Source organism: Rhamphochromis longiceps, linkage group LG7 (assembly GCF_057381845.1).
Source record: "Rhamphochromis longiceps isolate RC_006_pf linkage group LG7, R_longiceps_female_GT1.1, whole genome shotgun sequence".
NCBI lineage: Eukaryota > Metazoa > Chordata > Actinopteri > Cichliformes > Cichlidae > Rhamphochromis > Rhamphochromis longiceps.
The window spans coordinates 3,259,713-3,331,801 of NC_140563.1; the positions used below are offsets into that span (position 1 = coordinate 3,259,713).

Below are 72,089 nucleotides of genomic sequence, written 5' to 3' on the forward strand. Positions count from 1 at the left end.
TCTGTCAGTTGTGTTTTTTTTTTTGTTTTTTTTATTACTAATGCTGTAAAAACTGTCTCGAAACACTATAAACTTGTTCAAGTCATATGTGAGAAGTGTAAATGCAAAATACAGTATAATGCAATGACAGAGTATTAATAATCACTGATGTCTTGCTGTTTAAAATAGAGAAATATACAGAATAACTGAAGGCCTGCAGAGAGAGCGAGAAAGTCTCCTTAAACAACTGGACCTGCTAAGGTATGGATCAGAATAAAGAAGGTACAGCTGTACATGTCTGCTTTAGAAAGAATTGGAGTGTACAGAAACATGACATGAGTTTTGGGTGTTTTGTCTCTATTTCTTTCCCACTGATGAGCTCCAAAGCCAATTTTCGCAACCGAAACAAGTTATCCAAAAAAGTAATTTCTTTCTGTTTTCATGTGAGATTTGTTGTTTAACTAAATCAGAACAGCACTGAGGAGCAAACATCTCAGTTGGTAATTCATCTTTTACAAGTGTACCAGTCCCATAACAAAGAAAAACTGATTAGTTTCTCAGCCTCAAAGCCTTTTCAGAAGATGAGTTTTTGATCCTTTAAGGCTGCTTTTGAAAGAAATGTTGCTTTACAGTAAATGACAGCGATTCCTATCCGATTATCCAAAGGCTTTTTTCTGTATCAGCTCCAGACCGCGTGTTTGGACGGTTTCACGCCTCTGTCTGCAGCACCAACAATTTGAAATGAATGAATGAATAATGCATCAAGAAAATAACTCAACATGGGACAACCCCTTTTTTTGTATTGCATTTTTACGTCCAGCATGATCGTTATCCTGCACAGACAGTGGGCTTCCATATGAAATGGCACACTGTTTTATCCCATTATCTGGATCACTGGAAAGTATGCAGGAGCATTCTGCATGCTCACATTCAGCCAGCTCCTTTAAAACGTATTAGACAACATTTCTGTATCGAGCATTACAAGAATCCTAATCATCAGGGCGAAGATGTGGCATAATCATGACCGGTGAATTTAATCTGATCTTAATCTGACCGAGTTGCGTTACACTTGCTGTGGACCGAAACGACAGCAGTCGCAACAACAACGACACATGGGCTGAAGTGTCTGAACTGAATCTAACAGAGAAAAGTTTCTGCTGATGATTTAAGTATAAAGAAGGTTTTTCAAAAAGATTTAATTTGAAGAACAAAGAAATTGCGCCTTGTATATATTTGAATGTTTGAACCACTTTGACTGAAGTTCTCAGTCTTTATTTTTTATCCCTTCTTTCTTTTCAGGGAGATGAACAAACATTTACGAGATGAAAGGGACATTTGCTATCAGGTGTGTTTCGTGTGTGAATTTCATTCCCTTGATTATTTAAATTTATCCTCTCAGTTCATTTTATTTTTGCCCTTTTTAAAAAGATTGCAAATACAGTATATATATAAAAATATCAGACTCTCGTGCCATATTGCAAATAAACACTGTGACTCTGCAGAAACCAAAGAATTCTAAAACATCGGGTTTGAAGCCTTTAATTGGTGTCGGGAAACGCATAAATACAGATGTCTTCAAAAGGTAACAAATGTCATTACCTTGAATGGAAGGCAAGCCAAAGCTTATACACCCTTGGCTATTTATTTTATGTATTAATGTTTATTGTATGTGCAATGTTACTTTCTATCTGCAGTGAGGATGAGGAGGAACTAACCTCCAGCTCTATGAGGCACCGCTTAGTCAATGGGTCATGCCAGCCGTTTTGTGCAGCACAAGCAAGAGGCCAAGGACATCTCCAGAGAATCATTTCAATTGAGGAGGACCACCTCCCCTCCTTCCTGATTGACTGTCAAGTCCAAACCCCACTTCAAGAATGCAATGAAGGAAAGAAGGTCTCAGATAATGAAGACAATATAGACTTGGTGATGAGTGATATTCATGCTCGCATGTCTTCAGCCTCGCACCAACAAAGCATGGAGAAAATGGAAACCCCCTCATCTCCGAGAGGCCAGCCTGTTGGCAAAGAGAACAGCATGAATGTAAGCTTCGTCACGCTGTTGTAGCGTCAACTTTCTCACACATGCAATATGCGAGCCTTTGCTGACTGGCAATAAAAAGCGAGTTCTCATATTCTTTAGGTCTTATTCCTGTTCGTCCTGTTTCTTTAGGAGGAAATTAGCACTTTAGCACCTGAACGCCTCTTCAAGATCGTCCTGGTAGGAAATTCTAGTGTTGGAAAGACCTGCCTCCTCCGACGATTTTGTGATGACGCCTTCCACCCCGGCACCTCCGCCACTGTGGGTACGTATTTTATAGTGTAAACAGACATTAGCTGGTTTAAGAAAAGCATTCGAAGCTCTGTGGTTGACCTCGAGCTTTGTATGCGTTTGCCTGCACAGCACTAAATGTAACAGTTGGTTATGACAGTTTTTTTCTCCTCGGGGTGCAGTGCTGTCAGCAATGAACGTTCAATCCAGGGCTGAAATAGCCTTAAACACGATCAAACTGTAAAGTATAATAACCTTTGGCGTTATATGCTTATGATGTCATTTGTTTTGTCTGAATGTGCAGGTATAGACTACAGTGTAAAAACAATAGCTGTGGATAACAGCCAGGTGGCGCTGCAGCTGTGGGATACAGCAGGACAGGAGAGGTGAGCTTTTCAGACACTGTCAGGTGTGGATTTGGCTGAGATCTTTAAACTTTCTAATCTGTTCTTATTTTTTTCTCTAATGTGATCAAATGTTCTCAAGTAACAGAAGCAATGATCAAGCAAAACGTTTTTTTTCTTATGCGGTGACAAAACCTTCGCATGTTTTTACCTGAGTAAAGAGGCAGAAAAAGTACTTTTCCATTATGTAAGCTGTACCCATAAATTTGCTACTTCCTCCTGCTTGTCCTGCAGGTATCGAAGCATCACCAAGCAGTTCTTTCGTAAGGCTGATGGTGTGGTTGTGATGTATGATATCACTACTGAGGAGAGTTTCACAGCTGTAAGACAGTGGCTCACTAGTGTTAAGGTAAGGCAGTACCAGTCACAAAAACACCACAATCCCATTTTTGTGTTTTGCTTTATTTTGCTTACCTGCTATAAAAAAACAAACAAATTACATTAAAAAACAAAAAAACAAGGCTGTTTTAGCCTGTGCTCTTTCCTTAACTTGCTTCACAGGAAGGGGCAGGTGAGGACATCCCCGTCATGCTCCTGGGAAACAAAACAGACAAGGAGACTCAAAGAGAAGTTCAGAAAAGTATCGGCGAAAGATTAGCCAAGGTCTGTGTCTGTTGTTGCTGCTAAGCATGAGATTCTGTTTTAGTCACTGTTAGTTTCTGGTCAGTCATACTACAAATGAAAGAAACATGAAGAATAATTAAAAGAAAAGAATTAAAAGAAGCATGAATGAATAATTAATATTCATAATTTAGGTTTTTTTTTTTATCCTTCTAATCTCTAGCGGGTGTTGTAGTTTCTATAGTTACTGGACAGAGTCTTGTGAACTAATATTGCTATATAAGAAATGTTTCTTTCTTAGTGCTTTTACAATTTTCAGTGTAGGATTTATCGTCTACATTTCTCAAGGTAGCACAGAAGTCATTTTAGAATAGAATAGAAATATCCTATTTCCCCATGATCGGAAGGTCGGTGGTTCGAATCCACTGAACAGCTACCCTGAGGTACCCCTGAGCAAGGTACCGTCCCTACACACTGCTCCCCGGGCGCCCAATGGCTGCCCACTGCTTCACTGAGTGAATGGGTTAAATGCAGAGAGGAATTTCCCCAAGGGGGTCAATAAAGTACACATTCTTTCTTTTACTGTCCTTCATTGGATCATTGGGGAAATTCATGTGTTCCAGCAGTTTTAGTTTTAGTCAAAAGTTTTAGATTTCCTTGTAAGATTCTTTTAATCTGTCACCTTTTGGCTCTTTTAGGACTGCCAGATGACGTTCTATGAGTGCAGCGCCTGCTCTGGGTCCAATGTCGTGGAGTCCATGGTTCATTTAGCCAGGTGAGCAAAAATAATGACATTTCAGCAACATTTTGCCCTGCAGGAAACTTCAGTTTGGCAAACTGTGGAGTGATTATCAGTGAGACTCTTCCTGCACCAATATACATCTTTATATGTGACAATACACTACTTAACAAATTTATTAGACCACCTGTAATAAAAACAAGAAAACAAAAATATATTAGAAACATGTTATTTAATTTAAAAAAAAAATGAATCCACATTTTTATAGCCAAGTTTGAGTTGGCACACTGGACTTCTTACTTATGAGAAGTCAATAATTAATCAAGCTTAATGTTTAATCACTAAAACTTATTTTTCTGCTCATGAAATGGCAAATGGCCTGTATTTATATAGCGCTTTACACGTTCAGTGAAGGTAAATAAATAACTAATTTGGCATTAAATAAAAATGTGCTTTACTGTTTTCCACAGCTTTTTTGTAAAACAGCACATTTTAAAATTATTCAGTAACAACCGTAATTACAATTTGGCATTAAAAATATAGTTTCAGTTACACAGCTTGAGCATACTACTGGATTAACCATTACAAAAACATAAAACATTTGGTATTTACCACTACTTTTAACTGGTAATTACTGTGGTAAGTACTGTATAAAGACGTAAGTCAAAAGTTTGTAACAATAAGAAAGCAGTCACGTAAAATGCCCAAGTGAAAGTAAAAGAGTAACAGTAACCTGTTTTATGAAATTACTGCTAAAAATTAGGATACTGTAGGTTTGTGAATCTAGACAGCATTATGGTGTGAGTGAGGATTATGGTTCTGGTCTTGGACACAAGAAACAAAAGAAAACAAAATGGTTACTAGAATATTTTTCGTTCTCTGAAAACGCAGTGAGGTATCTCACCATGCGAAGGGCCCGATGGCATGATCAGTCCCTGAAGCTCCAGTATCACTCGGCCTGTCCAAAGGGAGCCCTGTTCTGCAGGCAGTAGAGTCTAATAAAAGTATGTGATAACACCAGCACTTGTAAGCAGGGCCCACGAGTAGCCATATGTCTGATGGAATGCACTCACAGTTATACAGGAGGTTTCAGTCCTTGGCACACATACACCACCAGCCAGCTGCTCCTGGGGAAAATAAAAAATCACGAGGACATGGACTGGTTGAACTGGTTACCTTTTCAAACATCCCTAGCGCCTTATCACTATCTGGCAGATTACACAGGAAGATAATGCATGTCGTACACAACAATGAAAAAAAGGTTCCTTCACACCATCTCTCAAACGTCAGCACTTACCATTATGAGCCAAACGTGTACTGTAGTTAGCACCCAAGTATTCTGAGTGGTTTCTGTCAGTCCTCAAGGGGGGAGTCCATGCACAGTGTCAGCAGCAGCCACAGACCACGAATGTAACACTAGAGCGTCAGAGATACCCACTGCCATGCATTGCATATAGCAGCACTATTAGCACAGGTACTCTGACGTGCTAGTCTGCAATTTTTGCTGTCAAATAAAGTAACTTGTTACGACATCTTAACCACTTACAAAACAAACCCAAATGAATGCAAGTGGAATTTACATCATGGTTTCACCAGAGGACCCTTCCCATAGTGAGAAAAAACTAATCACTGATGAAGACAGAGCAGAGTTAATGCATATGCACGTTTGCATTTTCATAGCAAATCCAACTCCAAAGGGCGAAGCGCATCATGATGCACATCAAGGCTCCTGTTAGAAATTGCTACATTTTTGTTTCATTATGTCTCGTAGAATTCTGAAAGAGCAAGAAGACCAAGAAAAGGAGAAGACTGTCCATCTCGTCAGTATCCACTCAGAGAAGAAGAGATCCTGCTGCTGACAGATAAACAGTTGACACTTACACAGAAGCACTACCCTTTACGTAGATACACGTTGTAAAAGTGTGATCACATGTGCAAGCGAGAACATATCGTGCTGATTGTCATCACAAAATTGTTTACTCTTTGCATTAAAAGTTCTCTGTTATAAATGTGTGATTTGCCAAACTAGTGACAGTTTAAAAATCACTTATTCACGAGGATGAAGTAAAACACGAGTCATAGCTAGTATGTGGATTTCCCTCCGTGGGTCAGATGTAAATATCACTGAACAAATGTTAAGCTAAGTTCACTCTTTTTCAAGTCAAACTAGGACATTTTTAATGAAGGATACTTACTCACATTTGAATGTAACTCACAAATTTCCAATATTTAATAATCTTCCAAAAGCTTTGTAGTATTCAAATGTGGAGTTTTTGCTTTTAATATATGAATTCAGTGTTTAAATGTTTCGCCTTTACATCTTTTTCAAACATTTCAGGTGGACTTAATAGTGTGAATAACTGTAGCATATGACTCATTGTCAAACAACATTACATTTAACACTACTTTTGAAAAGCCTTTGGTGTTCAGGTTTAGATCGCTTTTTAAGTTCGTGGTTAGTCTTTGGACCAAGATTAACTGTGGTGTTAAATAACATTTCGGGATATTATGGTTGCTTCACTTGGTGAACTGCAGTTATATCTTTTTAATGAACAAACAAAAAATGTCATTTAGTATTTGTCCCACAGCTGTTATTGTTCATGTTATTTTATATTACAGGTGTTGTTATAGCAGTACTGCAAGTTACTAGGCTACATGTGTATTAACATGAGAACTCATCTCAGCTTTATTTTGAAAGACACACCCTTGTTCCCAAGAGACCAGACAGTTGACAAATATTTATTCAACTTTTCACTTTACTATGTTTGGTGCCAAGTATTTATGAAAATGATATTCCTGTAACTTGATATGTAATTTGTAACAATGTGGTTTTGGTAAAAAAAAAAAAAAGTACTCTCACTAACAGTGAATCACTACTGCCAGGATCTTGCACATTACTCTCATGTAGACATACATATGTATATAAAAAATGGAAATGCCGATAACTTAATAATAGCTATGTGTACAGTTTATGTGAAAAGCACGGGAGGACTTTGTTTCCTTTCTGGCACCATGAAATAAAAATATATTGTACAGCATCACCTGGTGGATATGTTTGGACATTGCAGTTTATTGAGTTTTCAAACTTACAGTACATGACAATATGTGAAACAATATATTCAACAATAAAAAAGTAATACATGTGCAATCAGCATGCTGATTTAATAGATTTTTTATAACTTATTCCGTCGCCATGTTTGTGTTTAATAAGTCGGATGTTTGTCCGAATATGTTTTCTTTCTGAATCTAAAGGTGCTCTTTCGATGCAGGTATTATTATAGATAAATAACCTTTAATTTGAATTAACTGTAAGCATAAATGACTCGTGATATTGCTTATTTGTGCCAATAGCTTTGATCCTGTACACACGATGATCCTGTATAAAATGCACACGATCAAAGCAATTATCAAACCGTGTGCTCTCAGAGGGCAACGCTGCAGCTTGATGCTGTGCTTTCTTTTAGTTGGTAATTACATGAGTTTATTATGATGATCTTCATTCACTACCAACATATGCACACATTGTACATTTTGCTTAGAATTTGGTAGTAAGGGTAGGGGTGGGCGATATAAACGATACACGATAGAAACGATATAAATTTGGCCAACGATAGAGATTTTGACTCTATCGCGATAGCGCATGTTGATGATGTCATCAAGCGGCGCCTGTTTTGGTCGAAAGCAGCGGCTAAAACCATTATCATCTGCAAATTATGGGCGACAGTCATAGCAAAGAGATGAAGCACTTTTGAAATATGGGGAAAGCCAAAAACTGCGCTTCCTCCACTTCCGTAACATTGATTCATTAATGTTGAATTCTCTCGCAGCTCCGTGTATAGCATCCTGCTATGCGATTGCATTTGTCCCTGACCACCAGAATCCCTCACGTTAACTTTTAATCGAGTGGAAAAAAAGTTGGCGTTCATCCTCCAGCTTCACTGTGCTAATGTTATGCTAACATAGCTGTGTCGCTAGCAATCACGTAGCACAACATTATATACCAGGTAGTCCAACTTCAGTAACCCTACAAACGCCACTGCTGTTTAGTTTTCTGTCTTCATTTATGTTGGAAGTGGTAGCAGAGCTGTACGTTTGAATTAGTTTCAAAAATCTCTCAGTCAGAACATGGTATGAAATGTTTAGGTGTAAACTAGCGAGCTAACTTCCTGCTAACTTCTAACTCCGTTAAATTTAATAAATTCTGTTTTCATGGATGCCTGGATGTTAAACTTAATTGTTACACCCGATAAAGCAGCAACGCTGATGATTTAATTAAAGATGAAAAAATTTAGACCGTTTTTAACTCTTAGTGTTCGTTTGACTTTGGGACCTGAAGCGGGCGGAGTTTTGGACCCAGATTACTCCGTGAAGCTCCTCACTACGGCAGCCGTAATGCTCTGACATCCATCAAGCAGTGCGGCTTACCAAAGTTGTACTAAAACATTTTTTAACAGATTTCTGCACGCCCAAATTGGTTTGAGGTCAGTAAGCACAACCAGAATTCATACAATTAAAGGATTTTAAGTGTGCCTTATAGCGAGGAAAATACGTTATACAGAAGAAAAGAATATATCGTGATATATACCGTTACCGCACATGCTTCAAATTATATCGCGATATGAATTTTAGGCCATATCGCCCAATCCTAAGTAAGGGCATCTGTGTGTTTTAAGAATGGAGGCTGGATTTGGCAATGTCAAGATCTGTGACGCGTGAGGCGATCCGGAGCACTAATGCGAGGTTTCAGATATGTAAATTATCTGCAGATCTTTACTGAATAAATTCTTCACTGGGTACCTTGGCAATGACTGTAGTAAGAGTACAGGGAAATGAAAAGATCCCCATCAGTACACTGAATCCAGTGTGAATCAAAAGTGTGCAATGCAGGGGGAGCCTGAGATAAAAACCAAAGAACCATATCTTGTGGTCCGTACGTTTGCTAGAAGAAACCTCAGTATCCGTCAGTTTGGTTGAAGCCAAGATATTGGGATATAACTAAAGCAGGTCATCAATATTTTATTGACTCCCTTTGTAATAATTCTTTGTCGTCTGTCTAGGATCCAGCTGCATTATTAACAATATGAGTTACGCAGGCTTTCCTTTGATTCCTTGACATGAATTATGCTCAGGCATAGACTAAATGGCTTGAGGCTAGATTTGAAGAACTGCTTAACCTTAAATCAACAGAATAAGAGTGGCTTGTGTCTACATATGAAACCACTGTAAGAAGCTAAACTCAGCAGTGTGGAACAAAACTAGGTACACTTCGGCACTTGGTCAAGGCATTTAGGATGGAAAAAGTATGTTTTTGGCAGGTCAACATCACAGCTCGAACTGACAACACAAAGCACACCGGATGTCCAAACAGTTTAACAGTGTGAACTTTGACACCTTCTATTTTACACGCACTGTAAACCACTACTACACTGACTATGCAAACACATTACCTTTCACATTACACGTTTCTTTGTCCTGGCTGTGGTGTTCAGTCGCTTCTAGTTTTTCTCGCATTGCTAAACTGATACAACAATAAATAAATCATTTTACTGGTAATCATTTGCTACAGTACATGACATTTAAAAAGTTAAATGTATTCTCTACTGTAACAGAATGTGGACATTAGAGTAACTCATTACTGTATTTTAAAATGCCAAATATCGCTCCATAAGGTCCGGGTTAGTGTGGAAAAACAAATACTGAAGAAAACACACAAGTACATCACTCCATGTCACATATACTTACGTCAGTAATTAACATTCATCAAGACTAGAACAGTTTCTTAACACATTTTGTCAGAGTTACATTCAGAATTGCTTAACAGTCAACATCCTGTCTTCATCATACAAGTAGCAACCATATTGATATTGTCAGTGGTGCCAGCTAAACCGGGTCTTTAGCCCGGTCTAATTTCTTCCTCTGTGAGTCTCGGTCCCGCTGTGCATCTGTCTGTGGTCATGAGAGCGTCTTTGTCTCCCTCTGGTGCTCAGGAGTTGCACTCAGCGGGGCACCAATGTCCCCGCAGTGAAACTTAACGCATCTTGTAGTCATGTGATATGGCTGCTTCACACAGCTGCCCTTTGAAATCCAGCTCAAAGGTGAAGTCTAAGTCACGCTGCAAGTGAGCAGAGAGACAGAAATAAAAAAGATGGTGTTCAGTGATACTTCAGACAACAACTGATCAAATACACAGCAGAAAGAAAGAAAATAACAAGTAAGACAAGAGATGAGATCTCCTTTTTGACCAGAGTGCAGAACATGGTATTACGAAAGCAGAGTGTTTGTGAAGAGAAAGCAGGCGCCGCTTCTCCATCCCGTAGGGGAGGAGAGGACACTGACAAGGTCAACAATAGAATCTGTTGTTGTTTGTTGAAGTCACTGCAGGGCTGCTGCCTGCATGACAGGAAGACAAAACTGAAGAGGAAACAGCCTGCTGTGGGCAGGGAATGACTCATTTACACATCTATCTATCTATCTATCCATCCATCCATCCATCCATCCATCCCTCCTAATTTCAAAATATATCCATACCAGTACTTACAACATTTTTCTCATTGGGCTTCATAGCAATTGAGCCAACGATCTCTTCTCCTCTTCGGACTGTTAAATAGTCCTCCAGGTAAAATACTGTCTGCTTCCAGTGGGTGTATGGAGCATCTGGAGCTGCAACACACACAGAGAAACACTTTCACAATACTCACAATGAATGCCTAAAATCAAGAGTAATCATAAATGACTTATGTCACTAATGACTTTCGTAATGATAAACAAATCATTGATCACTTATAGGAACTGTTGACTAGTTGGCAGTTTGGAAAAAGACCTTTTAGTTGGTGTTTATTGCCACATGTCTGGATTAAAGTCTTGTTACTATTTACTGACTTTAATGAACAGCTGCAGATATCTCAGGTGTTTAATTTGTGCAATACACCAACTAAATAACCCAGACTGAAGACAACAATCAGTCATCCCAATGCAGCTGTGCACATAGTTATCCCTTTTACAATGTTTCCAAAGATCTGAATACTATGCAAGCATACAAGAAATTAATCATGAGACTTTTTACCGATACACAGCTGCCTAAGTACCTGATGTGAATTTAACTAAGTGCAAAAAAGGCATGTCTTCACCTGAGATCCAGAATACAGCTCTGAAGTAAAATGCAGATAACAAATTTCTTGCCTCTCAACTAAAACTTTTGTCAGACTTCTTCCATTACCATTTCACTTTGTGTCTTTGTAGTCTTTCTTTATCTGCACTCATATAGTTTGCATGAATGTAAAACCTGAAATCCCAGTCCCAAAACCAATGTGAGCATTGGCCAGGATTCTGACCATTGCTGTCAATACCACTTAAAATAAATTAGACTTTTTGTTGTTTTTGTGTGGCAGCTTGGTGGATCTGTGCTTTGTGAGTCCATAGATAAAAGGGCCTGCCAATCAGCATACTGCTACGCAGGCCAGGGTCTTTTTTTTAGGGCATAGTTCAATAAAGGCACTGAGAAACTAATTCCGTTTCATCTAATTCTGCAACTGCAGTAGATGAAATGGTATTTTTGTACTGACCTAACCTTTTCCTCCTCACCTGACAGTCTGTGTGTGTGTCTGATACACTGTCCTTCACGGCCGCGTGAAAGACTGATGGCCCATTTTAGCCTTTTGTGTGTAATTTTTAATCTGTCTAACCTTTTCAGGAGGAAAGGCCCAAGTTTTGACACTGGAAACTTTGCTTGGCAGACACACTTACAGAAAATCAATAGACGGGACTGTGCTTTGGCAGAAAAAGCCAATGTTAGGAAACAATACATCTCTTTGAGTATAAGTCACAAGGTCTTGATGATGGTGTACTTGACAAATTAAAGGTGACCTGTGCTTACACACATTTTTTTTAACCAAAAGAGCCAAAAGATATATTTATTAATCCAACAGTTAAGACAGTTTATTCCTCTTTACATTTCAGTTCAATGTTCTCCTTCACCAACAGAGGTCAGTCACACACAGGTTTTAAAATTGCAGTTATTCTCTTAGAATGCCACAATCTCAAATCTTTGGATTGGCCTAATTTCACACAAATTGGGGCCTCCAAACATGCAAGGTGAGAAAGCACTGGTCTGCCATCTATGAAAAGAAGTGAGCACAATGAGGAACACAAAACCTGACAGGAAGTGTGGTTTTTTGCCTTTCCCACTGGGCAAAGTATACAGCTCTGATTCTCATTGGACTGTGATGAAACACAGGGCTTCAGAAACAGGACACTCTTTAACCTGGGGTCTTCTGAATCTATCACTCCTAATTTAGACTGCAGAAAGTGACTTGTGTTATTTGTATGTCCTACTATGAAAGGGATTGGGTTTTTTAAACATAAAGGCAGGTTTTCCCTGATGTGATTCCATTCTTCTTGCAACTGTAGCCACATAATACCAGTAGAAATCCATGGTCTTCTTATCAGGGTTTATTGTTAGTTTCCACACTCAAGACAAAAGGAGACTGGGCCTTTTGAGGTTGTTGCTCCAAAGAAAGTTCAGAATTCTCTCAATGGAATAAAAGAGACTAGTTTTAGAAAATAGTTTTAGATCTGTTTATGTAGATTTGTCTTTATTTAATTTGTTTTTTTGTTTTTTTTAAGAAAAAACGGTGCAGATAACTGGATGTTTCTATCTGGTTATCTCCAAATAATGTCTGTGCTCTATTAATTGCTGATTAGTCTCTAATTATGTGTCATGTCCAAAGATGGGCAGTAACGCGTTACATGTAACCCGTTACTGTAATCTGATTACTTTTTTCAGGTAACGAGTAAAGTAAGGGATTACTATTGCAAAAAGGGTAATTAGATTACCGTTACTTTCCCGTAGGAACGCTGCGTTACTGCGTTACTAAAACCGTGATTTTTTTTGCGAGAATGTCTCATGACAGTGACGTAAGCGAGTGCGACGTTCGTGACAACAGCTGTGTGCAGAACAACAATGGATCATATATCGAGTGCAGAGAGAGTATGAGTGTGCAGCGTTTAAAGCGTGGAAGTACTGACCTTACTTTGAGTTTGATTCCATAAAAAGTGACAAAAACATTAGCGTCCGCTGTGCGTGGGAAGAAAACTTCTTTTTACAGCGAAAAAACCCCTAAACTTCCAAGCAAGCACCGAGTAGCTACGACGTGATGGGAAACTCACAGAGAAACTCGCGGATTCTTCCACTGACCGCGGCACACCTGCACCAGGTTAAACCTCCGCCTACCCCACTCCTGCTTTACAGGTGAAAATAGAGCAACAGGACCGCTGAGTCTTTGACTTTATTTATTTTCTGCTGTGTTTTACTTGCATCGATTTGAAAGACTGAGTGTAAACACACAAAAAAATATTTTATTTTATGTGCTGGAATGTGCAGAAAATAGGTTTAAATATTAAACAAATTTCTTCCAGTCAGAGAATGTTGCAGATAATTACATTTTTGCTTGATGCATAAAGTTAAAAGATTAAAACTAATAAAACAAGTTTTAAAAAGAGACTTTTCCATTTGATTACATTTTATATGATGGATTATGCAGAAAAAGTAGAATTGGGCTGAAAGATCTATCGCTTTATCACCTATTCAGGTTGTAAATCGTGTTTTTAAAAAGTAACTAAGTAATTAATTACTTTTGAAAATAAGTAATCAGTAAAGTAACGGGATTACTTTTTGGGGGAAGTAATCAGTAATTAGTTACTGATTACTTTTTTCAAGTAACTTGACCAACACTGGTCATGTCTATCAAAGGTGCAACACGTTTTTCACAGGACTCTATGCAGTCTGTTTCCACACTAATTAAGAAGGTAAAGTAGCAACCAGGTGCTGGTAATCACCTTTAGATGATCAGAAGTTTCTGATATGTAATAATTATGTGTGTGTGTTTTATCACAGTGCCCAGGAGGAAAGACAAAAGCAATGAATCCTGGTAGAGTTATAAGGCCCTTTCAATAAAAAAAAAAAAAGCAGATAAATAAATAAAATGAAGACATCTTTCATTCTACAGTGAGGAAGATTATTCACAAGTGGAAAACATTCAGGACAGCTGCAAATCTTCCCAGGAGTGGACACCAAGGCAAACTCACCTCGAGGTCAGACTGTGCAATGCTCAGAGAAATTGCAAAGAAAAACAACACTACATCTCTCGCTCTACAGACCTCAGATTCAGAGGGCCAGGAGTCAGACTGCTAGTGGCTGTAAGGCTATTTTTCTCAAATTTTTATGTCTTGATGATGACCAGAAAGTTTAATTGTCACATTAATAGATATAATGCAGCTCGATTACTGAAGCTGTGCATAAACTGGCAAACAAACAGATAGATGAAGAGGCCTTGTACAGAATATGAAGTAAGCAGAAGTGCTGGGTATCTTACCTGTGGAAAAACCTGTCTTCTTGTGACACTTAGTAAATTCAATGTTAAAGTAAGTGACCAGTGCGTGGATGTAGTCATTCCTCTGGATCTGCAGGCAAAAAGATGATGTGAAGGACAGGTCCTCAGGTTTTACTGTGTAGATGTCCACTTCCTGTAAAAGTAAAAAAAATTTTTTTTTACATAAACAAATGACAAGTTTCTTATGTGAGTCATTACATTAAGTTCTCCCTTTCACTGTGATTCAAAGAAAATTCTCAGAAGTGTGCTTTTAGAAATGTATATGAATTCTTTAATAGAGCGCTTTGCTCTTACCTTCACCGGACCTTTTATTTATTCACACAACAAGAAATTAAACCTACCAGTTTTAAAAGGCTGTAAAAAATAAATCTGCAATACAGCGAGGAGAAAAATGACCAACATTAAGATGGAGCCTACAGGAAAGCTTCCACTTGGGTGGCTGTAGCTCAGGAGGTAGAGCAGGTCACCTACTGATCAGAAGGTCGGTGGTTCAATCCCTGGCTCCTACAGTCTGCTTGTCAAATATCCTTGGGCAAGATACTAACCCCAACTTGCTCTCCGATGCATCCATATGAATGTGTGAGATTGGGTGAATGAGGCATGTTGTATTGAGTGCTCCGTGAGAGTAGAAAAGCGCTATATAAGAATCAGTCCATTTACCTCCACAAGTAGAAGCCAGTAACCGCTGTGTAGGATAGACAAGAAGAAGGAGCTGTGCCCATACTTGTCATGATCCAAGTGTTGGGGATCATGTCATGCAAGGCTCTACAACCCAAGTCTATAAATGTCCCCTGATTCCAATCAATTTTACAAGGTCTCCCATATCATCCCAGTGAGTCATGCTAAGTGTGGAGCACGTTCCTCCTGATTCTGGTTTACTGTCAACATAAAGAATTATCTATGATTACTGCACAACATAGCAAAGCTTACCTGAAACCTGCTACCACAGCATAAACATGAAGGCATTTCACGTGGCATCAGTGCTAATAGAAATTCACTGATGGCTTTGGTGCCAGATGCCACATTTGCTGCAGAGGAATGAGCCTTATGTTTGGTGACAATAAAACACTGCAACAATAATATCAGATTTCCCCGGCTGTCTTTAAAAAATAATTAATCCCATAAACACATTTACGAGATGTTTACTCTGGTCATGCAGTATAAACTTCTCAAAGTCACATTTCAAAGTTTAAGACAGCAATATACTGCATTGCAATGTTTATCCTCTAGCAATTACTCCTAAGGCAAAATAAACATTTTAAGAGCACCATCATACAGGTTGTTTTCTTCACGATCATACTTGCTAATGATGCTCCCCGAGTATCGTTACAGTAGTTTTCAGTCAAGGTTTAATAACACGGGGTCCTGTACGTGCTACTCCTCGGTTATACAACTTTAATGAGGTCAATCAGTAATTCATTTAAAGTCAACACAGTGACTTTGAATGGATTTGCATGTCTTTAAAAGGCCTTACACCATTAATACCACTCTTTTCAGTGTGGTATCAATGGTGTAAGGCCTTGATATAAAAACAATCCCAGAGGCAAAACAACCCTATTCCCATCAGCCTCACACACTTTTTATCTCAAGGGCTGTCTGCCTAAGTCAGCTTATACAGAGGGGGAAAACTGAAACTAAAAAACTAAGCTGCAGTGATTTAAGTTACTGGAACTACTCATATGAACAACTAGTTTGCACAAGAAATATTGAACAGACCTTTGCTTTGATTAAAAAGACTAACATGCTTATAAACGCATGGCACAACACAGAAGAGCCACGTCAGCAGGACAAGACTCGGTTGTTCACCTGCATCTAAAGGACAAAGGTCACTCCTTCGAGGATGCCAATGTTCACATTTTGGACAGAGAAGACAGATCCATCCATTCAAGAAAGAGGAGTGAAAGAAGCCATCCATGTCCATCTTTGAACAGAGGCGGTGGCTTACGACACCAACTGTCTGCCATCTGGAATCCAGTTTTGAGATCCCTTCAGACACCATAAGGCCCAATCACATCCTGGGCCATTTGACCTCAGGAAGTCACATGATAGGGTGGCGCTAGGCTTCACCCAAAACCTTGGCTGATTGTGACCCACACCTGTTTTCACACCTTGGCTCATGTGATTAGGTAGAGCAGCGGTCCCCAACCTTATTTGCGCCACGGACCGGTTTATTCCCGACAATATTTTCACGGACCGGCCTTTAAGGTATGATAACAAAATAACGCTGAAAACCGATAAAAACCCTGAAAAGCATACATTTCACACCTGAGCCTCAACTCTTGCGGCCCGGTACCAAACGACTCACGGACCGGTAGAGGATCATTAAGGGGTCCATGACTCTCTTGGGGGGACACTTCCATAGGGCTTAAATCTGGGACTCTACACCAATTGCTCTTAGAACTGAAGAAGCTTCTCGGATGAGAGTTGAAACATCTTCAAGGAAACTTAAAGAAATCCAGATGCTTTTCTTTCTAAGCTATTTAGACTAGGATGAGCTGGATGACTGAGAACCTTCACAGAAAAGAAATCTCACTCTTTTTATTTTAAGTGAGTCACTCTTTTTGCTACTTGCAGTTGTCATCTTTCACTGCTCTCTGAGCTCAGCTTATTTTAACAATACTGGAGACTGCACTCTTGTAGTGGGTGCACTGCAATGCTCTATAATACATCGTCAGTTTGACTGGAAGCAGAAATTGTGCTGATAGTGCTGAAAATCATAGCATTTAGATTTCAAAACACCGTGATACGTTATAATTCTGTGATACTCGCCATAGTCATATAGTTGCTATGGGACCATAGCAGCTTTGACTCTAGACAGTTCTCAGATCACAGTATATGCTATATGGGCAAAAGTACTGGCCCACCTACATGTTACACCTTGGCAATGGAAACCATGGAACGATGCTCCTAGCACAGTTTTTGTGCTGATGTTAATGCCTGAGGAGGTCTGTGGCTCTTTAGTTAACATGTGCCTCAGCGCTCATCGATCTCTGCAAATTTTCTTTGTGGCTGAGTTGCTGTGGTTCCTAAATGCTTCCTTTTGTCAATAATTTCACAAACTAAAATTGTTGCAACAATTGCATCCTATTACAGTAACACATTCAAATTCACCGACCTCTTCAGAGCAATTATTTCTTTCACAAATGTCTGTAAGGGCAAATGGGATGCCTGCGTGGTAATAGGACTGAAAACAGCTGAACTCAAAGCGGTGAGGAAAGACTTGTAAGGTGACAAAAGTATGAGCTAAAAGGGGAACATGAAAGAGGCAACACTGAAATGAAGGTATAACCGCACAACAATATTCCACCGGGACAAAGGTGAGACAGGGCAGAGCCATCTAATCAAGGCCAGCGATAAGAAGGTCACTATGACAAGGAGCACAATCAGGGAGACTAGACAGACTGCTATTGGCATGCATGGCAGTGTGATCAGGCAAATAAACACAGAGGGAGCCACAGACAGAACATCGAGGTGGCACTCATAACAGCCCCGGTATGTTAGACAATACGTTTGCCAGTCAAACAATGTCATTGGGTAGTTAATCAGTAGTTAACGTGCAACCCTGGTGTGTTTTACCAGGTTAATTATGTCACAAACAGAACTGCTAAACTGTATTTCCAGAGCAAGAAATGAAATCTGAAGCTCAGAATTGGCATTAAACCCTTTTTATTGTTGCTTCAGTTAATAATCAGCAATGGCAGCGCTGCATATTGGCTGATCAGGCAGTGAACATTACCCATGAGCCAAAATATGATTCACTAACCTTGACCAGGCAGGAGTTGGTCACCACCTGTTTGGGGTCTACTACGTCCACCAGGGGTTCCTTCATGGCCACATTACGGATACACGTCATGTCAAAGCCATACACGTTCTCCCACCCTGGTAAATACAGCGTCACAAAATGATTTGTTATCACATTCTAAACATATTTAGAATTAATATTTTCTTCTGTTATATTTGCTCCAAGTTTCTATTTGGTTTATAGAGCCGGCAAAAGCCACAGGATATGTAAACATTTGGACTGAATATGAAAAAATAAATAAATAAAAATCTCTGGTTGGGGGCTTTGCTCGTCCCAGAATAGTCTAATCTAAGATCCTAGAGAGATATATCCTGACATTTTGGAATGATTTTCATTTTGACAGATGAAAGTCACATTGTATATGGCGATGAATTGTCAACACGAGCCCCTTGAACACAGGCAGCATTCTTTCCCTGAATATCCTCGTTGCGCAAGTGAAATTGGTGCATAAATTATTCACAAAGCACCTTAAGAGAGTGTGTGAGCAAACATCTCTGTTGTGGCCCAAGAGGCAGGGAAGAACTACTTGAACGCGCTGAAATACTGGTGATAATGAACAGGTCACAAACCCCCGGGGGCTTTTGTAATGCTGTGTATTTGCATTTCCTGCTGCCCACTTAACTTACTCTGCAGCCCAGAGAAGCACTAATGACTGCAGGATGCTCTTAGAATGCTGGAGTGCTACAGAAAGGCACTTCCAACTGAGATAAAGGTCGTCTTTGGCTCCGTGCCACTGGAAAAAGTTTGCCGTCAATATGTACACTTGTCTCAGCGTGACTTTGTGCATAGAGCACTTCAGAGCCACAGCAAGCTTAACTGAACTAGCCAGACATAAGAAGACCAATATGATATGATTGGCTAGATTTTATCTGGTGCACTGTGGTTGTATAATTTCCCAGATGTATGGAGGAGTGTGAGTAGGAGGCCTACTGACAATTGTGTTGTCATTTTGGGTTGTGCGCAGACTTTATGCTGCTTTATGTCCAGCAGCAATAAATCGGCCACAGTGCTCCTTGCAGGGTTTATACAGGGGATCATACAGAGATGGAGAGGCTTGTTGACTTATAATATCAATTATCGCGCCCAGTCTTGTACCTCAGGAATAGTTTAAAATTATTTGCAGAGCTGGAAAGGCTGTGTGTGTGTGCCCACAGTGGAGAGCAGAACGTGGGTGTGTTGATGGTGCTTTCTGCATCCATCCAGCAAGTCGTATTTCTGGTTACCCACGCTATGTACAGGACAAGTAAGTGGCAAAAACATGATTTTGGCATTAAACTGCACTTACAGTGTATTTTGAAGTCTTTGTACTGCCTGTCCTCTATGGCCACCACATACAGGGAGGCCCGGTCAGGAAACATTAATCCACCAGGTTTCTGGAAAAAACCCCAGAGATGAATTAGGAATGCATCGAAACTGCAAAACGTTTGACCAAAATAAAATAAAATTAACTGAAAACTAACATGTAGATCTTTTTTTTAAAAAATAAATAAATAAATAAATAAATAATAATAATAATAATAATAAACTTTATTTATAAAGCACACTTAAAAACCAAGGCTATGCCAAGGTGCTTAACAAGTAACATAGAGAATAGAAGGAAGATAATAGAAATAGGACCAAAGCAACAGGTACAGAGCAAACAAGAAATTAAATGAGCATAAAAGTGCATAATATAAAATCATAAAAGAAATATTAACTAGATGGAAAGGCAAGATTGAATAAGTGGGTTTTTAGTTGTGATTTGAACAGTGCAATGGAATCAACCCGGGACTTCAGCCGAGATCTGTTAACAGCGAGTGCAGACAGCTGTGAGTGTTATTAGAAATGTAATCCTGAATCTGTTCAACTGTCCTAACATTTGAGAATATTATAATTCCAGCTTTATACTTTCTGTGTTTTATTACTTTAAACATTTTGTGTCGGTGGTGGTTGCTTGGTTTGAATTTCGTAGTTTCTGAGGTTCTTCTGTTGTTCCTCTGTGTAAAGTTGAGAGTTTTGTGTTTATTGTATTTTTTTAGATTCGTGCTTTGACTTTCAAAGTTCTGATTACATTGTTGTCTCTTGCTGATTTACTTTGCGGCTTCTAGTCGTGAGTTTTAGTTTTCTTATGCTTTGTCTTGCTTCTGTTTCTGTCACACCTCCCTCCGTCTCAGACTGTATTGATGCCTCGGTCCCTTTTGTTTACTTGCCTCTTGTTTAGCGTTAGTATTCGTGTCTCCCTCGCTAATAAAACATTTTACTTTGAAGCGTCTTATGTGAGCTTCCTGTCTGTCTCCCCCTGACTTCACGATTGTTTTCACCTGTGTCCCTAATCTTCTCCTTTCCAGATCATCTGTTAATACTCCCTGTTGTGCTGCTGATATTTTCTTCAATGATCAACAGCTCGTGTTTATTTAACTCCATCTGCCTACGTGTTCTTCATAAGCGTATCAGGTATCTTGGTGACTTGTGTTGTTGTAGGATACACAAACGCACACAATCCAGACGCCTTACCAGCCACTTGTCTCTGGCAAAGATGACAGTGTTGAGCATGGATTCATAGAAGAGGCAGTAGCCCATCCATTCAGATATGATGATGTCAACTTTTTCAACAGGAAGCTCCACTTCCTCAACCTTGCCTTTGAAAATGGTGATAACTGAAACACACAAAACATTTTAAAACCGTAATATAATAAAGTTTAAATGAATCTTTAAGTCTTTACAATAACATGTGGGAATTCTGGGGGCTAAAAAGTATAAGGTAAAGTATATTTTAGGGGACGTATGAAAGTTGTATTATTAGTTGTTTGTTACTTTTATTATTATTAAAATTATTCTTATTATTTTGCTGGGTGAAGGAATAGCTGCACCATCTGTTAAACCACTTCCAACAAAAACGTAGTTTATTACTAGTAATTTTAGAAAAGAAACTGTGAGTGGTGACACACCTGTTCATGCTTTGTAGGCTAACACAACAACCATTGTGTTGTTATGAAAATGAAACCAGCTGGGGACTGCGGTGGAGGAGTCGATCTTCGCCCTGCCTGAGATTAGCTGACTTCAGCTTTGTTTGTTCTGCTTTGGAAAGAAGTGACTGAAGAGTTTCCCTGATTATACAGATGTCTTCACAATGACACGTCAACCCTGTTACTCCAACTGCTGATTGCTTATTTGCTTTCCAGAACTCAGTAAACATACCGATAACTCTTTTCTTCGGATACTTAAGGATACTTGTTATTCATAGGTTTAGAAATAAACGGGGCATTTGCTGACAGGGTGGTTTATAGCTCCATTATCTGGTAGGTGCAGAGTCAGGGGCTTGGCAGGAAATTTGACGCACAGCAGGTGCTCTGATCATAACATACACTTTGAAGTTACACAGGATGGAAGCATATTTCTGCTAATGAATACAAATGAGTCAGTGTAAAGAACAATGATGAAGGAATGTTTTAAACATACTCGTCGTTATTATTATTCATCATACAATATTTAACCTAGCCTATTGGTACATGCAGTGTAATTACACTCTATTCACTCATCTATTCAAATCATTGAATTCAGGTGTTCCAATCACTTCCATGGCCACAGGCAGTGTTGGGGAGTAACGGAATACATGTAGCGCCGTTATGTATTTAAAATACAAAATATGAGTAACTGTATTCCGTTACAGTTACCGTTTAAAAAGGTGGTATTCAGAATACAGTTACTTTGTTGAAATAAATGGATTACACGGCGGTATTTTCCCGTTTCATATTGTCGCGGGTCAGGACTGTTTGGGTTTTGTTTGTTCTGTTGTTCCAGGCGGCAGCGTTACGGTTACCATGGTTACAGGGTGACGCTCTCTCTCTCTCTGCGACTGTGTGTTTCCTGGGTGAGCGAGCGCCTTTTTGTTGTTGTTGTTGTTGTGCTAAGCTAATAGGCAGAATGTTACAGGCATAGCCCTAAAGAATGTAGCCTCATGGGCAGTGTAGTCCGTGTTGCACGGAGATTGGACTGTCATACCCGTTATGAGTCTGTGAGCGCGAGGAGGGAGAAAAAGGAGAGTGGAAAACTACAAGTTGTTATCGAGCAAAAACGGGAGCTGGAAGCATGTAAATATAATAATAACCACTGCAGCCAAGAAGAGAGCCTGACGAGCCCAGTTGTAAGTAAGCTATTAAGACTCGACTGTACACCGTGTTCGTGTTTGTTCCATTGAAGAAGCCTTTCAACCCCTCTCTCTGTCTCTCGCTAGCAAATTTGACCCAGACAACAAAGTAAAGCTATTTACTCAACACGAACCCGACGTATTAGCCAGAGGTCCCTTTACCACGGTTCGGAGCCGCGGACCTTCAGTAATAGCAATAAATCTTTACATTTAATACATTACAAAATACATTTTGGGGCATGTATTCTGTAATCTGTAGTGGAATACATTTTAAAAGTAAACAAAATGTAATCAAATGAAAAAGTCTCTTTTTAAAACTTGTTTTATTAGTTTTAATCTTTTAACTTTATGCATCAAGCAAAAATTTAATTTTATGCAACATTCTCTGACTGGAAGAAATTTGTTTAATATTTAAACCTATTTTCTGCACATTCCAGCACATAATTTTTTTTTGAGTGTTTACACTCAGTCTTTCAAATAGATGCAAGTAAAACACAGCAGAAAATAAATAAAGTCAAAGACTCAGCGGTCCTTTTGCTCTAGTTTCACCTGTAAAGCAGAAGTTGGGTAGGCGGAGGTTTACCGTGGTGCAGGTGTGCTGCGGTCAGTGGAAGAATCCGCGAGTTTCTCTGTGAATTTCCCATTATGTCGTTGCGCACTCGGTGCTTGCTTGGAAGTTTAGGGGTTTTTTCGCTGTAAAAAGACGTTTTCTTCCCACGCACAACGGACACTAATGGTTTTGTCACTTTTTATGGAATCAAACTCAAAGTAAGGTCAGTACTACCCAGGATGTGAGTGGGCGTTAAGGTGTCTGGGAAGGGATCTCAAAACGTCCCAGACGCCTTAACGCCCACTCACATCCTGGGCCATCTGATCTCAGGAATTCGCATGATAAGGTGGGGCCAGGTTTCACAATGAACACACCTTAAACTCTGGCTGATTGGGACCCACACCCAGTTTCACACCTTGGCTCAGGCGATTAGAGGATCATCAGGGGTCCTTTTGTCCCTCTGTGGGGGGAAACTCCCACTAGGTTTCTATCTGGGACTCTCCACCATTTGACCTTAGAACTGAAGAAGCTTCTCGGATGAGAGGTGAAACGTCTTCAAGCAACTTAAAGAAGTCCAGACGCTTTTCTTTGCAAGCTCCTTTGACTAACTGTAATCTAATTACCGTTTTTGCAATAGTAATCCCTTACTTTACTCGTTACTTGAAAAAAGTAATCGGATTACAGTAACGCGTTACTGCCCATCTCTGGTTAGTGGTATTACAATGAAGTAGTCACATAGTAGTAGGCCACTTAAAATCACAGCAGGTGCTGAGGTGCGTAGTCCACAGAGGTCGCTAGCTTTCTGCAGAGTCACTATAGACCTCCAAACTTACTGTGGAATGTGGAGTGGATTGTGTTTTCACGGCCGAGCAAATGCTTTTGGTAGCACAGTTAAATTTTTAATTGGACATTTTATTTTAGATCAAATGAAATGCAAGTCACAGCACTTAGACAGAACCAGCAGTATATACAGTGTAACCTAGTCAACGAGCAGTGAGTTTGCAGTGAGCAGTTTTTTTTAATGTGAAAAGATTTGTAAGTTGATCATCTTTACATATTAGCAGTGATCCTGGACAGCTGATCACATCTCTTCTTGTTCTCTTCTGCCACTCCTCCCTCTTTTATCTTCATTCACTATCATGACTTTAACCTACTTTACTGCTCTCTTCACTGACGATGGAGTGCATGTGTCATCAGAATTGTGAGACGAGGAACAGCTGCAGCTCTTACCGCTGTCAAGGTGGTTGGACTTGATGATCCTCTCGGAGTACTCCGATATACTGGAACACTCAATCTGGCAGAAAAAAAGAAAAGCTATTTAAGTGAAGAATTTCACAGACACTTTGCCTGTACTCACAATAACATGACTTCACTTATAATGCAGGTGATTTTAAATATTACTGCCCTAATGATGTTGCCTGGGAAGCCCTGGAGCCAAACTACCGCATGTTACGTTGCTGTTGCAGAAACTGGAAACGTTACATGCATACTCCATGATAAATTACAAAAGTAGATAGAAAATAAATAACAAACTTCTAACAAAAAATTTATGAAACTCTTGAATCCGTTTAGTCATGCAAATACAGATATATTACATATTGGCAACAACAATAAATCAAAGCATAAAACCAAAAAGCTTCAGTTTCATCCTTGCGACTGATACTGTAACAGCAGTCTGGCGAGGAAGGAGCGGATAGCAGGTCCAGCATTTGTAGAGGTTAGCCAGATAACTCGAAGCCAGTCAGTTAAATCGAACAACAGATCTTTATTTGTTGTTAGCAACATAAGACCATACAAGCCAGGTCTCCACGGCTCTACATACATGCACGGAGATCGGTAGTCGCCGGTGCCAGCCCGTTACAATGGTGAGGTCTCTCTGAACAGACACATGAGCAGCATGTAACGGCTGCCACTTTACTCACACACACTGGCTGTGCTATACCACAATAATAAAGGTTGTTACAATATGTCATTTTGTGTGATATTTTTAAAATTGTACTTTAGCAGCATTTTCCAAATGTAACTTGTTAAAGTTGTGCTAATTTTTGTGCGGGGCATATTTCCAGAGTGTAAACAAACACTTAGCACACTTTATTTAGTCTCACACACGCGAATTTAACTGAAAGCAGCACCTTTTATTACTGGAAAAAACTAACATTAAATACAAAACTAAACTAGAAATTGGAAACAAGAAACTTCAACTAGAAAACAAACCAGGAACTGTAAACTTGGAAAAACACAGCACTGTGAGGGTACGACGCGACAAAGGGCAGCACAGCTGGGAGTAATCAGACCTAACGAGACAAAGGAAGCAAAGCAGAATAATTGACAAAGGACACAGACTGTCAAAGTAAAACAGGAAGTATAACACAGAGACGCAGACTTGACACTGAGACGGAGACACGACTGACTGGAAAGACAGAGGGAACACGAAGACAAGTGTGACAAGACGAGGGACACGAGAAAGCCAAAATCCTAGCACTAAAAATATAACACAAGCACAACCAAAACCCACGAATTACAATAATCAAAGAATATAACTGAAACATCTTAATCTATCATTTAAAAATGACCATTCCAACCTTTTTGGATTTGGTGGAACTGTTCATAGAGTTTCATAATGTAACAAGAAAGCCCAACCTCTTGATGCACTGTTGCAAGATGGCACAAGTTCGTGTAGACAAGCAGTTTGTTCCACAACAAAGCAGTGAATTGTCTAGGATTATTATATGTGTCCACCACAGCTAATAGCTGATCAAAATTTGATCACACACAAGGACACTTTTTTCTTTTTAAACTTTAGAATATTGTCTGACACTTACAGACACTGACAGTGACTTTGGTCACACTGACATTGCTATACTTGATAATCACATTTCACCATGTGAGTTGAGATTAAAAACAAATACAGAATTGAGACTGAAATTTGAATCATTGCTACAGGCAGAAATGTCTGTGTAACAGTGTAACCATCCATAAAGCTGTCTGGGGTAAAAACAAGGTCATCCTTGTTTAGTATCTCTAAGCTGATGCTGCGCATTCGACTCCTAAATAAAACAGAATAAAACCCTGAAGGCTTTCACCTGCTTTAACCTGGTTAAATTTAACCTGGTCACTAAACCTGAAAGAGTTGTTAACCTAGTCTCTGTAATACTAATAACAATAACAACAACAAAATCAACTATGGATGTGTGTCCAAAGGACTGCAGTCCTGTATGGGGCATGGAAAGTATTTCACTGAGGAACACAGAGTTCAAGATGAGGTGTAAGGTAGAAAGTCCAGTAGGTCCTGTGGAGCAGTGAATGGGTTGGTAGGTGAGAATTTTTTAGGAAACACTTAACCGGGAACCAGTGCATAAAACTGGGGGTGATACATTTTTCTTTCTTTTTCTGCTCTTGACGAAGGTGGTCGCACTTTCCTCCTCCTCCTCTCCCTTAGCTTCCCTGCTTAGCCTCTTTTGTCCTTGTCTAGTCTCGTGTTTTTTGTATTACTTTTCCCTGGAACACTCTCTCACAGTCTGTTCTCTAAAACCTAAAAGAGGAATTATGGATTTGATCAACTGGTCCCTAAATGCAATTGACACCCCTTTCTCAACGAGAAGTTTGGGCTTGGGTGAGCCTGAGTGCTGAAGATATCTACCTATTCAGAACCATGATAACAGGGTTCTGGCTGATTGGAGCTGGCTTGGCCCTGACTTATCAAAGAATTAAGAAAGCAGAACCGGCTGTTCAAACCCCCACAAGGCTGCCCGCTGGGATTGAAACGATGGGAAGAGGCGTGAGTTTCTCAAAATGGGCTCATTGAGTGCAGCACGGATAAGATCTTGGAGAGGCTGACGGCTGCTGTGGATACTCAGAATAAGACCTCTGAGCGCAAATTGGATGACATCTTGGAGCAGCTCACTGTGGTCGTGAGTTCTCAGAATCGGCTCTTTGAGCACAAGAATGACAACATCGCAGAGCGCAAGTTTAATAACATCATGGAGAAGCTCACGGCTCTCGAACGGGAGATTGAGAGACCAGTGTTGGACTGTTAGAACAGCTTTGAAATTCATATGAGTTGTTCGCACTAAAGTAAAAAGTACCATCACTTCATGCGGATACCCTTTCGGCGCCAGCTGCGGTCGCAAGGCTGGAGCCCAACAAAACACCCTGATAACGACTGTGTTTAGTCTGTTCCTTCCCATTCCATGCAAGGCCACCTGGGTTGGCTGGAACACTTTACTTAGCCTGGCAGGGCGAAGGACACTGTCTCAGCTGAACTATGGACACACACACACATACATAAGAGATGGCACGATACCACTTTTTTATGTCCGATACCGATACCGATATCATAAATTTGGATATCTGCCGATACCGATATGAATCCGATATAGTGTTTTTTAATCAACAAAACTGTTTTTTAAAATATCTTGCTGCATTTTGCAAGTCTGCAAGTTCATACTCAAGTTTAAAACAACAACTACACTAAAGCTATTCTGTTATACCTGTATACAAAAAAAATATTTCATAGTTCAGCAATACTGATCAATCTAATAAACTTAAACCTACACCATCCTCACTATTCTGGTATTTTAAAGAGTACTTAGCGTAAATATTAAGAAACCTAACTAATAGGGTTCCAACTCCCAGCAACAACAAAAATAAAAAAATAAAAAATAGGGAACCACCCCTCACGCTCCACCTCATGATGCTTAATCGACGTAATCAACCTTAATTTGATGAAGTGTGAAAAAAATGCACAGAAATCAATTATTTTTCAAGAAATATTAAATAGATTCAACATCTTTCTTCAACAAAATTGCAGACTGCACAGATGGTACCTTCCCAAAGGAAAAAGTACTATAGCTTACTAGGGTATATATATTAGACTTAATAGTCACTATATACAGTAAATGACTTCTATTCATTTTACATCAAATTAAAACTTTGGGTGTCAGATAATTATTTATTAAAAGCTAGACATTTTAAATGAGAATAAGAAAGAAAAGTATGTCTTTGTGCCCCCTTTTCCCTGTTCATGCCCTATCGGCCCCCCTGGCTAAACTTTGCTAGATCCGCCCCTGCACAGTTACCAGCGTCAGCTACGTAGAAAAAGATCCTGGAGTAGAAAGTAATATTAAATAAATTCTAACAACAGCTGATCAAGCTTAAACGTGCTGCTGTTGTTCAGCCGCTGGTTTCCTCTTTCTGGTGCAAAGTGGGCCAAAAACAAACAAGAGAGACAGACTCGCGACAGAAAAGCCGATCAGCTGATCATTAATCAGTTTCAAGATTGAAGTAGCAGCCGGAGAGCGAGAGGCAGTCGCTCCATATATCAGTTGTTAAGCTTAACGCAGGAATGCTTTACAAACATTCAGAGATGGACTTACACACTTGCTTTACTTCTCTCGGGGATAACTTTGTCGGAGATGAAATGCCAGGTTGCTAGCGAAGCTCCACATGCTATCCAGACCACCGACAGGTCCCGCATGCCACAGCCGCTCTATCACGTGATGCATACTGCTCCGACGTGCTAACGTTCTGAGGCGAGTTATGGCGTGTTGCAAGTTTTGTGAGGTGCTTTCGTGATATTTAATGGATCGGATTACATTTTTTATTTTTCTCCGATATCCGATCCAGTAATTTAGGTCAGTATCGGACCGATACCGATACGTAATATCAGATCGGTCCATCTCTAATACATATACACTAATATGCACACACTCATCCCCCCTCCCGTTCCAAACGCCTTCGATGCTTGTTCCCTCCTGGGAACACGGCGGGTCTGAGCCCGCGCTGGAATGGTAGCGCTGGGCAGGATGGCTGCTGTGTTTGCTTCGGATTACTCCTCACCCCCCACCCGACTCTGTGGCTGGTCATGTGTTCCATAATGTTGTGCTGTGGACATTTATGTGCTTTTTTGTGCAGAGGAGTTTTTTTGTTTCCTGTTCTCATGCTGTCCTCCCAGGAGCCCAGCATGAGTAGAGGTCTCTTTTTTTCCTCTTGTACTTTCCCATTGTAGTGTATAGTTCAGTGTTTGTTTTCAGTAACGCTACCGATCTCCGACCTGTGTCCCCATGTGATGTCTGTGTTGTGTGTGTATTTCACTGCAGGGCAACCTGCACGTGGCGAATAAAGCCTTGATTGATTGATTGATTGATTGATTGATACATACATGCAACATACTGCAGGTGTGTGTGTGTGTGTGCGTGTGCAGGGCTTTGTTTGCAACCCAAACAGAACACTACCGTAGCAGTCCATGTCAGAGGTGATAAAAGCATAAATAAGAGTTCCAGCTGCTGAATGAGAATTTCTGTTGCTGAGTTTAAGGGTATAAGATGTTGTCTGGAGATGTTCTTGATGTGGTAGATGGCAGATTTAGAGATAGGTTTAATATAAGATGAAAATGAAAGAATGGAGTCCAGAATGACACCCAGGTTGTGAAGACTCAAAATTAAGGCCCAAATCAGACAGCTTTGAAAGCAGTGACATAGGAGCCACAACCAAGGCTTCAATTTTATTTTGTTCTATTTGAGAGAATTGGTTAAATAGTTTTAGACTGCTGATAGGGGACAAAGCAGGGAACTAACCAGAGGGTTTAGTGCTTAGATATAACTGCGTATCATGGATGCTTAGTCGATGGTGGAAGATGATCTGATCAAGGGGGTGAGATGAAAGGTCCTTACTGACTCACTGGAGCAGAGAATGAAGTAGGTGTCCAGTTGACATAATGCATCCTGAAAGCAGGAGTGAAGACAGCGCTCAACCAGTGAGGCCAAAATAGTTGGATAGCTGGTCTTGGCATATTTTGTACGTTCTCTTCTGCCTCAGAGCTGATTTATTGAGTTGCCACTGATATCATCGTTATAACATAATAAAGCTCATTGATTCATCAAACTACACTAAGGCTTCTCTCAAATAAAATATGGACATAATTCAGCAGAATACATTAATCAATACTAGGCTCTTACAGCACTGGGAATCTGAGAGTATAGATTTTCACCTTTGAACACTGTGTCCCATTTGCTTAGTGTTTTTGTGCAGCATACTGCTGCTGCATGCTGCAACCGACCCATCTGGTTATAGTCACACAGAAGACCCTTTAATGAACCCTGGGTGCTCTGTGTCACAAAGCAGCCGGTCAGGCTGGGGGTCTTGTGGATAAGGTAGCCACAAAAACGAGGCACTTATTTTTGTTCAGTGCAAATAAGTGCATGTTCTCTACTAACTCTCAGAGGTAAGTTGTACAGCTTTTTTTGTTTACTTTATTTATCTTACAGTTTAAGTAATTTGTTACATTAAAAATTTGACTTTTTATACAAAAATTATAAATGTAAAAAATGTAAATGTACATTTTTTAAACAAATAGGTTGTAGATGGGCAGCTACTCACCCAGCTCCTTCCTATTCTGAACACTTAAAGAATTTTCTACTGTAGGGTACATTCATACAGTGCTTCCTTTCACGCCATGAAGCACCTTCTAACTTTCACGCAAAAACTTATATTAGTTCAGAGATTTTTTGATGGCATTTCTCAGTATTTTCAGAGAATTTTCCAACCATTTATTAAATCAACCCATTAAACCAAATAAATTAATAAAACCCCATTTTTACATCAAATTGTTACTAATAATAATATAATGCTATAAGAGATAATAGTGTAGCACTTGTAATCTGTAAGTGCTGCACTATTCAATAGTATGACCAGCTTTTTTTATTTTATACTTAAAGTATATTTTCCTTGTACTTGCCTATTTTTACTTAACTCACAGTTACGCATGTAAGACAGAGTCATTTTACAGTGTGGTGTTAGTTGACCCTGTACTGGCATGGAAGAATGAGGTCTTTGAGGGCTATTATTTACAGGAAAGAAACCAGTTAAACATGCCATAAAACCAACGTTCCAATGCTCCAATCTCTGCTTATTATACTGCAGTAACTCAAATACAGAACATAAACCTTTTGGGTTTTTCCGCAGGCATATAGGCTGTAGGGACTTCACATTAGCACTGACTCCCCGGAGCAGCCTTGTTTTCTGCTGCTTATTAGCAGAGAAAGAGGAAGGAGGCTTCTGCTGCCTCTGGTGCCCATTAAAAAGACTGTACCAAATCCATAAATAACCAGCAAAGGCTAATGTTGCATCAGGTGTGAACATGTTTGTGCACTTGCGGAGACGCATGTAACTGTATTGCTCTATTCATGTGTAATAACAGGTTCTAATTGGCAATCTTCCTCATCTCTTTCTGAGTCAAAGTCATAAGAGACAGCTACTAGCCACGTGTCTGTCATAGTCACGATCCAGTAGGAGCGCACTGAAACCTCAGGGTGTATTGACAGAGGCACCCCCGCACAGGTTGCCTCTCGCACCTCTCGCTAGTGTCAGAAAGTGTCACTGTCACCGTAGACATCCCTGCAGGCTCCTACTGGTATTTTACTCTGGAGACACAGCAAGTAGAAGTTTCTAACTTTGCCCAGATATCACTGTACTTTTTGTCCTCTATCTGAGCTATTAACCTGTGACTTACACATAGTTTAGTTTCTTTACTTTTTATTAGCAACCTTAAGCATTTTATTACTGGGCAGAAAATAAACTCTGCATCATACTAACATAAAGACATTAGAAACACTCCTAGAATAATCAAAGCAGCTACACTGAGCTTAACCAGGTTTTTGAACAATGTATTGTTTTTATCTGAAAAAACAGTACCTGGCTTTTCATGTGTTACTCATCTATTTTCTACAGTTTATCCAGGTCAAAGGGACGGCGCTCTAAACAAAGCTACCCAGATGAATGGCCAACAGAGAGCTATACCTTCTCCCACATTGACTATTTCACTTACTTGCAGTTTAGGAGGCATCCAGCTGGATAGTGTAGTGATAAGACTACACACCTTGTGGAGCGGGACACCTCCCGGTATCCAGTAAGGGTCCTGGCTAGACCCCCCATGCTAAAACCAAGCCCTGGAATGGCACGGCTACGTCTGCAGCCTGTCCGCAGCTCGGACAAAAGCATGGGTAAATGGACTGATTCTTATATAGCGCTACTCTACTCTCACTTGAGAACAAAACCCAGAGAGACTTTAACTCCTGAATTTGAGATAGAATCTCATCCCTGACCTAAAGTGGACAATCTTGTCTTTTCTAACTGGGAAGCAGAGCCTCGGGCTTGATGGTGCCAAAGCCAAAGGCTTCAATGGGACACCACTCAGTGAAGCCACCAGTACTTTGCTATCTGCAAAAGCAAAGATGTGATACTGAGACCACTGAACTGGACACCCTCCACCTCCGAGAAAGTCTGTACATAAAAGTTGTGAACAGAATCAAAGGGCATCTCACTGCTCATTCAGTGTTACTAATGAGTAGATTTATCACACATAAAAGTGAGCTTGAGGAACTGAAGTATATGAAAAAGAATAATCCAGAATACGACCCTCCTCTGCTAACTGAGGACAGCAGCCAAAAGAACGAAGGAATCCAGCCGGCAGCAGGCAGTAAATTCAAAAGGGAGTGAATAGTGTGCTAATAGATTAGTACAAGTCTAGTTTGCCTTGACCCTTTATGATTTTGTGGTGCACAGGTCATGCGTAGGTTGGACATGTTACCTAAGGGTCTTGTTGCTACTTGGAATTGTTGAAGGACTACACTAAACACACATACATTGTCATGTACTGTTCTTATTGATAAGGAATGATCGGGGGTATATTCGTCCAGCTCATGAGCCCGGGCACTCACATCAAACTTCAAAAGCTTTAGGTATGATAAGAAAATCCTGAAACTCCTGTCCCCATTTATGTGGATAAAATCCTGCCAGATGGACCGCAGTAACAAAACTCTGAATCAAATCAGCTAAAGTACTAAAACAGGATGCTAGAGAGAGGGAGACAAAAACTGACTGAGGCAGCAGGAGAGGAAAGGCAAGCAAACACATGACACAAGGCATAGTCACACACACAAACACATAATGTCATTCAGTGGCTCAGAACAAGTCTCTTGGCAATTCCAAGTTAATCATTCCTTCCCTGAAGCACTTCGTCTCGACCCACCATGCAAAAATAAGTTCCACATGGTCATCCCAAGCTAGCAGTGTGTGTGTGTGTGTGTGTGTGTGTGTGTGTGTGTGTGTGTGTGTGTGTGTGTGTGTGTGTGTGTGTGTGTGTGTGTGTGTGTGTGCAGCAGGCATTCTCAGACATGCTCTGACTTGCAATTAGTTCTGCCCCAGAGCTCAATAACACTAATAGCTTTCAAATCTCTATGGTTTAGCTGGTCAACCTGCCTGAGAGGTCACACAGTTTTATCACCTGCATGTCAAAAGAAATATTACCCAAGATTAGATGGTTTAAAATGTACTGTATGATCCAACCCACACAGCAGCAGACCTACATATGCACTACATGCTGACAATATAAGCGCCTTGTGAGGCTTGGGCTACATGGAGATCAGATCCTAATTGGTCCACATGTTTGCAGTTTACTGAAGGGAAACACATCTTACCCCATATACATGCTTTGCCCCTGCTTTGGCCGCAAACATAGAAAGGATCCCAGTCCCGCTTCCAACGTCCAGCACTATTTTATCCTTGAAGATGTGCTTGTTGTGGTACATGGAGTTCCTGTAGGTGAGTGTCCTCACTTCATCCTTCAACATTTCCTGGTTTGACATGTGAGAAAAATATAAGAAAGGTCCTGGCAACACGAACTCCTGCAGAAAGCGACAGTTTGTTGTGTGAAATTAAAAACATTGGCTGGACGTCAGTGGTCTGAATAGCTCCGATATCTACAGTGCAGCATTTACAAATAACACACAGCCTTCACCTAATCTTACTCTATTCCCTGTCAGCCCTGTGGTTCTACATTCAAATCCATTGTTGGTGTTTCTGAATAAGCCCTGTGAGCTCGCAGGCTCAGCCTGTCTGCATCTCTTTTCTATCTGTACCTCTTTCACAGTGTGCGTGCATGTGTGAGTGCAAAGAATATTCAGAAATGACTAAAATACACCTGACCTACATTCCACAAATACATAAAAAAAACATCCTACAGGTCACGCACGCAACATACTCTTTTTATACAGCCTCCAATGCTTCCTGCATCTGTTCTCTAAAATGCAGATGAACTCTGTGAACTCTGAGGAAACCGTGTGGACAAATAGGCATACACAATACACACGTTTAATGTGTTCAAAAGTGGCTCTCTGTTCCTCAAGTTTTCAAAAGTTTCACCACATTTAAAACTGCTCCAGGCAGTTCATCACCATCCTACATCAATTAACAACTGTACATAGAGCTTTGTGGGGCACCTGCAAAAACCTGAGTTTTCCTGGGAAACATTTCTGTCAGGGAACGTTAGGATTTTCTGTCCTTTGAAGGGACTGGCTGATTGTAGCTCCTGCCATGGCCTAAACCATCTATGACATAAAGCTCTCGGTTTAGAGGGCGGAGGGGTTCACTTCAAGAAAAAAAAGAAGTCACACACAATCATCGTTAAACTATCCTGCCCACACACGGGCAAACTGAGGCAAGAACATGTCTAAAAGAGAAAAAGCAAGAAGAGCATATGAAATGATTAAGACAAGGATGATGCATAATCTAATAATTTTCTAAAATTAATTGCAAGTACACAAGGGCATTGCATGCTCTGGTTCTGTGAAATGTGCCGCAGCAATAATGGAAATTAAAATTCCCTGTTTATTAAAAAATGCTTTATTGATCCATAAAGCTGATTGATTAACATATGTGATTTTCATCCACACTGCGATGACAAGGCGTACCTCATGAATGCCAAAGTGAGCATAGGAGTCAAAGTAGTAGTCTCGCGAGGTCATCTCCTCTGGGTTGAGAAACTTGGCCATCTTACCCCTCCCTGGACAGCTAGGGAGGCTGGCGGCGTGGGGCGTGTGCGGTGGAAGAGGAGGCCGAGGCGCATGCTGGATAGAAGGCACAGGCTTGGGTAACGCGGTTGGCTGTGCCGACTGCGATGGAATTATGCGGATGGGCTCTGGTTGCGACTGTGGTTGCTAAAAAACACAGATAAAGAAGAAAAACACCTCTTCAGTGCCGCGGCCTGAGGCGTAAGAAACAAAATAAGTACAGGCTGCAATAAGGTTGTGGTTTGCATTCATAATCAGGGATTTTACACGTAAGCTATTCTCCTTTCCATTTTGTTCCTGCACTCTTAGCTCATGTTCCCAGCACAGAGTTCACAAAGTGCAGAGAGCCCTGTGAGTCTGGAGGATATGCTGATCACTGACATGGAGTCAACAAAAGCCAGAGATGGCAAGAAAGCTCATCTCAGCACAGAAGGTACACCCGTAATGCCCGGATTATCACCTATAACGCCTGCTGGGAAGCTCTAACCACGATGTGCATGGAGAAACAGAAACTTCACATCTCAGTATTGAGCCAATAAGCCATTCTGGTGTTTATTCTCATTCCAACTTGGGCGTCTAAAAATAAATATAAACTGGTAATGCCACCAAAAATAGGAGGCATTTTCAGACAACAGTGATAAGAAACAAAGAAGGAAAGGATAGTGAAAAACTGCAAGACATTTTCTCACTCAGTTTCTACATAATATTAACGATATTTTATGAGTGTTTTCTGCCACTGTTATTGCCTCATTCAGTTTGCATTCATTCAGTCAGATCTTCTAGCAATTTCAGTTTAATTCTACAGCTTTAATTTAAGTTTTAATTATGCTTCTGTATCCTGTACATTTGATTTTGGGAAATCTATTTTGATGCCATGTTCAGATTAAGTATTGAGATTACAACAAAATTATCTTGTATGAAGCCCATCTGTATTTACACAAGGTTATTGAAGGTTATTCAGATAACTGTTTCAAGTATTTTTTTTTTAAATGAGCCCAGCTTGTCATCAGTCCTTTAATTTATTCTTCTAGGAGCTACATACATCGTAAACATCTATACGACTTAATGAGGTGGATAACCTCCCTGGCAGATGAAATTATTCAATTCTCCTTTACAGTGAAAGCAAAGTATAAAAAATAGATTTCTATGTGCCGCACTGGCTTTTCCTTGGTTGAAAGAACTGATTCTTCGGTCCCCTTTTCTCTCTTCTCTCTTTAAAATGGCCATCATACAGTATTTATGTCTCCTGCACCTTTGTCCCGCAGGGCTTAAATGGCACACACTGGAATGTAGTTACCATGAAAATAAAGTAAATAATGGGTCTTGAATCATGAATTCAAAGAGAAGCTGATATGATTCAGTCAAATGTCAGGTTTTCACTACTGAGTCATACGAGAAGCCGTGCTACCTGTCTGTTATTTATTCAAATTCCATTGACTGATGATCCTTTAAGTTCTTCTGTAGTTTTCCCATCAAGGTTTTGAAGTTTTCAATGAAATGTCAGATCAGCTACTGTATGCCTTTTAGGGAGACGTAGTCTGGGTGATTTCCAATAAAGCTCCTGATTATTTTTGTCACCACACACAAACAAAGGAAGAAAAGATGATCCCATGAGCTATACTTGGCCAATTATAAGAGATTAAGATCCAAAATTTAAGAGTTTAAATCACATGAAACATCTTAAATATTTTGTTAAGAGAATCAAGACTATGGATATTATTATTATTATTATTATTATTATTATTATTATTATTATTATTATCATCATCATCATTATTATTAAATAGAGTTCTATCTGGTTATAATTGACCAGAAAAGTGACTGAATATCTAAAAAAAAAGAAAATGTGAGCAGCACTTTCTCTGCAGCACAAGAGTAGCATTGAAAGTCATTACTGTCTCTGCTTAGTGAGGTTCACAGGGTTTTGGATGTTGATAACATACAAGACCACATTCTTAATGAGGAGAGACCAACTGTTGAACTTAATACTTAATCCTCTCAGCTCTGATGTTGATCTGCAGAGGAGACACTAGTTCATTGCAGAGCATTACCATACTGCGTGAAGGATTCATTTTCTGACATGTTACTCATCTGGATCACCGAGGCGACCGGTGGCCTAAAGTTACACTATGGTCAGCTCAGAGCTGCACACCATAGATGCAATTTAAATCTTGAGACCGTGTTAAGAAAAAATTACTAGCAACAGTGAAAAAAGAAAAAGAGCTGACAAACAGCTGGCACCAAGAGAGCACTGAGCAAGTCAATAATTATAAGACAGAGTCGCAGAAGAGGCGATTAAGACTGCCAAGTTTAATACAGAATCTGTGCAATGCAGGGGGAAAGAGTCATTGTGGGACAGATTAACGTGAAGTTAGGGGTACGGTCGGAGGAGAGCAGCTGCAGTGAGCGTAACCGAGATCTCCTGACACAGGAAAGAGAGGGTGAAGCACATCCTTGCCTCTGACCTTCAAAACAAATAAACACATTCAGGGTTCTATTTCAGACTCCTCATCTCTACACTGAGGGGAGACCTGTTATTCGAGAAGGACACACACTTACACATGAGAGGACACCCACAGCCACGTTGTAGCTGTGTGAACGCTGAAGTTTAGCCTGTAAGTTTATGCTGTTGCTTCTAGTCAGTTAGGATAATGGAAAATGGTGATGAACTATTATTTATTCTAATAAATGCACTAAAATTACACTAATTGTAGTAGCTGTATGTTAGTCGGCTGTTCATATTGGTGAAGGCATTTCACTGAAAAAGTCCTCTAACAGGAAAGAGCATACCTTTGGTCTTCTGCCATTATGCCAGAAGGCTCCCAGTTGCCTTTAGGATTGATTTTAAAATCTTATTGCTGGCTTTTAAGGTTTTAAATGGCACTGCACCTTCTTACCTGTCAGAACTCCTTAGAACTTATCGCCCCAGGAGATCTTTGAGGTCAGCCGACCTGATGCTTTTAGATGTTCCCAGGTATAAATTAAAGACAAAGGGAGAGAGGGCGTTTGCTGTGGCTGCACCCAGACTGTGGAACAGTTTACCTCCTCACGTAAGACTCTCCAAAAGCCTAGAAACTTTTAAAACCGCTCTTAAAACTCACCTCTTTTCATTGGCTTTTAGAAAGGTTTAATTTATTTGTTTTATATATTTTTATTTTATTTTTATCAGCGAGGTGTTATTACGAAATTGTGTTCTATTGTATTTTTATCTGTATTTACTGTACAGCACTTTGGTCAGCCTTGGTTGTTTTTAAATGTGCTCTATAAATAAACTTGACTTGACTTGACTTGACTTTGGGATATCTGATTCCCAAACAGGATACAGCCTCAGTGGCGGGGATATTATTATGAAGTATTTCCTACCATCTGCTCTCAGAGGTCAGAATGTTGATCAGATGTAATGAGTGTGTGCAGGGCTTCTTTCATGAACTTGCTTAGAATGAACTTTTTCTGATTAATAATTACAACAGAGCATCACGGGGTGTGACGCACACATCGCAGGGTGTTTGAATCTGCTAAGTATTACAATCAGCATCCCTCCTGTATCGACCTTTAAATTGTCAATTAGTGTCGATTAGAGTTAGAGTGAGGGGTGGGAGATTTAGTTCAAGTGGCTGAGACATGACATCTTCAGCAACCTACTCTACTTTCTGCAGAACTGCTTCACACCAGAAGTCTGAGCGTTCTCTTTTTCCTCTGCAAGGTGCTGCAGTACCTTGGACAGCTCTAATTCCCATCGCGCGCAGAGTGAAGCAGCTACACACTGTCCTGTTATATCTCACGCTGCTCACAGCATATTCTTTCACACGTAACACCCAGAGCTTCAAATACATTCATATATTTTTTTCAGACTTCATCTCATAGACTCTTGCCGGAGAACGCCTGCGAAGCAGAAGGGATGAGTCGATCCTGCACCTTACCCTGATCATCGTACGGCATCCTAATTTTAGCAGCTACAAAAAACGAGACTTTTCCAAGTGCGTTTGAGGTTGGGAATACTAATTTGAACTGCCCTGCTCTGCACAGACTGCCTGTTTCCTCGGGAGGGTAAACATCCTTGCAAAGAGGGAGACTATCAGTCCGGTCAGTCTCACTCTCTGGACAGTCGGCATCCTATAATTTGTCCGACATGCAACTTCTACTAGAGGTGGAACACGCAGGCTACTGCAAGAGGCATCCAGGACGCCGATAGATTCCAAAAAACTGGACTCTGATCTTTGTCAGGAATATTAAAGCTGTCTCTAACACTTACCTCAGTGTTCTCAGACTCCGCCATTTTTCTCCTGAGGAGCATGCAGCGGGACGAGTGCTTAATTCCCATAAGGGCCAGCAAAAATGTGCACTCAGAAGTAAAAGAGAAAAAACGTGTGCTTGGCGATTATCGGTCCCTTCAGTCCTTTGACATCAGAGAATTCTCATTTACATCCCAAATTGTGCAGTTCTTTAGAAATTCCAGTACTGCTAAAAAACCCAAAACTACATGAGGTCCCAAAAGCATTGCAGCCACTCTCGCCACAGAGTGCGTTGGATTCCATGGTATAAAAGTTTGCAGTCCACCGGTGTGCGTTCCTGGAGAGCGTTAGGGGGAAAGGCATCATTTGGAATTTGGCATCAGCTGAGATAAAAATGCACCATCCTGTCCTATAACGCAGCAGGCGCAGGCAGGAATGCATTAAGACTGCATCACTAACAGCAGAAGATTGTCATGAATGCAAAGATTTAGCGCCAGTTTGATTGATTCCCCTGCCGCAAAATTGTTTCTAAAAATAGAACCGCAGCCGCCGCTACCTCGCAGAGTGGAAAGATTTGCCGCCGAGTGCACGCACGGAAATGTGATGACTCTTAAGACGTGCAGGGGGATTTCTTATAAGCACATGGCACCACTCATGCTGTCATCTTTAATGTAACAGAGCTCCCCCAGAATCAAAGTCTATGCTCCAGTTAAATCGTTCCCCATCTGCACAAAGTGCCGAACGCCGCCAGCCCAGACAAAGTTGGAGTTTACCAGCTCTCCGAGCAGAGCGAGGACACCCTGTGCTTGATCTGCGCACACACGCGCGCACACACGCAGAGTGCGAGGAAGTGACCACTCCTGTCTCACTGGCCGGAGGGGTAATTTCAGAGCTGGCTGCTGTTTGCACATCTATTACGTGCTTCTTTCCTGCTCACTTCTGAGATGAACCAGGAAAGAAAACAAACCATAAACATCCATCACTTTACACACATATACATACATATTTTCCTTTTCATCTAAATCTGACCTTTACCAGAAATGATGACAGCAGTGTTATAGTTGTAACTTTATAACACCTTTAATTCTTGCTACAGCATTTTTTGATGTGATGACAACATAAACCCAGTGCCTTCAGAGCAATTTAATAATGCAGGCATATGCTACTGTATATCACCTCTGAAGTCTTCTGCTTTTGCTCTAGAGTCTATTTTGAGGAGAGGCCATCCCCCATACCACCCACACCACTGGCCACTTGTTACATTATTCAAGAGGGAGGGAAGGCAGACACTCACCACGCAGTAGGCAGGCAGACACCGATACAGAAAGCTGAGCATTTTCTGCCCACAATGTGTGCTAACACGTCACGGATTTATTTAGACCCTAAGATGATGTTTAGCAGGTGTATATGGTTGCACACAATTTTTAAAAATCCAGCTAAATTACAGTTCCTTTTGTCCTTCTTGAACTTTCATAAGAATCAGCTTTGTTGAAATTTCTTTACTGCTCACGTCACATAGTAATGGAAATATCGCCATATTGAACATTTTAATAACCATCCTGAAGATGGTCAGAAGTAATCAATTGCTAGAACTGTTCATGGTGGCCCGTGGCTAGACAAATCCTAACACTGTTCTCTGTCTACAAACAAAAGCAGAAAGAGAAAATAAATGGAATAACCACCAAATTTGTTACAGTCTGTCAGTTTTCTATGTCAGTATCCTGAAAGCGTGAAGGCAGCTGAGCCTGAAAGGGCTCAGGTTATAACACAGAATAGTGGACAAGTTAAAATTTTGATCTAGCGTTCAGTAAAAAGGTCAAATAAAAAATAATCCATTAAATCTCTGCAAAAATTGATGCATGTGCTAAATTTCATGACTATGTAACAGTTGTTGAGATATTTCAATGTTGGATCTAGACTGATATAGTTCGAGGACTTGATAAACCTATAAATTCTGGGTCCTACGAGGGTCCCAACATGAGTAATTCACCACATAGACCATTGACCGTGCAGTCAGGCAGATCACTGCTAAGATGTTCTTTGATCTCAGTGTAATTATTCTCACTCTAATACGCTGTACCATTTCTCACAATGGCAGTGGATGACTTGGCTTTCTCACTGGGTCGTGGCTCCTCTCCGCTCTCACGGGATCTGAATTTGAGATGCACTGAAATCACTTCAATTACCTCATTTTCCCTCTCTGATGTGCGTGTAGCCTCTCAGTCATCCAGGTCATGCTAGTCTCTAGTGCTTGAGAAGAAAGCAACCAGACTTCATCAGCCTCCCGCTGATGTATATCTTCTGTTTAGCTGTCATCACGTGGTTGATTGCTGCTGAAAATATGCTCACTTTTCTTCTTCTGATAAAAGAGGAATGGTAATAGCCCGCTGTCTGGAGTTAGAGTAATTGCTCATCCTCTCTTATGGTGTTTAAGAAGCTACCGTAGACATTATTTTAGATGGGGTACTGCAGCCTCGTGAAACTTCATTAGGCAGTAGCACCTCTTGTATGTGAACATGAAATTGCTGAATTGTAGTTACAAACACACAAAAGTAACAGAAGCAGCAAATGGCTTAACTTGAATGAAAGATATAGGAAGTGTTCGATATTTCTCATTTGTGTACTTTTGTGTTTATAATTCAGCTTTGAGCATCTATTCAGTTCACAGCAGGTCAGATTTAATACATATTAAAAGTGTACTTCATTTACAATCATCTCACTTCGTTTGATTTTGACTTCAATGCCAGTGTTTAGTGTTTCTGTATTTCTTATTGGTCAACAAATATAAATTTGAATATAAACTGAGGGGCTGATAATAAATGATCAGAAGTATTGTGCCAGTTTAAATTTGGAGATTGTAGCAGAGGCTTTGATAGGCAAAAGGAGTACAGACAAAGTTGGATGGATTTCCTCGCGCTTCTTTGTTTCACATTCGTCCATGAAATGCTTTTCTCGTTCCCATTTCCCTGTGATACAAAGATTGATTTGTAGCCTTGATGACGACATTAAATTTGACAGATTATTTAACTAAAATGATAAGATGTGGAGTTTTGATAAACACAAAGAATAAAAGCACAGGTTGGTATCATTTTCATGAATGGTTGAAATACAATGGCTAATGTCTTCATTTCATGCCAGATTTTCAGTCACATTTCTGACTTGCTGCTTGAATATCTGCTATTCATGTTTTATGAAAACACGCTATAGTGTCCATGTAATGTTTATAAACCTCCTTTCACCAATTGAGATGGATGACATGCATCCCACATGTTGATTTTTGCAGTAAATAAATTTTTCTCCCATGTAACGACAGAGGAGTGTGCATATCTAGCCTGGCAGTCAGACCCTTTTCTATGATAAAGGAAACATTGTTATCACGACTTAAACACGGCCTCTCGACGCTACTTTGCAGGAAGACAAGTATCCACTTGTACGATGTTGTATTGCTGTCAGCTGATCTGCTGGTTAATGTCACTCTGTATTTCTCTCACAGCGTGAGTAACAAAGGCCAGTCAGATCTTTAGTCACAGTTTAATCAGAATCAGAATCAGAATCAGAATACTTTATTGATCCCTGGGGGAAATTATTTTTTGTTACAGTGCTCCATTTTAAACCATTTTAAACCATTCCGTTTACACTCACAGCTTACTGCAGCAGCTCCAATGCAAGAAAAACGTCATCTTATTTAGTGATATTTTGTAAAACACTATTCATTGAAGCGAGTGTTACATTTCACTCACAGCAGCTCTTTGGAGGATTTTCTTCAACTCTGATTCTCAACATCGCTCGTTTGAAGTTCTGAGATATTTGTTCGAAGCCTTTTCTAATGTCATCTGCTGAGGGGAGATATGCCATTCCCTTCTTTCATCAACTGCTCCTTCAGTGACGGTGGTACTTTATATGTAAACCAGTTATATTTATTCCACCTTGGCTTTCTTCCTGCATGAAGCTGATTTCATTTGATTTGGGATTTAAACAATTCACTGAATGCTAACTAACTGTTGAACAGGGTATTTTCTAATACACAAGGGTTTCTTTCAACATCTGCTTATACAGTAATGTGCAGAAGTCTTGAGCTATCTCTCATTTCACTATAGTTGGCTTCCAAGGAGCTCTTACATGTTCTTCAGCGATAGCTCTCCAGGTTTTCCAGAGATCTTTCAAAGCTTTCCTTTTGACATTGGCGGTGATTTCACTCATTTCCAGTTTGCTCAAATAATTTTTGTTTTGTTTTGTTTTTGTTAAGTATAAAACATGAAAAAGGCTCAACAACAGGTGTTGTGCTTTTACATAAGAAACAAGTTAGCAAGGAACCAATTTTAAATGATATATTTTAGCACTTTGTTACTTGCAGCCTATCACAAAAAAAGATTTATTCTAATTTCTTTAGCTGAATCTACAAAATGCCAAAGATAACAGTTTTACAGGTATAAAATGTTTCTGTAGTCGAGTCGAGTTTTTGTATAGCACGTTTAAAAGACATCAAGTGTCAGCCTGAACAGATGGACAATGTACTCAAAATACAAGAAAGAATTCAAATAAATAAGATAAAAAGATTACAAGAAATCCATGTATATGTGCATACACTTATATACAAATGCCTATACAAGTACACACACACACAGGTATGCACATGGACATGAATACATATATACATATACAAATGCATACATCATTCAATAAGATAAAAAACAAAAGAACTAAGACAGAACAGACCCGTCTGTGAAAGCCTGTGAGTGTAGGAAGGTCTTCAAGTTCAGTCTGAAGATTTCCAAAGAGGACTTTATAAAAGAGGGAAGACTGTTCCAGAGTCTTGGAGCAGCGACGGAGAAAGCCCAGTCACATTTAGATTTTAAGTGGGAGTGTGGGACCAGTAAGAGCATCTGACTGGAGGAATGCAGTTGGAGCGGGTAAGTGCAGGAGATCTGAAATGTAACCTGGAGCCAACCCATGGAGAGCTTTAAAAATGAACAATATAAGCTTGAAACTCTGTATAAAACTTGCTGCCCATGTAAAGATACGAGTAATACTCTCTCTTTTTATCGACCTTGAATAACGAGAGCTCAGACAGAGAGGAAGAATAAAGGTGATCGTAACAAATACAAGCTTGTTAAAATACTACGATTTGTGTTTGTTTATATACTGCATTTAAATCTATGTTTGCACACATTTCAGTAAGTTACTGCAGCTATTTCCCATCTTGCAGGCAAACTATAAAGCCTTCACAGGGTTCAAGGCACTGGTACAGGACTCCCAATAAGTGGTGATTTTTAACCGAGCACTGGAGTAAAAAGTGTAGTTGTACTTTCATTATCAGATGTTAATATTAACAGTTTTGTGATGCAGCTCATGACCTATCCAAAGGGCTAAGTGTAGGCACTAAACCCATTCATATAAACACATATCATAATTTGGTCAAATAAACAAATAGAGACATTTTTAGAAAAAGAAACTCAACTCTGCATGTTCAAATATTGCATTTACCCAGTGCATTTAAATATGATCCTTTTCAAAGATCCGTTCAGTACTAGTTGTCACTATTGCTGTGACCTGGTGCAACAGGGCACAGACACCAAAGGATACCTTGTGTGTGTGAATTGCAGCAGGTAAGTCTATAACCAATGAGAATGGGAACTCCCTGCTTGGAAACACTTTGTCCTCCTTTTGCACATATTGTACAGGGAGTGGTTTGAATTTGGACTAAGCTCAAAAACACAGCAACGTACTGTTTTCTGCCACTTCAGATTACAATGATGAGATTTACATTAACCCTAATTGCCAGATGCTTATCCTAATGCTTAAAGTAACTGTAACCATGTCTACTCATCCTCAGTTACTTTAAATGGTTTTGGTGTTTGTCCCCATAATATGCAAAAACATAGATGTATGTCTTTAGAAGCAAACACAAAAATGCACACATGTCCAGTATACACTGTGCAGTACAAGTCAGACAGTTGACAGTCAGGCATGTAAACCCAGGACCTCATTACTGCCACTCATCAGTGTTGTTGTTTCTGATCAACTCTTTTGTTGATAGCTTTCTTCCACTGTTCATCATTCTCTCCTGCGAGACTGGCATACTCACGCCATACCCGCTTTCGTCCACAAACACTGATAAGACACAAAGCACCCACAGACCTGATAACGTATTATTAAAATTTTCTTTGAAGGCCCTCGATATGTGTTGTCAATTCTTGCAGCGGTAGAACAAATACTGTAGTGTTAATCCTCTAAGATGCAAAATATCCACACATTGCAGATTAGCGTTCTCAGTCGTTTTTTGTCCTGCGATGATTGCACCTCAGTGTTGTGAAATGAGGCTGAAGATGAGGATGGATGTAGCCATCATTCATGCCTACTGCATCACAGTGAATGGCTAAATGACTGACATATGACAGGCAGACTGGGAACCTTATTAAGCTTTTACTGTGTGCTGTTGTGAAATGTTGTGTTGACTGGATTTCATTGCTTTTAGCTGCTTTCTTAAAACCCTGTGGTCATAGATTTGTGGCACCGACAGTTGTTCCCCTCAGATGATGAAATATGTTTACTCTGACATTAAGGAGAGTCGTGGTGATCCTGGAGGTTTATCGCCAACAATGGAGCCATTTGTTTTGGTGCATGTTGGTGTAAAGCAATAAACAAGAAGCTGGAAACCATAATTATGGTCTGAACTCTACAGACAGTTAAGGACTTCACACCATTGCTACCAAAAGCATCTTTAAAAACAATCTATACAAAATTGTATGGTTTCCACTTTTGCACCTCTCCGTCAAGTCTAATGAAATTTGACCTCCTAGTTTATGCAAAGCCCTGCTGACATACAGACAGACAAACAAGCAAGCAAATAGCAATGAAATAATAGCATCCTCTGAGACTCCAACTCCCAGACAGAGGTAATAAAGACAAGTATTATTATTATACCTTGATGGAAATTTGATGTTTCAAGTGAACCTTCTGATTAACTCTCACACACAAGCCTAACAAGACAGGGATCAAATCAGTGTGGAAAACCTCGATAAAGTGATAACCACATCAATCATTCCATGCAGAAATGACTGACCATTGCTCGAGGCACAGTGAGCATAAGCTGCATGCTGGTGTATTTTTATATTCCACTGAGAGAAAGCTGGGCTAATTATGTGTATCATACGTCTGCAGACTTTTTGCTCACATAAGACGTGCTGTTTAAAAGATAAAGCTTTGTGTTTCCAACTCATTATCGGCTGCTCCGCGGAGCGGTGCTGGAAAGGTCTGCATTGGAAATGGATCAAACAGACCTAACTGAATTAATTGACTGTTGCATTTTTATTTTATTTTTTCATTTTGATGAGGCAAGGTGGTAGACTGTACTTATTAGATTCACATACAAGCAACAGGAAAACTTCTAAGGTCTAAGTATGGGCTCAGTTCTTCCTCATGCTGACTTCCAAAGACCAAGTCTGTGATGAAGAAAATACTTAGCTTGCTGCTTCAAAACATCACAAGCCAATGCTGGCTCTTTTATAAATAGCCCCAGCCCCAAGTCTAGCCCGTACTTTAGCCACATCACACAAGAGAAGTCGAGTTTAAGCCAGTGACTAATTTTCAGGTTTAATGTTATTTTCGGAGCCTTTCTCTATGCTATTGTTATGAGTGGTTTTGGTGTAGAAAGTTTGCAGAAAGAGAAATAAATAATTTGTAATACATCCCAAAAGGTTGATTCTGTTCATCTGGCCATTGATCAGAGGTTGTCGATCAATGTTCATGACAATTTTCATATTAATGATCAAGGAACTGACCCCCCAGCCCACTGCTCATTCAGTGGGCTAATTTCAGTCATTGTGCAAATGTACTGTTTATAAGGTTGGGGAAACCTGCAGCTGAGACTGAAGAAGTCACCTGGATGATGACGAAACGTTTCTCCCACTGAAAACATCCAGATAAACAAAATCAACATTTTGGGATTAATTCACCTGGATGATTGAGCATGCAGTAAGATATTTGCAATATATAATAAACAGCCTCTAACAGCCTTTAGTTTAGTTACTGTTCTTACTGTGTTTGAGCAGCTGTGACCACATAATTTCCTCTGGGATGAATAAAGTATTCTGATTCTGATTACAGCCACGTAGGAGGGCATTCGGGGCTCGACCTGCATTGACTTAAAGCTGTTTGGTGATGGGCCAATATTTATTTATAAGTTTAGCAACTTCAGGGTCTGAAGGTGTGAAAGACTTTATGTATGGATACACCAGATTCATACAGCATCTTCCAGTTCAAGTCATTTCATTCTAAAATTTATTATTTTGTGGGGTTTATCAATTCAATTCAATCATATTTATACAGCACCAAATCACAACAACAGTCGCCTCAAGGCGCTTTATATTGTAATGTAGACCCTACAATAATACCAATAATGCATACAGAGAAAAACCCAACAGTCATATGACCCCCTATGAGCAAGCACTTTGGCGACAGTGGGAAGGAAAAACTCCCTTTTAACAGGAAGAAACCTCTGGCAGAACCAGGCTCAGGGAGGGGCGGGGCCATCTGCTGTGATTGGTTGGGGTGAAAGAAGGAAGACAGGATAAAGACAGGCTGTGGAAGAGATTAATAACAGGTATGATTCAGTGCAGAGAGGTCTATTAACACATAGTGAGTAATGCATCATGGGAGTCCCCCAGCAGCCTACACCTATTGCAGCATAAGTAAGGGAGGATTCAGGGTCACCTGATCCAGCCCTTACTATATGCTTAATTTAAAAAAAGGAAAGTTTGAAGCCTAATCTTAAAAGTAGAGATAGTGTCTGTCTCCTGAATTCAAACTGGAAGCTGGTTCCACAGAAGAGGGGCCTGAAAACTGAAGACTGCCTCCAATTCTACTCTTAAATATTCTATTTATTTGTTTGTGTGTTTATGATAATATTTACCTTAAAAGTCGCAGTTTTAGCACCCAGACAAACTGAAAAGAGAGTTAAAATAGAATACAACATAGTTTGCACTAAGCTAAACTGAGTGGGGGAAATAGAGATGATCTAACATTATCATTTGACATCTAATTGTTGCCAGGCAACAGAGGGTTAATTGTTTGTGATTTATGCTCTCTTTCCTTCTAACTCCCGTTTTCCTCTCTCGCGCAAGTTTCTGCAGTTGCAACACTTGCTAGGGAGATGATCCATATTTAATGACCCAAACAGTAGATGCATGAAAATGGGCCACTGTAGATCCCAACAATGGGCCCGATGCCTCCCTATAATGCTGTGCGGATATTTTAGGATGTCAGCTGACTTTTTTACTGCATGCACATCTGTTACCCAATGGGGCAACTATTGTGAGGTTTTAGCTGAGGTGAGGTTTTAACATTTCAACAGTTCGATGACAAAACATATTTCCCGGAAATCATTTTTAATGTTCATTTAAGTTTGTCTGCCCACAGTTTCCCATGTTAACTGGCAGCATTCCTACATCATGTTCACATAGGGCTTTGTCTTTGTTCCCGAGCACATGCAACGATTTCCATGACAGGAGTTTTAAAGACAGTGCTGCCTGAGGGCCTGACTATTATGGGCATCCAGCATGGATTTTTAGCCCTGTCCCTCATGCACATAGCTTTCTCCCTTCACAGAATTATGTTGAGGAACATTATTATGAAATTACTCCACAATTTGTAGATGCATTTTTTTTTACAGATTGGTGTCAACCTCTGCTGAGCTTTCCATCGGAGAAATTCTGTCTTTCTGTCTTATTGCTCTTTTTATATCCACTCGTGTTACGAACTTGTTCCCACTTAACCTAATTTGTCATAAAATCTTTCCTCCAGCTGTTCCATTTTAGTACTACTTACTTTTCCAGCCTTTTGTTGTTGCCACTGAATTCAAAACGAGCTGATATTTTTCGTGAAATACTCAAGTTTAAATATCAGCGATTAACCACACTGTCAGTGCAAATAAAATTTAAACTAAAAGTGAAGTTTACTTTAGTTCAGATTGTTTGTTTTTTTATTTTACTTCTTACGAACTATGAAAATCTTCTGTCATTAGCTTTATCACCACTGATCTCTGAGCCTCTGAGCCTCATCGAGCAAAGAAAAACTGTAGTGAAACAGGTTAAAGCAGAGAGCAAGTTTTTGGAATGATACATAACAATACTTCAAACCTATATGAAAGGATAAACCTCTGCTGCACCCTCATGCTTCATGGATAAATTCTGCTTCTTATCTTCTAAATTTTGTCTTGGCCACATCTTGCATATCATAGTTTAGGGGAAAAAAAACTTTCCATTTATGTTGCATGTTTTACTTTTTTCTTCTAGCACGATAAGTATTGTAATTGCCACAATCAGTGTCAGTTTTGACTCAATATAATAATAATGGATTGCATTTATATATATATATGTACAATTCCACTATTCATTCACTCTCACATTCACACACTGGTGGAGGCCACAGCTGCCCTGGGGCAGACTGACAGAAGCAAGGCTGCCATATCGCTCCATCGGCCCCTCTGTTGGACTTTTAAGTTTCAGGTGAGACTGGCACCATTTATTTGGTCACGTGTGCATCTATGCAGTAAAATGTGCATAAATCCTTCCAAACCCCAAAGCCAGGCTGTGAAACACATTTCTCCTGTTCATCAGAGCCTGAAGCAGCAGCAGGCGCTCGCCATGTCTGCTACAACTCTTAGCTGCTGCTGTGATGTAAACCTTGGTGTTATGTCCCCAGGCTTAACATGCAGCAACCTAAACATTTAGAAAAGCAGTACGGGTTACATCAGCCTGTAAGTCAGTGTATATAACACAACCGTCTGCCTTAAACTGTAGTTTACAATAAACACCCAAATCGCTGAGTTTCACCTTTTGGTGTGCTTTCTCCTACAAAAGAGCTAAAATAATCAACATTCATTTAAACTGTGATTATCACACACAGTCAGTATGGTGTAAAACCTGCAACAACGTATATGAACATCCATCAGTCTCTAAGAACCAGTTGGCCCTACTTGGTATGCAGGAGCAAGGAGGGCTATAAAACGGCTCATTGCAGGTGACATCCTCCTGAGGGCTTCTGCCAATATAAAGACTGAAAACGAATTCATTCTGGAGCACCAATTCATATTCATTACTCTCACACATCTGCAAAACATGACAGATTGATTGAGGCTGCCTGAAAACGCAGATCCAAACTGTTTCTCAGTTAGCTAGCTTTCCATCAGCAATTCTGCTTTCCTGTGTGACTTGATTAATTATTGCTGGAGTCTTGGGAGCAAAGCACCAACTGCAGAGGGCCTGGATAGAGAATGAAGAAGATGAAGATCAGAGAGAGTGGTTCCCTCTCAAAGTGGAGTCATATTATAAAATGTAAGACTATTTTAAAGGAAAACGTCAAAGAGGAAGAAGGACATCTGCAGGCGGTGGAAGAACAAGTCTTTCTAATTCCCAACTTTGCTAATATAGCAACAGACCAAGAGCTACATTTCAAACATGTTTAACACAAAATGAGCAAGAATCTGAAAACCTTTTTAGTGCTTTGGTAAAAAGTGTTTAATTTAGGCAAAAAGCTCAACTGGCAAAAGTGACTTTAATATTTTTTTAAACGTCCTTTCAGATTCATTTGAGGGATTATTACAGTTTTTCTCAAATGCTAAAACACATTTCACAAACGTTACCACCAGGTCCCCCAATGTCCAAACACAACACCCTTCTCTAAAGCTACATAAACACAACCACACCTTCCCACTGCAAAACTCAAACTCCCACACCAAGAGAGCAGCTCGAAGCTGTCAAAACTGTAAACACTATACACAGCATTACACACTACAGCAAAACAATTGAAAACACAATGCTCAATTTGTGAGAAGGTTCTTTGTTTCATAACTGCCAATGCATATTTTAGAAACTATACAGTAACGGATCGTCGTAGATCTCTGCAGAGGATTAGGCATTTAGATTTGTGAGTTTCATATGAGTAGTATAAATCTATAGAAAATCCTGCATGTACGTACACTACTGTAACACAACTCAATGCAAAAACAGAATCTATTGCACACAACAGTAATCTTGAAAACATGAACAGGGTGTGAAGTTTTTTTATTTACGTTATTCACACCACACACACACCACAATCACTGTGCGGCATCATGTCGCTGAGCTGTTGCTCGCATCTCGTCCGTAATGATGGTGCGAGGTTGTCTTGCTCTCCCTCCTGGACCTTCTCCTCTCCCATGTTGGCCTTCTCCTCTTCCTCATTGGCCTGCTCCTCTTCTTCCAGGGCCAGCTCTTCTCCCTCCTCTGCATCAAATTCCTCTTCCCCTGACTCTGCCTTCATCCATTGTGTTTGTTTGGAATCTTCAGCATACTGTGCACTCTGAACTTGCTTTTACATGTGGGTACAGCATTAGCAACAAGTGTCTTCAATTTTGAGTCATTGTGTGTAGTGAATGACGCCAGGTGTGTTCCCTGTGTTCAAAGATTGGTGACTGTGGCAAGCATTTTGCATCACATGGGCTTTCATTTGAGAATATGAGCAGAGTTGTTTTGCAACATGTGTTTTAGCAAGGAAAAATGTGTTTAGATTTATGAGTACAGAGGGTTGTGTTTTGTGAATTGTGTCTTCATGTGACATGTGTTTATGGTACTGGAATATGGTGGCTACATTTAGTAAATGTGTTTAGACTACTGGTCATTTGGGTTACAGGATTGGCTTTTGTGTTTTAACATTTGAGAAAAACTGTAAAAGGAATTATGGATTAGTGTTGCTTCAAATAAAGGAAAGCTATCCTAGAATTGTACTTGCAGGTTTAATCTATATATGTATCAGATTTGGAAATATCAGAGCCTAAATTAATAATAAATTACTTATTTTCAAAAGTAATTAGTTACTTTATTACTTAGTTACCAGACCTTTCAGCCCAATTCTATTTTAGCTGCATAATCCACCATATAAAAATGAATCAAAGGAAAAAGTCTCTTTTTAAAACTTGTTTTATTAGTTTTAATCTATTAACTTTATGCATCAAGCAAAAATTAAATTATATGCAAAAAGAAATTTGTTTAACATTTAAACCTATTTTCTGCATATTCCAGCATATAAAATAAAATTATGTTTAATGTGATGCAAGTGAAACACAGCAAAAATAAATAAAATCAAAGCTTCAGCGTCACTGAGTCCTGTCGCTCTTCTATTGTCACCTGGTTAGCAGGAGTGGGGTGGGTGGAGGTTTGCCCGGTGCCACATGTCAGTGGGGGGATCCGGGGGTTTCTGTGAATTTCACATTCACGTGGCAGCGTGCTCGGTACTTGCTCAGATTTGAAGTTTAATTTTTCGCCGTAGAAAGAAGTTTTCTTCCCATGTAGAGTGTACTGTGATGCTAATGTAAGCTAATGTAAGGTGAGTACTTCCAAGCTTTAAGTGATGCATGGTCGCATTCACTCCCGCGCTCCATATTATCCGTTGTTGATCTGCACACGGATGTTGCACGCGCTTACGTCATTGTCGTGAGACGCTCTCACAAACAAAATGACGGTTTAGTAACGCAGCGTGCTTAAGGGAAAGCCACAGTAATCTAATTACTTTTTTTGCAATAGTAATCCCTTACCTTATTCGTTACTTGAAAAAAGTAATCGGATTACAGTAACGCGTTACTGCCCATCTCTGGTGATAATTAATGACAAATATAAAAGTGTTATTTTATAAACTTTCCAAATCTGGAGCCTCTGACGGGAGTGGTAATAAAGCCTGGTGAGAGTTAGAACTACTGGTGCGTGTACTGATTGATGCGCGTCTCCCCGTAGAAGAAGTGACGATGAGGGCTGTATATCAGGGCCCAGGTGTGGCGCAGCAAGATAAGAGCTAACTGGCTGCTATCTGCATGACTTTGATGACTACAGATGACAGAGGGTGATGGAAAGCATTATGGATTTGACATTCAGATCAGGGAGATTAGAAGAGCAGACGCCCGGCCTCGGAGGGCATTGACGAAAGCTGTCTGCAGTCCTTCTGTATTCCCGAGTCCTGTGTTTGCATAACAAGGTTTGGGATTTGCTTCTGTCATTTCATCGAGTTCTCCTTGATTTAAGCCTCAATGACTATAACACACAGACTGTTAATATTGGTGCTGATTGATGATTCATAATTTGATCGTAAAGGCTCATATTTGTTTGAATTCAGATGAAAGTTTGATACTAAATATGTGCATGTTATCTATTTTGAGCATTTTACCTCGGGATATTTGTATTGATATTGTCGCCGAGTTTTATCTTTTTCTCCTTTGCAGCGGACAGCGTGCGATCTCAGGGTTTACCTGACAGCGGATCATTTATCTTGCAGGATCAGAATGCCACTCCTTGGCTCTTAAATCTGATTCTGGCACCATGAACTTCAGTGATAAGGCCACGTTGCTTGCACATAACTGTTCTCATAAAAGAACAGTGCACCCTGTGAAGCAGTGGCCACCTGACCTGAACTGGCTAAAAATAAGTTGATATTTTCTTCTGTGGTGACAGTTAGAGCTTCTCTGCCCCTCCTACTAAGATGCATTTATCTACGAATTTAAAGGTTAAAGTATGACTTTTCCACTGAACTGCAGAATCAAACTGTAGCCAACTTCAGTCTCGGCTTCGTTGTGTTATTAAAATCATGATCACAAAAATGATGACCCTGCAAAAGTTCTGACAAATGTATCATATTTTAAGTGTGATATGTCAGATGCTATATACATACAGTCATTCAATTGGATTGGATTAGTCTATGAGGAATTTAATCACTAAGTCCAGCAAGCAAAGTATAATTTCCATTATACAAGACAAACACCCACTCAGAAAAGTTCCATTGATTACTCTAGTAGGTAAAAAAGAAAGAAAAAGACGACTGCTCATGCTTCAAAGGTAAAAGACATATATATTATTGTTATGTGCTACATTCTGGAGGTACGTTGTTGTTGTCTGGAGAAAAGAGACAATAGACAGTGAGCTGTGATCTCTCAGTCAAAGCGCTCAGACTGAGTGCTTCCACTTCCCGCTGCTACCTGCTGAGGATAATGCACTTTGTTTGTAATATGATTAAAGTTCTGAGAAAAGCTTTTAAGCTGCATCTGAATTCACTCTGTGGTTGGAGGAAATAGATTCTAACTGACACCAGGTGCCGCGTAGACGTTTGTGTTTGTGAAAATGACTGTTGAATATTTAAAATATTGATGAAAAATGTTTGAGCTCACTGCTTAAGTTTATCCTGTAGGAGAACAACAAAACAGCCACTTAGAAGCTTAAAAATTTATTTTTAATTAATTAATTATTTATAATCCTATTTTTTAAATGTTACATAAAACCTTAAGCCAAATTACCTTATTTAAAGAAACGCTTGTGCATTTATTGGGGACATATTCTCCTTATTTGAGATAATTAATAAAAATAGTTCTTCTATATTCTTTCATATGTTTGTTAAAATTGAGCTAAAACAGTAGTATTTTGTCACATTATGGCCTGTTGTGAAGTTAAACTCTAAAAGCATCCATAAATATCTAAGCTGTCCTGAACACTGTTGTGTTTATCTGCTGTAGTAAAGCAATAAACAAATGATGCAGCTGTGCCACACCTCATGTTTATTTGATACCGCATGAAAATGACAGCTGTAAGTAAGGACGTCCCATTTTTTAAATGTCCGCTGCCTCGAGAGCTCACTCCTCATGTCTTTTCTCTGCCTCATCTACTTGTGTCTCTGTTGGGAAAGATAAAGACATGACGACAGCATTTAAGGATGTGCAGTCATGCTCCATTCGTTTCGCCCGCCCCTATTATTGTCTACTTTGTGTGATCTAATGAACTGCAAAGAAGCCAGTGTATTCCCCAAACTGACTGGCTATACATTTAATCGCCCTTCATTCAGAAATGTTTCAGGATGTGATTTTTTCCCCATTTCATCGCATCAGATTTAGTCATTGTGATTCTCGCTCTGCATCGTTTTGGCTGTTAAAGCATCTGCCAGGTGCCGCGGGGTAAGAGGGAGGCAGGTGGCTCAGAAGGGGGTGAGCGTAGCGTTCGTTGTGTCATCTCCATGTTGATGCATGGTTTCACAGGACGCGGAGAAACAGCTAGGGCACGGCAGATGCTCTCTCATCTCCTCTAACACGAAGGACTAGCTCACACACACATTTTCCCGTTTGCTTCCATAGCTGCTGCTCCGATTATTCCTGCTAAGTTGAACAAATCCATCAGACAGAAGTAAGCGATGGAATGACGGCGGCTCATTTGCTGTAACAGCCATGCCTGTTTGGCAAAGTGGCAGCATCACTGGATGATTTTACAGCAGAGACAACACAGAGAGTCGCTGAAGCAGTCTTTCCTTTCTTTGAGAAAACACGGGGCACCATACAGCTACAAAATCTGAAGACATGATGAATGAGTGGAAATATCTTACAACTACATCATCAGCCAGAAAAATATTAGTTGAAATGAATTGAAACTTTTACAGGAGGCTTTTGAAAAGACAAATACCATTAACTCGCAGGCTTTACTGCCTTTCTCAATGACTGTGCATCCGTCACTTTACAGACAGTAATGGTCCACTCTTATCTCTGAAAGAGTGCTTTTTAATGTTCACCATCAAGAAGAGAACAGGGAAAAGAGGAAGGAATCCGATTTCCATCTTCTGCATAAAGCTATTTCCAGGAGTTTTCAAACCTTTTCTAATTAATGTGAATTTATTGCAATGTAAAAATAGATAGTGTGTGAATGTGTGTGTGCAAGAGTTTCATTGAACATGAGACAGTTTCTTAAACCACATTTACCGCCATGAACAACTACACACTCTCATACACTAGATTTTTCTCCTGTTCTCTCGACATGAGCTCTTTGCCGCCAGTTGACTCTGCAATAAACCAGAAACTCCAACTGACCCACAACAAGGGTTGATGTGTTGAACTGTGCTGGGGTATTTCCACACAGAAAGCTCTGCTTCCTGTGCGTTTGTGCATTCGTATCTGTGTGTGATGCTTTGTATGTGTGGGAAAACATTTCTGTTTACACTGTGCAAAGATATGGAGGAAGAAGGATATTCACAGCATCATTAGACACACAGACGATGGTTGTAATGAGCTGGCCATCACGCCGCGATTAGCATCATTAACCTCTGATGCTTCCCGTCTCCTCCCTGAGCTTCTGTGATGTTTCAACCATGAATTTTTCCATAAAGTTATAAAGTAAACGTGCCATTGTTCAGGGAATCTTTCAAAGCACTGACAACACATCTATGATCTAAACCATGAGCTTGAGTTAGCTACTCGTGACCATAAAACATTTATTTTGCTTTCAGTCATCAAGAACATTTTGCAATTTTGCATATACATACAGTAAAAACACTTCTCCATCGCTATATATTGATGACATACATTTTTTTTCTTTTTTTCTGTTTAAATGCGCTGTTTATTCTAAGCAAGCACCAGTGGGATGAAAAGGGATGCATGCTCTGTCCATTTCTATAATCAGCCCTACTCTTCAGATTTGGCTTCCTGCTACTTTGTAGTAAAATAAAATTGGTTTAAAGGAATACCTTTTTGATGCAATGCAGACAATTCAGCAGATATCACAGGTATGAGCAGTCATCACAATAGGATTTTCAGTCATCCATTTAAAAGTAGTGGCAGAGCAGGTAGCAGTCCAGAGGTGCAAAAGAAGATAACCTTGAAAATGCATTTTAGATCACCAGCACTAAAATATGTGAAGATAAATCAAAAGCAATGTCAAAATATCAGTAATAACCCCTGTTTGCACACAAAACCACACTGCTTGTTTACAGTAGACTACAATGGAGAGCTCTCCAACTAACCTGGGTTTTGTGTAAAATAACATATTTAAGCCTTAAAGGTTTAAGGCCTAAAGGTTATTAATCAAAATTTCCTTTTAATACATTTTTTTTAGCTTTTTTTGTTTTTGTTTTGTTTTTTCTCAGTTGATAGGATAAATTTGTGTCCTTACTAGGGATGGGTACCGGTGTCCGGTGCCATGATGGCACCGGTTCTGACATAAACGGTAGTAACCAGACCGAAAAGCAGCGCACATTTCGGTGCTTTATTTCGGTGCTTTTTTTTCCTGAGCTGTGACACACTTCTAGCCAATCATTTTACGTTTCCGAGGATAGTAGGCGGGTCCAGGTACGTACGTTCTTTTAGAGCAGAGCTACAGATTAAAAATGCCCAAGGCGAAGCGGTCAAAAGTCTGGCTGTACTTCACAGCAAAATATGCAAACTCAGCAGCCTGCAACAAGTGCTTTAAGCTGATACTGTGATACTGTCAAAGGAGGTAACACCTCAAATCCGATGAAACACCTGGCGACGCATAGCGTTTTTTTTAAAGCCGAGAAATGCACCGTATTTGATAGCTTGCTGCGAGACCTCACACCGAGCACATCTACTGCGGGTAGAGGAGAGTCCTGGCCCCGCCCTGCCAGTGTAGCAGAAATGATGAGGATGATGATGCAGCAGCAGCCGTTCTTCTCTGCGTGAGTAGCTTAATGTTGTTCGTGTGTAATTTACATTGAGTAGGCTAACCACGTTATTACATTAATGCATGTAAGGTGAACTAGCAAACACCATCATAGCTACATGCGGCTGTCTTCTTGTTTGATGGCAGATGCTCCCTTCACCCTGGCCAAAAAGGCTAAAATGACCAAAGAAAAAGAGGGAAACAGCTAAACATGAGAGGTTTTTGGATAAAGTTTTTAAGCACTGCTTCCAGCCAAGAGTGATACCATATATGCCCCATAGCTGCAGAAAAGGCTAACATTGTTATCTTTTTACAAAAAACAGCTGAACATGAGAGGTTTTTGGACCAATTTTGTGTTCTCCATTCTTTAAGCACCGGTTTGAGCACCGTTTAAGCACCGGCACCGTTTCAAAAGTACCGATTTGGCACCGGTATCGGATAAAACCTAAACGATACCCATCCCTAGTCCTTACTCATGTACCTGCCTGAGGCTTTTCTCCTCCAGTGAATCTCAGTCATTCTCACCTTGTGATGTATTCTCTTAGCACACTGTCTGCCAACAGTTTGGCCCAGAGATTTAAGGCCCCCGGCCTGACCAGAAGGTGATGTTCATGGTGCATACAACTCCCCATAAACACAGCCTGCTCATTCATTTTCACTCAATCCCCCAAGCCCTATGGCCATATAGCAACAACCCTGACAGGCAGCCAGGGGCCTGGTCCCCAGCCCTCGGTCCCACAGCCTCAGCCGCTCAGCCCCAATAGCACAGAGAGCTACACGTGGGCTTCCACCTGATAAATGAGCTGACAGGCCTTCTCCCCGTTACTCATTTCCCTCCTGAGGGAGGTAAGGAAAAGAAAAAAAAAATAGGAACATTGGAAAGGGAAAAAGACAGAAAGAAAAAAATGAACTGACTTTGCAGCATGGCTATTTTTAGTAAGCCTGTTATATGCTCCATTAGTCTGAGAGGGTAGAAGAGGGAAAAGAGGGGGGTTAAGGAGGGGGACAGGTGGCAGCGAGGGATCGAGTAGAAGATCCAGTGATGGAAAGAGTGAAAAAGTGAGTTTGAAGCACAAATGTGAAATAGGAAGGTAACAATGAACGAAAAGCAGACGAGAGATCAAAATCTTTAAAGGCAAAAGAGACACATAAACACGGGTGTGATGAGACAGCTTGCTCCCGTTCATTTCTTCACCTAATTGTCACTTCTGCAGTTCCACATTGACACCGTGTGAACGTCAACGCTGTTGTTGTTCCCCTCTTGTTAAAAGGGAATTCTAATTCTGTTGGTGTATGCCTGAATAGATCTGACAAAAAATGTTCTTTGGTCTGTTATCTCCTGTGACACGTAATTACAAAGGACAATTGTGTCCAACGCCTGGTTCCCATTTCAAGTGAATATTGTCTGTAATTTGTCCAGAACATCAAAAGGGTAACAGAAAATTGATCGTTTTTCACCAGCGCCATAACATCTTTGTTGGGTGAATATGTGCACCTTCGCTTCATGGGAACATGTAGGAAGCTCTTCTGTGTTCACTGTGTGCAACAAGGTATGCTGTGCAGCTAATTCTAGCTGACTGAATGCTTTCCAAGAATGTTGTTGAATCATAATGAGCGGAAAGGCATCAGTCAGCCATTTTGGCTCTGTGAGGCCTTGGCAAACCGATGCGGCACACTCATTTGGGGTGAATAAAGCGACATGCTCTTCATCTTGGGACTCTGAGATGAAGAGCATGTTGAGTCTTGCACCATCAGTCTTCGCTGTCTAGGACTCTGGTGAAACAATCTTTTAAAAGGGTTTCTTATTTAAATAGAAATTTACTCTGGTATCGAGTGAACTTTAATGCATCCTCTGGATCTATCACACGGGATTTTACAACAGTCCAGTTTCCTACTCGTGGTGACAGAAGACAGACTCAATCTGTTGCCTCTTACCCTCCACATTTCATCATCATGATTTCACAGTTATTTGATTTTGTTAGACAGAGACAGGAGCTTGGAGCTGCATATTTACCTGCATATTAAAACAAATACCCAACTTTGGAATATCAATACAATGTCCTGTTATTCAAAATCATATCATTTTACAACCATTCTTTTCTACATTGAACAAACTGCCAAGGTATTCCATTGGTACTTACAATTATTTATCTTCTTTAAAACTTTAGTGTGATTGTTGCAACATTTTTGGCATATTTGCCAAGTTGGTATGTGCCTCCACATTTAATCTTTTTCCAACAGTTTGGATATGCATACTCATATTCAGTTAAAGTTATACATCCAAGTTTTCTTACACATCCAGCCCACTGTCAGTTCTCCCAACTCTGTGTTGCACTATTAGATCTTTGGGATTTAATGCCAGTCTTATCATCCCGACAAACAATTTTCAGCTGTTTGCCGATCACATTTTAATCATTTCTTGCAGTTCTTATTGTTTGTGTCTAGCACTGTGTTTATCTGAAAAGTGGTGGATTGGGAGAGTGAGAAGTGTAAGAAAAGTTGCTTATATTAGATGTTTTCAGTTGCAATCAGAGCATACCAACAATCAGGCTGTCCAGTCCGACACTGTGACCACACTCACACTCTTCCAGGTCGAGTCCAGGGAAAACAGGCGCAGGTCCGGGGAGGTCTATCCAGTAGTTAAGTCTGACGTCACTAACCGTGTCTGGGCCTAAACTCCGCTGCAGGTCCATATATCAAACGATCACTATGGCATTACTGAGAGTTGAAAAACTGTCTAAAGTCTTTCATCTTTAATAAAATGATCAGCGTTCTGCTCTACCAGGTGTAACAATTGAGTTTAACATCCAGGCATCCATGAAAACGGAATTTATGACATTTAACGGAGTTAGAAGTTAGCAGGAAGTTAGCTCGCTAGCTTCTATCTAAATACAATATAGCATGTCCTGACTGCGGGGTTTTGGAAACAAATTCAAACGTACAGCTCTGCTATCACTTCCAACATAAATGAAGACTGAAAACTAAACAGCAGTGACGTTTGTAGGGTTACTGAAGTTTGGCTAGCTGGTATATAATGATGTGCTACGTGACCGCTAGCGACACAGCTATGTTAGCATAATATAAACAAGCTAACTGTTTTGCCACTCGATAAAAGTTAACATGAGTGTTCTCGGTGGTCAGGAACAAATGTAATCGCATGGCAGGATGCTGTAAAAGGACCAAACTTCAGCCAGGAGAACAACTGAGATAATCCATCCACAATACGAGGTTAGTCATTCATATACTGCTGCATGGGCTGGGCTGTAGTTACATCCTAAGGTTTTAAAAACTGAGCTTAAATAAATGATTAGCGGTAATAAAAGCCGAGGGAGGTCAACAGTGATCACTGACTGTTTTAGGAGCTTTTTGAGATTAAATAGAAGAAAATACAAAACATTAAACATGTTAACAACACAAAAGCCATATTACAGTTTTTGCCCACTGCTTGAACACATTTTGCAAAACCCCGCTCGCTGTGCCAAAACTGTACACACAAGTACACATGACACAACACTGGGAAATATACTATTCACATCTGTGCCAAATTGGAACTCTACTCCCAAAACCTAAACTCTGCTGTCAAAACCTGACATTCCTTTGTCAAAATGTAACTCTGTTGACAAAATGACACATACTTGCATCATATGCAAACACTCACAGATCAGGGGGAACACACTAGTCTGCTGTACATAAAACACTGCAGTCCTTGATTCCCATTGTTTATTCAGAAGGCACATTTACAGGAGACACATTTCCAAACAACCATAAACGCAAATAGACCTACTCAATACTGTACATTGCAGTACCATGAATACAGGTACAGCAAATAAAACAACAACAACACAATAGTACTGCAATAGAAAAAACACTATACTGTAAACACAAAAAACCATGACAATTGTGCATAAGTGGGCTCATGGATCCCGCCGTCTGTTGGGGTCTGGCCACAGGACCTCATCAACATCGCAAGCAATGTCCTCTCCCGCTAGGCACCGGGGTAAATATCCTCTTGCTCTCCCTCCATCCATGCTTGCAAAGTTCTTGGAATGGCTACGCTGAGGGCTTTTTGTAGTTGGCTAATTGATGTTCGGTTTTGCAAGTAGGTGCCTTCAGGTGTGTATTTGAGTGGTTGCAATTACCCGATGTGTTTTGTATTTTGGATACATGTGTTTTCCGAATGGCACCCTGAGATTTCATTTTGTGAGCGAAGTGTCTTATGTATGAAATAGAGTGTAGCATGCAGGACCATGTGTGTTGCATGAGGGAGTAGGTGTGTTGCATAATTGGTACTGGGGTGCAAAGCAGCGCTTTTGTTTAAGGTAGGGGTACATGTGTTTGAGGTATGGTAACAACAGCTTCACGTTGTGTTACTTTAGTCTAAGCATGGGTTTATAGTGTTCAAGCAACGGGCAAAAACTGTAAACGCAGACTACTTTAGGCCCGGAAGTAGGATTTGTCACGTCATCACTTAACGATCGGATACGGGGAGATGGAGGGTGATGTCAGTAAAGCACTAGGGAAGTGAGAGAGCCGGGCTAAACTAACAAAGGCCCAGCGAGGAACAGCACTCCAACATGGCCTTAAATCCAGTTTCGATTCATCAGTCGTGATGAGCCGCGGGTGCGTGTGTGTGGGTGGAGGTCAGGTGAACCACAGAATGCCGCCCTGGTGAACATGGAGAGTACAGCACTCCAGGGTGGTCATTGAAGAACCATGACAATCTTTAAAGATCACTGCTTTGTGAAAATTGACTCAAAATGCAATAACATCCTGTTGCCTGCATGTCACAACAGATGCCATTGCTATTGTAAAAGTCGATTAGGAACTTTGCTGTTGCAGACACACCAAAGTAGTGACAAAGATATGAAATGACAGTTAGATTTTTACACAATAAAATACACAATAAAACTTCATGCTGAGAGACTCTGATGGGCAGAGGCTAAAGCCATGAATAGGCACGAACAACAGCAGTCAGAACAACCACTTGTATTAGAAGCAAGTTTGTGAATGCCCCAAGTGTTTTGTGCCTGTGTGTGTGTGTGTGTGTGTGTGTGTGTGTGTGTGTGTGTGTGTGTGTGTGTGTGTGTGTGTGTGTTCCTAGTGTAAAATCTACTTACAAGAATGATTTGGACAAAGTAGTTTCTTCTTCTTTCCAAAAAACCTTGATCAAACTATACTGGGTCTCTATGGGGCAGTTAGAACTATTCTCACCTAAATCCCTACAGATCAAAACAAAGTCTCTTGACTTTGCAAAAGAGACAGAAGATGAATTTTCCTACCACTGCATGGTAAAAAAAAAAACAGTTTACTGCATCTTCTACGTCAATTAACCTGCTGTTGCAATGCTTTTCTGTTTTGTTTCATTTAATACAAACAGGTCCTTAACATTGGCAGCACGGTGGTTAGCACTGTTACCTCACAGCAAGAATGTCCTGAGTTCAATTCCTGGGTCTTTCTGTGTGGAACTCCACACAGAAAGGGAGGAGTGGCTAGCAAGTCTAGCAGGTGTGCAGTCTGAAAGTTAACTGGATAACTAGTCAGGCAGGCAAAACACTAGGCCTTTATTTGGCAATGACAGCCACTTGCTAGCCGCTCCTCCCTCGTCAGACTGCCGTTACAACGTAAGCCTACTTAAGCCTGGCTATTTACTTGTGTACTGTAGGCTAGCACACATGATTGTAATGGAATAAGTAAATGAAAAGAAAAGACTGACATTTTTAGAAGCTCGTGTGGGCTTCTGTACATCTTGCCATATATTACACTGCACATCTTTAAAAGGTCTGCCACAATGAAAGACAACTTTGGTTTTTCTCTTTCTGTCTCCCTTTTATCGACATTCCTTTTCAGTTATTGTGCTTTCTAGCTGGTTGCTGGTATTCTTGATGTGAAGCTCAGTCTAAAAACCACCGGAAACAAATTCATTACAAGAAGAAGCCCTTGAGGATTGGAGAGTACAGATGGAACTGGCGTCATTGCCAAAAAGGTTTAAACTAGACCAAGAGAATGGGCAGACACATAAAAGGAGATAACAGAGGAAGAACTGGAAGAATGATTCTTGACTTACTGCCAAGTGAACAACTCACTAAAGTCCAAATTATGAACTATATTTACAATCGGTAACCTCTGGGTACCTGTTCAAATCTAATTTTTTGGTAGACAAGCAGATACGTACAGTTCCACATCAATTTCCTCATTAATGAAAAGGAAATCCTGCCCCTGGCATTAAAAACACTTGTACTAGTACACTAGTAATTGGATTGCTCATAATTTCATTAAAACTCATGACTGCATTTTTACACATCTATTTTTTATTAAACATCCATGAAGTTGAATCCAGGGCAGGGCGAATACATTCCAATGATTAAATCTCGAATCTGAAAAAAGGCTTACAATTGTGTCCTCAGGAGTAGATCGTTCTTTTCTCAGTTTTCCTCACAGCCACTGCAAAAATCTATCATCCACCCATCCCTATTCCCCTCAGCACCACCTGGTAGCTTGTGGAAACACATTGTGATTAAATCTGTCCTTTATCGGTTTCCATTCCTTTCTACCCCACCGTCTGTTTCTCTTTCCTTGGAGCAGTCTCCATTTGTGGTTTATTTAGACCTTTCTCTTTCTGGCACAGTGGATGAAAAACTGATTTAGCAGTCTGGATGTCCTGTCACATTCATTTTGCAAATGACAATAGTGTGTGTCACTTAGAGCGTGTGAACAGAAGAGGGAGCAGGGAGACGTCTACTGAGCTCAGTCAATGACAAATAACTCGAGCATTGTCCACAGATGTCACCGAGAACTTCTTTTCTATTTTCATGGTCACATACAAACATATGAGCACTTGCACGGAGACTTTTAGTCATAACTAATGTTACATTCGATAAATTGTGTTCAGCTTCTATGTGGCATTTTACACATTTGTAATGAGCGGGAGTAAATGATCTTGGGATGTTGGTTTATGGGTTGTTTTCATTTCCTGTGTGCTGACAGCCTGCCTCAAAGGTTGTGAAAATTGTAGGTACAAAACTGCCTTGTCAATGAAATTGTTTGCTTGGGTTTAGGTAACAAGAATACTTGGTTAGGATTAGGAAGAGATCACAGCATAGACTGACCACATATTTGAACCCTCCATTTTCTTGGTTGACTATTCCTGTCAAATCCACCTACTGACCCAATAGTTTTAAGTCATGTGTCTGCAGTCAAACTAGTTATATTGGATCACAATTTCACAAAATGCCACTGGGGCGAGTGGAAAAATCAGAACGATAGAGGACATTAAGTGTTTGCATTAATTTCAAACCTTAAAAGACAGGAGTTCAAAAGACAAGTTGAATGAAATATGCACAAGTGCAGGGATGTGCTGTGGACATCTCTCTGTAGTTTTCCAGTGTGTATTTATCTAAAACACTGTACTTTTAAATGCATTCTACTGTTTTTGCATGTTTCACCCAAACTTAAATGTCTTAATGGGGAGCACCAAGAAGAAGCGACAGAGCACTAAATGCCTCGTCTCCACAATATCTGTCTGTCTATCTATCTCAGATAGATAGATAGATAGATAGATAGATAGATAGATAGATAGATAGATAGAAAGAAAGAAGCTGGAGTACCCACTTATATCTATGGATATAAGTGGATAAAAACATGTATTAAATACCATATTATGTGTCATGTTTTCATTATTATTCACTGCAGTTGCTTCAAACACTGTTAATCAAATGTTCTTAATGAAGTTAATGGCTTCGTAATTTATTTACATCATGCCTCATCAGCCTTTGAGGAAAACAGAGCCATTCTGTGAGGCCCCATGTGTACACAGCCATCACTCTGTGTGTGTGTGTGTGTGTGTGTGTGTGTGTGTGTGTGTGTGTGCAAAAGAAAAAGAGTTACAAAAATGCCTCTCAGCATGCACATTGTCAAGACCATTCAAAATAAACCTTTAAGCTTTCATAAAGCCCCACTTATCCAGTGATGCTGGGTTTCTGAGTGCAGGTAAAATTTTGTATCCATCAGCCATGTTAGCAACAACTCTCTCAGGGATGCAGCCTTGTGTTTGTCTACTAAAATATTTCCACATAGAGTTGATGAACTCTCTTTAAATCAGAGGAAAATCTCTTAAATAAAACATCTCTCTGAAGATCCCGTGGCTTCTATTCTTTTGTCTGTACTATGACTGTGAAACAGAAGACGGTGAAGTGTCCACGGTACCAGCAGAGTTCATACCTCAATGGGAGATTTATCCCACTGTAATTAATTAGTGGACAGGTTGGCAATGCTAGGACACACTGATAGTATAATTGTTTTATATGATTAGTACTAAATAACTATGCAGCAAACTTCTAACTAGGAAATCTATAATCAGTTTTGTAAGGTGTTTGTCACATGTGGCAGACGTGCGGAATATATTAGGACCCAAAATGCGGCAGCTCAGGTGCAGGTGAGTATTTATTAAACCAAAAGGAAATACAAACAACAGTGGCACTGGGAACATAAAACTAGAAGCTAAACTGGGTAAAACTAACAAAACAAACCAGAAACGAAGATGCAGGGAGGTCCGGGGAAATACATACGGAGAGACACAGGGAGACCGAGGGGAAACAACACAGACGAACCAGCAACGACTAAGACAGAAGACAAGACTTAAAAACACTCAGAGAACACAGGGAGATCACACACAGGTGGGGGACACAGCTGGGAGTGATTAACGTGACGAGACTAGGGAGGCAACTGAAAACACTCACATAAGACGCAGACCTTCAAAATAAAACAGGAACTTACACATGAAAGGACACAAACTAAGAAACGCGGACTTGATACAGGAACACACGGGCAGAACAGAGTAAACACTAAACAGAGGAAGAACAGAACCAATAATCACACTAATAGAAAACACAAAACGCTGGGTCAAAAGGACCCAGGACCATGACAGTGTTTGAACTCTGAACCTTCCTGCAGTAAGGCAGCAGTCCTAACTAATGCACCACGCCAACCTCAGGCAAATATTTCACACTAACACTTTCTGATAACACAGTACAGTGATGTCTGTGAAGGTTCTCAGTCATCCAGGTCATACAGTGATATTTTTAGTTACATTATGCACATTCTGATGACAGTAAGTTTCTTTTTTTTTCTACATTAGAATTAAAGTGGCATTAGTGTAAGCTGAAAGCACTCCTTTGTCTAAAAATAAAAAAAAGATGCAGGAGTACAGTGATGTACTGTAGTGGCTTTCTGTGTACAGTGTGCATGTTCTCCCCATATTCTCTCTGGGAACTCCTCCTGCAGCCCAAGATTAGGTTAATTCGTGATTCTAAATTGCCTGTAGGTGTGAATGTGTTTGTGATCATTAGTCTGACTCTATTTCTCTATGTGTTCACCCTGCAGGGTAAATCCTGGACAGACTGGCAAGATGTATCCCGCCTCTCACCCTGTGGCACCAGGAATAGCATCCAGCTCCCCCACGACCCTGAATTAGATAAGTGGAAGAAGATTGATGGTTGAATGGATAAATGCACAGGGACAAATATTCATGAATATCTACAGGAGCACTGGACTTCATGCTTCATGGACACAAGTCGAGGTAAGAACTCTGTCTTACCAGCCTGAGCTAACACTTCTGAAGACCTGGACCTTTGTTCAGACCTTATTAGACCCTTAATTACTTTTTTGCTTACAGTGCTTTTAATGTTTGTAATGTAATATGTCACTGAAATTAAATATGATTAATTTGACATTTTATAGTTTGCAGTAGTTCATTAAACAATAGCCCAATGTATTGTAGTGCTTCGAGAGTCTTTCTATTCTAACTGTTTTTTAGTTTTCTAACAGTGTCTAAGTGGATTTAGTGGACTCAATCGATCATTTTTCAATTTCTAGTTCTAGGTTTCATTCTTCAGCTGACTCATTGTCACGGTCTGCCAGCCATTCCTCTAATATGTGTGCATCTTTATTTGTTTGGCTGGCTGGTTTGTTAGTTGGTTGGTTGTTGTAGGAAAAATAAGACTTTTATGTTTTCGTTTTGAATCCGACCTGTCTATGTTGATATTACAGTGATCTTTTAAGGATGATTATGCCTTGCATCTCTGTTAAAGCTTTAACAAACACTCTCTCTGCCCTGTTACCGAGGTGATATGAGTCAGGCCACTTCAACATTTCACAATGAGGTTGATTTAACCTCTCACCCTCTCTCTTTCTGTCTCTCTCACTCTGACAAAGTCACATCATCTGAGCTTTTTTTTTCAATTTCAGTTTCATTCTCTATAAATCAGTTTTGCTCCTTGTTCAGATCCAAATGACAAAAGGGTGTAGTGTGATTTTTGGAAATGTGCAATGCTTCAAGGTTGTTTTCCCACAGCCTGGTGGGTTGGTGCACACAGCAGTCATCAGCATTCATGTCAGGAAATTAGAAAGCTGGGACTGTCTCGCAGCGTTACAGCTGAGTGAGAGCAGATTTCTCACTATAGTTTATACCGTGTAAGGGAACTATAAAGAAAGAGAAACAGAAAGAGGGAGATGAAAAGCTGTGACACAGGGACTGATTACGAGTGCACAGAATGAAAGGCTAGATGGTGCTGGGAAGATAACACGGTGCGAGAAAGTAAAGCAAACACGGATCCAGAGAGCAGACAACGCAAGAGCTGAGAAAACAGCTTCAGGTCCAGACGCCTTTGATACGAGAGACTCACAGAGCTGTAGCTCTGTCAGCACAGACTGTCAAACCTGCAGGCCCACCAGCAGTTACGACCCACAAAGGAGGCGTTGCTCTAGGTTTTACTGCCACACACACATGCACACACACACACACATGTACATACACACAGGCGCACAGCACAGCCAAGCAGGAAGAATAGATTGTTCTCATAAAGGAACATTCCTACTCTTTATATGCCATGTGTAAAATATTTAGTGCCTACGTCTTTGATCACAGAAATCATTAGTGAGGTAACACTAAGTTCATCCGCTCTTTTCCTGTTTGGCTCATGGCAGTACGATGAGAAAAAGGAATTGTATGAGGGATTTAAAAGCCCATAATCTTTCCCCCCTAGTTACATATTCTAGGAGAGTCAAAATGACCAAATTATTATTGCAAAGTGCTAACAAAAACAAATTATATGAATTAATTCTTATTATTTCTATCACTTAGCTCAGGTGTCATTTGACTTTTCAGAAAACCTTGTAGCATTTTAAATTTTGTAGATGGAACTAAGAAGTGTCCTTACCAACAGACACATACCTTTATTCATATACACACATATGTATTAATATTATACCACTAAAAACACTATATAAGGAAAAAAAGAGCTGTCTGCATTCAAAAAGGTCTAAAGGTCTGGGAGACACTGTTTCCCTCAAAGCCCAAATGAGTACGCAGTATAGTTTCTTATAAATGTATAATTTAGAGGCAGGATTGCAGTAGCAGAGTTAAAGCTACAGCCCACAGAGTTCCCTCAGGTTTCTAAAAAATATGGCACACACCCCACAGACAAGGAATTCATGACTTTCTCAGCTGGTGATCACGCACTTGTTTGATCATGGGTCAAAAACTGCAACATATAGAACTGTGCAAACATTTTAGGCAGGTGAGAAAAAATGCTGTAAACAAAGAATGCTTTCAAAAATGGTTAATCATTTATTATCATCAATCAACAAAAGACAAATCGAAATCACATCAATATTTGCTGTTACCACCCTTTGCCTTCTTCTAGGTCCGCTTGCACACAGTTTTTGAAGGAACTCGGCTGGTATGTTGTTTCAAACGTCTTGGAGAACTAACCCCAGATCCTGTAAGCTTCCTCACATCCTTCTGTCTCTTCATGTAATCCCAGACACACTCGATGATGTTGAGATCAGGGCTCTGTTTCTTTACGCTGAAGATAGTTCTTAATGACTTTGGCTGTGTGTTTGGGGTCGTTGTGCTGCTGCAGAATACATTTGGCGCCAATAAACAATCATTTATATTCCTGAGAGCTTTCTTTATTTACAGCATTTTTTCACACCTGCCAAAAACTTTTGCACAGTACTGTAGCTGCTAGGATAGATCTTCATATCCTTTGTTGATGAAAAAATGTTTGATCTGTGAAATTAAAAGAAGAAACATGCAATTTTCTACTGTATCTAGTTAAAAGTATTTATTTAAAAAGTGTCCTTTATAGTTTTCTTGCACAATAGGCAGCACATGGCCTGAACTTTATTCACTTGTATTTTTATTTTTATTCCTATTTATTCTATTTATCCCCTTCGTATATTTTATTTATATTGTCTCTGTATTTATATATATATGTGTGTGTGTGTGTGTATTATATATATATATATATATATAATATTCTGTAACTCTGTAACTTCTGTCGGTGCTGTGCTTTTTTTTGGAAATCGAATTTCCCAGAGGAACCCACCCGAGGGATTAATAAAGTTCTATCTAATCTAATCTAATCTATCAGATATTTACTGTGACAACTGTTATTCACTTTAGTTTAAACATGTTGGATGCACAGTAAGAATGGGTGGACACTGTAACAACACAATCTTACAGTGTATTCCTGTACAATGCAAAACACTGTTGCTCCTGTTGCATTATCTCCCCTCAGTGTATTTGTGTCTATTTTTGGAAAATCTTGGCTGTATTTTCTCCCGTTTCAAGGACATTCCAATAAGGCAAAATGTTTCGCCATCTGGTCTTCAGCCCTTAGCTGTGGGCCTCCCAGGTCAGGCAGAGTCCATCATACCGAGCTGCTGGATACGGGGTTGACTAGCAAAAGCAGCACGCAGACACCGAGGTGTTCACCTTCCTTTCTCCATTCATCACATAAGCCGTGCTCCCATTTACTGCAATTCTTCTGCATGTAAACGGTGTCATTTTAAAGCAGCGTTTCAAGTGCTTAAAAGAAGCGCACTGACAGCGTGCTGTGTTTCAGGGACACACCAGTCTCATTCAAGCTGTTAAAAGGAGCATTTACTGTTCAGTTCAACCATGCAGATGCTCTTCAACCACAGCCTTACTGTGGCTGCTCCATTTACATGCATTCATTATTCAGCAGACGGGCACCGATTCTGATAAAACTGCAAAACAGCTCTCGCTGAGGAACATTTGCATCCAGACTTGGCATTTGAATTCTTTGCAACAAGTTAATAGTGTTTCCTGAATCATTATGTGTAATTAATTAAACTGTCTGTTGTGAAATGCCATTGTTAATACTTTAAGCGCTGCACTTATGCAAGTGCTATTAACTGCAATGCTGCTGAACAAAACACTGTTCAGAATTTAATGTTTTAAATCGTGTCATTGCTTTCCTGTATTTTTAATGTCACATGCCACGTATGTTCTAGTACTTTTTAATTTCATGCTTCTCACCTTCTTTTATCATTTAAATATGTGCGTGTGTGTGTTACCTTGATCATTGGAGCCTTTTGCAAATTCTAGATATTTAGGTGTCATGAATTTTATTTTATTTTACTTTAAAATGAATCATTACCAGTTTAAAGAAGACTGACCTCAGCTGATTTTATGCCGCACTCACATTGACCTAAGGACTCCAAATGCAGTGGATTAATGTGCAGAGCTTTTTGAAAATCGATACTCTGACTTTGACTGAAGACACAATACTGTTGCCTGTTCCTTATTTTGCTCCTTGAAATGAATGAACGTTTGAGCTGCTGCTTAAGATGGATTGCAGTAGTTTGTCAACTGTGTGAGGTTACATCATCATTCACATCGAATCAAACATCGCAGACACAATAAAGTCAAGACAAATAGGCTACTGCCACAATTGCTGCCAGCAGAACAGCTGACAATATTCTTGATCTTAGCCGTTATCTAAAATGACCCAGACACATCACAGTTGTCTGCACTGCTTTTGTGTTTACCACCGGAGGATCTAATCACTCAAAATCTGGAGGAAGACGTTTTGATTAACACTGGCTGTTTAAATTTGAAAGCCTGTCTCTGTGCTAATAAAACAATTGCAGGAGCATCAGATAAACTATCTGCTGAAAGTTGAAAACTGCTAAACAGTTGCCCCCTAAATCCCAAAATAAGGCCCCTGCTGTTCCAAGGAATTCAAACGATATTAAATGGAATTATTTTAACCAAATAGCTAACTTTAGGGAACTTTAGGGAAGATTTTTGCCTATTTTGTCCCATCAAGATGGGCAGCAGGGCTTTTATTTTGTGAAGGATCATTTAAAAAACATCGATGGAAGGGAATCATTTCCATATGGTTCCATCTACACTGATTAATAAGGATGATGTAGGCAGTTTGCACTCTGGCTGGCATTGCTATTACGTGTTAGCAAAACTCTGCTGCTCACATGAATCCAATTAAAGACAACAGTGTTATTCGGTGAAGCTTAATGCTCTATTTAAACTTCTAATGATTGACTCTGGGGTTATGAAGCTGCTTGTCAATCATGCCTAACACGTGTAAGGTCCTCAGTTCGAGACTCAAATCCCAGGCAGGGTTATGCCAGGAAGAGCATTTGTTGTAAAAATCTGTGCCAAATTAAACATGTGGCTCCACTGCAAATATGGAAGCTTTTTCCAGTTCACAATGTGTCCCCATGTCAAGTATATACGTTTGTACATCTGCACTTGTAGGACCAACTTATAACTTAGTATTAAAGTGTCTCTCATTCATTCAAGTCTGTTTTTTTTTTTCATTGATGGTTTCCAGATGTATAAGAGCTTATGGAGCCTCCTTATCCTCTCCTCTCCCCGGCTTTGATAACACTCTCATTCCACACACACACACACACACA

General features: G+C 40.0%; 2 protein-coding genes across 3 annotated transcripts in view; one reads left to right on the forward strand and one right to left on the reverse strand.

Annotated features, from left to right (window-relative positions):
* The window catches only part of cracr2aa (calcium release activated channel regulator 2Aa), a 16,069-nt gene extending 8,981 nt beyond the window's left edge, over positions 1 to 7,088 (forward strand). For both annotated transcript variants that reach the window (XM_085411622.1, XM_085411623.1), the window contains exons 9-18: positions 169 to 240; positions 1,279 to 1,324; positions 1,482 to 1,561; positions 1,674 to 2,019; positions 2,149 to 2,281; positions 2,552 to 2,633; positions 2,886 to 3,000; positions 3,153 to 3,254; positions 3,911 to 3,987; positions 5,723 to 7,088. In XM_085411622.1, coding sequence (XP_085267748.1) covers positions 169 to 240; positions 1,279 to 1,324; positions 1,482 to 1,561; positions 1,674 to 2,019; positions 2,149 to 2,281; positions 2,552 to 2,633; positions 2,886 to 3,000; positions 3,153 to 3,254; positions 3,911 to 3,987; positions 5,723 to 5,810 — 1,141 coding nt within the window. In that variant the 3' untranslated portion in view covers positions 5,811 to 7,088. The remainder of the gene's footprint in view (positions 1 to 168; positions 241 to 1,278; positions 1,325 to 1,481; positions 1,562 to 1,673; positions 2,020 to 2,148; positions 2,282 to 2,551; positions 2,634 to 2,885; positions 3,001 to 3,152; positions 3,255 to 3,910; positions 3,988 to 5,722) is intronic.
* Positions 7,089 to 8,265: 1,177 nt separating this feature from the next.
* Positions 8,266 to 39,644, reverse strand: LOC146664516 (protein arginine N-methyltransferase 8-B). Its single transcript, XM_085411639.1, has 10 exons — positions 38,916 to 39,644; positions 34,565 to 34,810; positions 33,293 to 33,448; positions 24,048 to 24,111; positions 20,635 to 20,777; positions 19,427 to 19,514; positions 18,103 to 18,218; positions 14,322 to 14,472; positions 10,490 to 10,611; positions 8,266 to 10,063 (listed from the first exon to the last, which is right to left on the reverse strand). The coding sequence occupies exons 1-10, from the start codon at positions 38,982 to 38,984 to the stop codon at positions 9,980 to 9,982; spliced, it is 1,239 nt and encodes a 412-aa protein (XP_085267765.1). The 5' UTR covers positions 38,985 to 39,644; the 3' UTR covers positions 8,266 to 9,979.
* Between the last annotated feature and the right edge of the window lie 32,445 nt (positions 39,645 to 72,089).

Bases quoted from the DNA above. Each gene is read 5' to 3' on its own strand.
- LOC146664516 (XM_085411639.1), bottom strand. From the start codon at position 38,984: ATGGGAATTAAGCACTCGTCCCGCTGCATGCTCCTCAGGAGAAAAATG. The intron at 18,219-19,426 runs GTAAGTGCAGTT...TGTATTTACCAG, and splicing joins CAAAGACTTCAAAATACACT to GGTGGGAGAACGTGTATGGC. The intron at 14,473-18,102 runs GTTAGTGAATCA...TTACTTTTACAG, and splicing joins CCAACTCCTGCCTGGTCAAG to GAAGTGGACATCTACACAGT.